At 38.4% G+C, this 71,719-nt stretch overlaps 4 protein-coding genes and 1 pseudogene across 7 annotated transcripts in view; 3 read left to right on the top strand and 2 right to left on the bottom strand.

Moving 5' to 3' along the window:
* The window catches only part of LOC137736267 (metal transporter Nramp3.2), a 3,424-nt gene extending 3,059 nt beyond the window's left edge, over window positions 1-365 (top strand). Inside the window, exon 4 of the mRNA XM_068475568.2 lies at window positions 1-365. This exon is cut by the window's left edge and continues 115 nt beyond it. Coding sequence (XP_068331669.2) covers window positions 1-92 — 92 coding nt within the window. The 3' untranslated portion in view covers window positions 93-365.
* A 1,565-nt stretch (window positions 366-1,930) lies between these two features.
* On the bottom strand, window positions 1,931-4,625 carry LOC137721533 (serpin-ZX pseudogene; annotated as a pseudogene).
* A 9,828-nt stretch (window positions 4,626-14,453) lies between these two features.
* LOC137707594 (aspartic proteinase 36) lies at window positions 14,454-19,381 on the top strand. Of its 2 annotated transcripts, XM_088686628.1 has the most exons (13): window positions 14,454-14,882; window positions 14,980-15,100; window positions 15,181-15,225; window positions 15,556-15,983; window positions 16,093-16,249; window positions 16,740-16,822; window positions 17,022-17,118; window positions 17,282-17,354; window positions 17,515-17,721; window positions 18,155-18,279; window positions 18,431-18,532; window positions 18,624-18,721; window positions 18,920-19,381. In XM_088686628.1, exons 1-13 carry the CDS (start codon window positions 14,608-14,610, stop codon window positions 19,086-19,088), a joined length of 1,980 nt encoding a protein of 659 aa, XP_088542754.1. In that variant the 5' UTR covers window positions 14,454-14,607; the 3' UTR covers window positions 19,089-19,381. The 2 variants fall into 2 exon arrangements, with proteins under 2 accessions (XP_088542754.1, XP_068302602.2); XM_068446501.2 differs by lacking the exon at window positions 15,181-15,225.
* Window positions 19,382-47,025: 27,644 nt separating this feature from the next.
* Window positions 47,026-53,812, top strand: LOC137739513 (U-box domain-containing protein 4). Of its 3 annotated transcripts, none has more exons than XM_088685540.1 (6): window positions 47,026-47,239; window positions 48,407-48,591; window positions 49,583-49,863; window positions 50,896-51,012; window positions 51,268-53,325; window positions 53,422-53,812. In XM_088685540.1, exons 3-6 carry the CDS (start codon window positions 49,588-49,590, stop codon window positions 53,479-53,481), a joined length of 2,511 nt encoding a protein of 836 aa, XP_088541666.1. In that variant the 5' UTR covers window positions 47,026-47,239; window positions 48,407-48,591; window positions 49,583-49,587; the 3' UTR covers window positions 53,482-53,812. The 3 variants fall into 3 exon arrangements, with proteins under 3 accessions (XP_088541666.1, XP_068335218.2, XP_068335226.2); XM_068479125.2 differs by having other exon boundaries at window positions 47,068-47,239; window positions 48,407-48,457; XM_068479117.2 differs by lacking the exon at window positions 48,407-48,591 and having other exon boundaries at window positions 47,043-47,239.
* A 2,321-nt stretch (window positions 53,813-56,133) lies between these two features.
* AGP18 (arabinogalactan protein 18) lies at window positions 56,134-57,646 on the bottom strand. The gene is made up of 2 exons (XM_068480137.2): window positions 56,956-57,646; window positions 56,134-56,458 (listed from the first exon to the last, which is right to left on the bottom strand). The coding sequence occupies exons 1-2, from the start codon at window positions 57,562-57,564 to the stop codon at window positions 56,378-56,380; spliced, it is 690 nt and encodes a 229-aa protein (XP_068336238.2). The 5' UTR covers window positions 57,565-57,646; the 3' UTR covers window positions 56,134-56,377.
* Between the last annotated feature and the right edge of the window lie 14,073 nt (window positions 57,647-71,719).

Below are 71,719 nucleotides of genomic sequence, written 5' to 3'. Positions count from 1 at the left end.
CAACTGGGTATGTCGCATTTATAGTTTACCTTGTGTTGCGGGACATCAACGTTTCAAGTTTGTGTGGATCAAAGAGATCGCAAATACAGTGAACTGAGTGATCACCAATGCTGACCTCAGATGCGAGAGAATCGCGCTGTATTATAAATTGACGCACCTCAAAGGTTGTCGGACTGCATATACTCAGTACGTTGCTGATTTAGAAGCATGAGCGCTATGTTTCTTTTGTACTAAAGAACAAAATGGTTATATTTTTCAAGATGTTTCATAAAGGGTAAAGTACAAAAAATTACCTCAACTATTGGTGTCATGGCACTTCATACCTCATCTTTTAAAATTGACAATGTCATACCTTATTTTTAAAATTTGATCCAATTATACCTTCGGTTACTTGGCATTTTACTTTTCAGTTAAATGCCAATGTGGTTTCATTCGGGGCTCATTTTTTATTAAAAAATTAAAAAAAATTAAAAAAAAATTATTTAATATTTTAAAAATATTAATAGAAAAGTAAATAAAATTTCAAAAAAAAAAAAAAAAAAATGCCCTCAGTAACCTAATATTTTTAAAATATTAGGTTTTTTTTTTTGCAGATTTAGGTTCTTCCTACTAGAGTCATACCTAAAGTGTTAATTTTGAGACAATCTTTTTTTTTTTTCTTCTTCTTCTTCCTCCTTCCTCCTAGAATCATACATAAATTGTTAATTTTAGGACAGTCTCATACATCCGATAGTCAAACTGTTAGTTCTTCTATTAAATGATGATGTGGTGCTCATGTAGACAATGACTAAGCATCACGTGTCATTAAAAAAATATTTAAATAATTAATTAAATTAAAAAAAAATCTCATCCCTTCTTCCCCCCGTGCCCCCAACCCAAAAGAACAAGAACAAGAACCCAGAAGAATAAGAATAAGAAGGAAAAAAAAAACCTAATTCATGGTCTGGGTTCGCGTTCGCGATCGCAGGTGCCGGGGGGGGGGGGTCGTGGGGGGGAGGATGAACTAGGTTTGGGTTGGTTTTCTCCTTCTTCTTCTTCTTCTGCTGGGTTGCTGATTCGGTTTTTTTTTTTTTTTTTTTTTTTTTTAATTTCTTCTTCTTCTTTTGGGTTGTAGATTCAGAATGCGGGGCGAGTGGGGGGGAAAAGGCAGGTAGGTCGCGGGGGCGGGACGAACTGGGTTTAGGCTATTTTTTTTTCTTCTTCTTCTTACTTCTTCTTCTGGGTTGCAGATTCGGTTTTTCTGTTTTTCATTTTTTTTTTTTTTTGTTCTTCTTCTTCTTCTTCTTCCCTCTTCTTTTTCTGGGTTGCAAATTCGGTTTTTCTCTTCTTTTTTTTTTTTTTTTTTTTTTTGTTCTTCTTCCTCTTTCTTCTTCTAGGTTGCAGATTCGGTTTTTTTTTTTTTTTTTTTTTTTTTTAACCTTCTTCTTCTTCTTTTGGGTTGGGGGCGAGGGGGGGAGAAGGGATTTTTTTTTTTTTTTTTTTTTTTAATTTAATTAATTATTTTAATATTTTTTAATGACACGTGGCGCCCAGTCATTGTCCACATGGGTGCCACATCATCACTTAACGGGAGAACTAACAGTTTGACTAACGGATGTATGAGACTATCCCAAAATTTACACTTTAGGTATGATTCTGGGATAAAAAAAACTTGATGTACTAAATGTTAAAAACCATGAAACATGAGGGTAGTAAACAGACTTTAATCCTAGGATGTACTATTATGCTTGTTTGATTGAAATGTAGAAATTTAGAAACAAGCTATTGCAAATTTGCAATGCATGTTAAAGATTAAACCACCCCCAAACTAACCTCTGTATCGACGATGAAATTAGATGAAATAACAATCTACAAGTTTAAACAACTTATTTTTGGCGGGTAAATCAGAACTGAATCGACAGGAACAACATCGCTCCTTCTCCAATAACAATCAGACATGAAACGGATTAACCACCTACCCGATGAACAACACTGCTCCAGTCGTTTCCTCTCTGATAAAAAAACAAGAATGGGTGATCTACCACAAAGTCTATCGGCTTTGGACGATGACAAGGGCGGCATGACGCAACCACCTTTGAGGAGAAAGTAACAGCGGCAGCTTCCGTTCCATTTTCATTAACTTCGATGAAAGATTTATGAAATATACTTGAAACAAAAGGGACCTCACCGGGAGGCGAGTCCACTATCTCTGTCAAATTACCTCCATTATATGGATCAACTTCGAAAGGCAACACTAGCCCTAATTCCTTGAGAACGTCGGAAGCTTCAAAACTGGAAGTAATCTTAAACTTTGGAATTCTGAAGTCATTGTGTTTGGAAGATGGTGATCCAAGAAGCCGGGCTTAGTACAAACCTTCTTAACCAAAGCTGGCAGCCCATCTTTTTCATCCGGAAGAAACAAGTACATGGAGAAACACCACTTCTCAGCTTCTCCCTTTTGGTGTAGGAGTTTTAAGACTTTGAAGCCGTCAAAGGCTTTTGACATATTGGTAATGATAGTTGGTCATGAAAGGTGGCCTTAACCAATGGTTTGCCATTGAGACAGTAAAAGTCGTACTTCTTTGTTTTTTATGCATTAAACTGGTCATCCCAAACTCCTTTGAAGTACAATGCATTCCCAAAGTTAAGCCTCGTTATGTTGTTAACTGATCTAAAAGGAAGAACCTCTGTGATCAGTCCCCTAGTTTCCTTTTTGGCCCACAAATTCACTTTGATTCTCACTTCTTCGACATTGGTCTGGAAATTGACTTCTCTTCGAGCCGCCTTGTAAAAACTGTCCACCACTTCTTTGAAACAAGGCTTTAGAGGGGTTGACTTGTCCACCCAGAGGCCATTGACAAGGGACAAACAAGGCCCGCCTCCGGGAGATCGGTCATCAAAAACCAGAGGGACGATATCAGAGGCAAGGGAGTTGAGGTCGGCGGTGGACTTGGACTTAAGGAAAGAGAGCAACTCTTTCTCCGTGGGACCCTTTGTACCGGCTGCTATCAGACTCGGCATGACGTGGATTGACAGCGGCGAGTACAGCATGTTCCTCTCTTTGGCCCCTTGAGTGAGAAACAACTGCTTTGTCATTCTTAATCCGACGTCGGTTTGGATGCTTATGGATTTTTGGAGCTCCGTTTTTGTTGCCGGATGAGCCGTAGAGGTGCTAAGAGTTTGTATGTTGCTGTTGTGAATAGAGGAAGGTAAAAGAGGAGGAGAAAGAGGTCGCGTGTTGAAGAAGGAAGACAGTTTCACGCTCCATCAGATTGCCATGAGATACGACGCCATTGCTATCTAGATTTTGTACCCCTGAAACAACTCTCCTACTCTCCTATTGTTATATTTGAGGGTGGAGTTTAAACCCTAGAATATGTACTTCTTTTTCAGCTAGAATCTGGCGTAACCTGGGCGTTTAATTACTTGACCCACAAGAATTATTTGCTGCCAAATTTTAATATATGAAAGGGGTGTTTTGATTTAAATACTTCGTTGTTCTATTTGTTAGAGTAAACATCTTGTTGTGACATATGCTCTTATTAACATTGTGATTGTGTAAATCCTAAGTAGAGATAGAATAGGAATCCTTTGGGATCTAGAAGATCTTTCCTAATATACTTTGTATTACTTGGAGAGCAAGTTTCTCTCCTTATTATAAATAAAGGCAAAAGGACTAGGGAATTAACACACAATTCCTCAAGTCTATTCTCCAATCTCTTTCTCTTCCTTTGCCACACCTCTCTATTAAATATAGGCCACAACACGTTATCAGGACGCTCTTCATGCTATGCTAAGAAGAATCTAAAGAGAATTTCTCCGTCTTTATTCAAGGGAGTATTACGTTTTAATTATTTTAATTGATTAAATTTTGATTTTATTGAATTCATATACTTCTATTGATTCAATTTTTTTATTTTTCTTATGTTGAACGTGGTACAAGCTTTGGAGATCGAAAGCCAAAATTGAAGAGATAATTTTCTGCATCAAACCAGTTCATCAATATCATCAAACAATCAAGTTCTTCCAAAACAACGGTTTTTATCTCGATATTTTTACAGCCCTGATATCATGAACATTCACCATAATGCATGACCCAACTTTATGTTTTTTGAATTTTAGATTCTACATAAATTATGTATGCATTATAATCGTAATCCTACTGAATTATGTGAACTGATATTGCTATGAATTATAATTGAATATGCATTAATTTAATTATATATTGTTATATATGTATATAATTGAAATGAAAAAAAAAATTAGGGTTTCGAGACCCTAACCAACGAGCTGCAGGCTTTGAGCAGCGCCGCTTTGCAAGACATGGAGTTACGATGCACTGGAGCACAGCTCTGCTGTGCTAAGAACCCAAGAAACAATGTCGTTTGCATCATCCCCAACCGAGAAAAACCCAGCCTCGCCTGAAGCTGAGATAACAACTTTACTATCCTTCTTTTCTGGACATCACGACCTGCAATCGTGTTAGTTTGGGTTTGTGCCGTCGTCTCCGACAACGTCCCTTGAATCTCTCGTTTGAAATTCATTGAAATCGAGGATTCCTCAAATCGAATCCTCTTAATTCTACCCTTCCCCGACGTCGAGGATCCTCCTCCGTCATTGAGACTGGTTCTTCGATGAACCATCATGCATCGCAACCACTCCCGAGTTTTTCCGACCAAGACACCGTCGCCAGAATCGATAACTCTGGCCTTCTCCTACGGTGAGCACACCTAGTAGCGGCTGGGATACTTTCTTGGTCCACTGAGCCCTATTTGGGCCCGGGTAACTCGGTCCGCAATAACTAAAAAAAAAAGTTTTTTTCCTCCTGGGCTTGCTTGCAACGACCTAGTGCAGCTGTCTTGCTCGGCCCGTGTGGTTGTGGTGCTCCCATGTGACGCATCACACAAGATATACGCCCTCGATTTTGGGCCTTCTGTCCCACCCGCATTTTGGGCCTACCCATAACAGCCCAACAATGCATGGAAGCCTACTGTGTTTGTTTACAACTATTATGAACTTAAAGTTCATACTTCCGAACCCAAAGTTTCGGGAAAATGTCATAGAAACCTAAAGTTTCTTAACGTGCAACACTCATGTTGAGACCCGTAGTTCTCTATGCTTAAATCTGTTTAAACCAAACCATGTCTTAGAACCTGAATGTTCTAACTTTGATGTTTATGGAAATTTTATTTCCTAAAACACCAATCACATTCTTGTTTCCACCATTCAATGTATTGTCAAACTGTAACAAGATCGATTTCACTGGTTTGGAAGTTTCGAATAAGAAACTACTTTATGTGGATACAAGACGTGACACCCCACTTGACTATTACTAGTAGCGAAATCATTGTAGCCAGTTATGGTGTGGAAGAGCTGAATAAGCCTCCTCATGATCTTTATTTGAAGACTTATACCTGACGCATATCAAATGGAAGTACCTTACTGCCGAGGACTCCATGGCTCTTTGACTCGTTATGGACCGTTTCAAATCATGCAAAGATGAATTCTTACCTGAAGCAAAACATGATTAAAACCTTTACGTCCATGAATAGGTACAATTTTGAAGTTTATATCCAATCGAATTTTGATTGGAAGAAAATTTTTCTCGTCCTTCTATATCTAAATTACTCCTGAAGTAGCAGTATAGAGAGTAGAAGTCACCAAAATCTCGAATCTGATTATTACCACACTTGTGAGAGAAAGGTACCCAAACAATTCGGCTGGGAATTATTGAACGGTATAGACCCAGTTTCAGCTGGAGTCTACCAAATGGTGGTGTCTTGCTTCGATAGAGATGCACTAAAAAGGCATGCTCTGCTTCGGCAAAGGTGCACCGAACGGTAATGTTATGCTTCGGCAGAGGCCTACTGAACAGACCCCTCCAGCTTCGGCTGGAGCCTAACGAACCCAAGTCAAGGTTTGTCTCTCTCCCATACAATCTAATTTCAAGTTTGTTTTACAATATATGGTAAAATCAGGCCTGCCAAGAGGTGGTATCACACCTGAAGCATGATCTTTGGCACCTAAAACTTCAAGAATAAGGGATAGTATTCCCGAACCTTAAACCTGAAAAATCTCATGCCTTTTTGACAGAATAAATCATTGGTTATGCACTTTTCGTGCTTGTACCAATGTTGTTGAGGAGTACAATTCCAGTAGCCAATCGATGAAACTAATTTTGCTCCACCCAACACATTTGGAAGAGCAAAATTTGACATGGAAAGCCTATTGGCTGAACCCCCTTGTATATTTAGTTTAATTTATGAATAATTTATTTTGTTCTAGGATTTAAAATTGGTGTTTGGATATTGCTATGATTCTCGAATAAAGAGTTAATTAATGAAAAATTAACTCATGCTTAGGTATGTTTTGTAGGGAAGTTAGCAGTCTGGTGTTATGCTAACCTTATATCTAAATATCCCCTGACAACCTTTCAAGCTTATCCAACCTGATTGTAGGGTATGGCACTGCCTTATATTGTCCAATGGTACTAATTTTATCATAAAGGGAAGCCTTGTACTCAATCGTTTTGGAAGAACGCCCTTTTGAGCTTTAAAGATACTCGAGAGCATTATTACCATATTGTAACCAATGTAGAAAATGGAGTAAATTTCATTGGCATATTACCATATTGCACTTCTTACGAATATAGCCAGAAGCATACTCTAGAGAAGATGGAACACTTAACGAGTGAATTATACCCATTCAAGCCCTTATGTGGCCGGCCAGAAGCCTGCGATTCCAAAGGAATTTTCATTATGGATGTACCTTTGGGATATCTAGGATGATCCGTGATGCACCGTTTTGGGCATCCTTTTACTAGAAGTAAGGACATCATACCTAGACACATATCATATTTTAGCACACTCCATCTTTCTACAAAGGATTCCAAAAGGGACATTTGTGGACTGATTCAACCACACTGCGGACCATTTAGATACTTTATAGTATTGGTTGATGCTTCTACACATTGGTCACACTTTAGCTATTGTCCACAAGCTACATTCTCCACATTGGTGGCTCAGTTAACAAGCTCAGGGCTTACCACCCTGATTATCTGGTCAAACCTATTTAATTGGATAAGTTGGGCAATTTACATCGAAAATTTTCGATGGATATTGCATATCGGTTGGGTTTTGAAGTTGAACATTCAATCCTATGTTCATACCCAAAATGACCCAGCAGAAGCATTCATTAAACGCCTTCAAATGAATATGCGATCGATTGGTCATACGCACCAAAGTTCTCAATATCTGCATGGGGCTATGCAATATTGCAAGCAACCTTATTGGTCTGCCTAAGGCCCGTCACAACCCAACCTTATAAGGCGTGTGTTAATTGGTTACCAGATAAGAACCCGCCATATCGCATATGCGCATCTTTGGTTGTGCGGTCTATGTGCCATTTTGTGCCGCCCTTACGTACAAAAGAAAAAATGGGTCCGTAGGGAAGGATGGAAATCTATGTTGGTTATGATTCTTCTTCTAATATTCTTTACTTAGAATCTGTAATAGGTGATCTCTTTACTGTTCATATCATATCCCGGCTGAGGTCCCCACTACATCCCGGGCTTGATTCCACCATAGCACGTTATTGTTCGCTTTGGGCCCCTACCATGCCCTCACGGTTTTGTTTCTGGGAACTCACACGATAACTTCCCAGTGGGTCATCCATCCTTGGATTGCTCCCGCGCGAACTCGCTTAACTTTGGAGTTTATATGGAACCCGAAGCCAATGAGCTCCCAAAAGGCCTCGTGCTAGGTAGAGATAGGAATATACATATAAGGCTTACATGATCCACTCCCCTGGGCAATGTGAGATCTTACAATCCACCCCCCTTAGGGGCCCGACATCCTCGTCGGCACACTTCCGGCCAAGGATTGGCTCTAATACCAAATTGTCACATCCCGGCCTGGGCCCCTACCACATCCCGGGCTCGATTCCACCGTAGCACGATATTGTTCGCTTTGGGCCCCTACCACGCCCTTACGGTTTTGTTTCTGGAACTCACACGAGAACTTCCCAGTGGGTCACCTATCCTGGGATTGCTCCCGCGTGAACTTGCTTAACTTCGGAGTTTTTACGGAACCCAAAGCCAGTGAGCTCCCAAAAGGCCTCGTGTTAGGTAGAGATGGGAATATACATATGAGGCTTACATGATCCACTCCCCTGGGCGATGTAGGATCTTACAGTTCATTTGCGGATTGTCACTTTTATGAGACAGTATTCTCATCGTTAGGGGGAGATAAGAACGTCAACGTTCCTAAAGAACGACACGAATTATCATGGACGTCCCAACTATGTCTCATTTCGATCCCAATCTAGATTGTCAGAGTATAACCAGACCTCTGATTTAGCAAAAGTGACGAAATCACATATACCAACTGCAAATGTGCCTGCAAAGATGTGTACCAAATGTACGATGGACCTTCGTCCCAAAAGCAGGAACGCCACTACTGTGGCTGACCCTCGTACATTGGCGGCTAGCCAATCAATCTATCCTACGCTAGAAGCATGGCAAATTACTCGGTTCGAGGATTCACTTCCCCAAAAGTGGAGAAATGTGGCATGAACGAATCCGCCCCTCCGGATTACTCCTGAGACCTGAAGTTCTTGGTCCAGTATACTAGTTTGGATGAGATATGGAAATGGAATGAGATTATTATAGATGATGTTTCATTTATATGGTTACTATTGACATAAATGAAAAACGACGATAACAAACTGTATTCCGTTAATTAATGTCAACGTAGAACTGATTGGTCAACTAGAAGAATTAATCTATGATGAATGAGATGAATGAAATAGTGCGATATGACACCTTGTGGCGTAAGGTTTCTCTCATATGCCATATGATTAATTGCAGCATTACAAACATGGTTGTAGTATCTCTGGGATCGTGATGCGAACCTACATAGAGTTTCCAAATGACTTACATGTACTGATTCAAATAGTTCTAAGACCACAAGAACACCCTCTCGGTCTTCAAGAAACCTTCAATTTGCAGATGCAGAACTATCCGGGCAGATGTGGTATACCCGTCTAAGTGAATATATGATCAGTTAAGGATATATACCCCTACATGTACAAAATCTGAAATTGCTAGAGTTGAGAAAACTGACTCACACCTAAAGTTGGACTTAAGATGATTGATCTTGGGAGAACTCGACATTACCTCGACCTGAAGTTTCGAGCGAGTTCTCATGGTATTCTGGTCAACCACTCGAACTAGAACCAGAAGGTGTTACGTCTGCGTATACCCTGATCGTCTATATGCTAGATGCAAATGAGACCTTTACGGAGGGTATGGAGCATAAGGTTCCATATTGGAACGTGAGGTAGCCATATCTAAGTACCATGGGCGTTTGTTGTACTTACCTCAAATGCACTAGATCAGACATCTTATGTCCTGATAATCTTTTGGCATAAAGCAACATTGCGCCTACATGCCACCACCGAATTTGGAGTTCAAGACATTTTTCCGTTACTACGGATTTGGGTTTATCTATCCCTATGCATCTCAAAATAGATCGCACCCCCTTGATCTTCAGAATGATGCCTACCTTGTGGGATTCGCTGAATCAGGCTATCTTTCTGACCACACAAGGTACGTTCTCGAATGGTTATGTTTTTACCATTAAGGAACACCGCAATATCTTGAAGGTTAACCAGATAAACGTTTTGTTGCGAAACCCTTTGAATTGTTCCAAGACTTACTATATCTCATCACGTGAGGGATATCGTCGAGAATTCTTGTTGAACATATTCAAAATCCCTGCGATTTTCATCTATCGCTGAGTCCTAACGACGATCCATGAAGACAACGCCGTATGTATCGACCAGATCATGATACATCTAACAAGTCAACACCAAGCATATTGTGTCTACATCAGCATGAGCATCATAAGATTGAAGTCAAGTAGTCTAATCCCTTACAACCTTACCGACCTCTACACGGAGTCACTATCGAAGTATACCTTCCAGAAGCTTGTCCAAGGAATTGGTATGCATAACTTTCTCACTTACAATGCTTGTAGTTTCATTTGGAAGTTTTGTCAAACTCAAGGGGAGTATCCAGAAGTATACTCGCTTGACCTTAATGTATTTTTTTTCCCTACAATTAGGAGCATTTTTCCCACCGGGTTTTAGCTATCTAACTAGGTTTTGACAAGGCACCCATCTTGGGCTGGTCATATCCTTGTGAGCTCTTCTACTTGCGTCCAGAAGAAGTATAGTTTTGACTTAATGCAACGTCTCACTTTTCTCCTTAGCCTATGGGTCTTTCTCCCACCTTAGGTTTTGCCATAGCGAAGTTTTGTGAGTTTTACCACCTATGCAATCTTCCGCTCGTTTTGAGACTCGCATTCGCTACTTGTGCCAATTAAACGGGACGACTTCATCAACTGCTTCTACATTTGCCTGAAGATCTCATGGGCCATCTACTTGAGTATTTGCACACTCAAGGGTGAGTGTTGTGACATATGTTCTTATCAACATGTGATTGTGTAAATCCTAAGTAGAGATAGAATAGGAATCCTTTAGGATCTAAAAGATCTTTCCTAATATACTTTGTATTACTTGGAAAGCAAGTTTCTCTCCTCCTTACTACTATAAATAAAGGCACACAAACTGGGGAATTAACACACAATTCCTTAAGTCTATTCTCCAATCTCTTTCTCTTCCTTTGCCACACCTCTCTATTAAATATAGGCCACAACACATCTATACCTTCTAGAATTTTTATTAAACTTTTCCTACATTTTAGGTGCCACATATATTATACGTAGCATTTTAAAAAAAAAATTACACAATTTGCCATATATAATGTACCAATTAGTTAATAATTATCCAAATCTCCTAGAATCTAGTAGACGTATGTTTTGCTGTCAATCAATACTTTTATGTCCTCCTTTGTGAGTCATGTTCATTCCCTTTCTATTTTCATTTTATGCAAACCTCTTGATTTGAGTATTCGTACTATGGTACATTTGGAAAATAGATTCTACTGGTATATGGTATTGGGTATGTTTCTAGCCGATATGTTGGTATGTTTTGAGTTGGCATGGATACATTTCAAATAAACATCGATATGTTTCAATTTGGCATAAGTACATTTCTAGATGATATGTTTGTACATTTCAAGTTGGCATGGGTACATTTCAATTTGGCATCGGTATAATTGTATCTTTAAAGGAGATTCAGTCATCACCATCGCTGCCATGAATGGCCAAGGAGAATATACATCTCCTCTAGGTCCTATAATTAATGATATTCGGTCTTTCTTCAAAGAATTGTCTCATGCGAAGCCATGCCATATTAGAGGGGAGGTAAATCAAGTTGTTCACATACTTGCACATGCTGGAATAGGGTGTGCTCAGGAGATTGTGTGGCGTGATGAACCTCCGGGGTGAATTTTGGATACGCTATTTGAAGATTTTTTTCAAATTAAAATGTATTATTTGGTTTTGTTTGTGAGGATAGTTAACTTTAGTTTGTTTATGTGGAACACTCTTTTTCCCTTCGATCAAGTTGAAAGCCCGACAAGGTTTTTATCGAGGCCCATGTATGCACTCTATCCTCACTTTGTACGGTTTTTCGCATTGTAATGAATATTGTACCTTTCGTTCAAAAAAAATAAAATAAAATAAAAACTATAAAGATTAAGTGGGAAATCAACATTTAACATTTTTCATTTACAAAAAAATAAAAATAAAAACACTAATTAAAATAAATTTAAAAATGCTTAGGTGGCCACTAATCAAAGCATCTTAATTAAATCTTTAAAAGACACAAATGTTTAATAAAAAAAAAATTGTAGAAAAAGAGTGGGGCATTCTAAAAGGGTCCAATTATATCAAAGTAATTTTTTTAATAATACGGCAAACAAAAAGGAAGAAGACAAATTAGGGACACTTTGGTTTTGTTCACGGTTGATCAGTTTCTAGACTGAAATTTCATGTGTTTTTAGCCCTTTTTTTTTGGTCTAATGATAGATTTATTAGGTTAGATGTTAAATTGGGAAACTGACGGGGTTCAATCCCACGGTTACGCCACACTGTTGTGCAAAGGCAACATTGCTTTTCACCATTGTAGTAAAGAATCACTTGCTGTGTTTTTAGCTTTTGATTCAATTCCAAAATTTAATACATGCTCACACTTGTCTTTTTTCATTTCAAAATTAACTTTGATAATATTTTATGAGGTAATGCTAGAAATACTAAATTTGCAAATTAAATGAAGTGTCCCCAATAAGAATGAACACGTTTATCAATGCTTAAGTAATAAACTAATTATCAACTTTCATGTCCTTTAATTTTTAAAATTAATAATGTTATTCATACCATGTTTTTGTACCACATTTTCATACCACCTTAATCCTTAGGTGGCATTTGATGTGGACAACCACATCATTTGAATTAATCAGATTTTTAAATTTAGTTCATTATTTATTAAACTAATAATTAAGAAAAACTAGTTAATTAAATGATACTTGTAGTATATGAGGAGTCTTTCTCCTTACTTTACTTGGGTTTTGTAAATTTTTAAATGCTGTGGCTGTCCACATCAGATGCCACCTAAGATGATGTAGAAATGTGGTGTAAAAAGATAGTATGAATATCATTACTCTTTTAAAATTTTGTCTAGAAATTTAATCTCCTTAGCATTACCTATTTAATGAGATTAACATCCAACTTTTTGTGGGATTTTAAAAATCCCTACTTTTTTTAATTCAAAATTTTAATACATGTTGCCATGTGTCTTTTTCTTTTCTAAATTCACCTTTCCTGTGTACATGTTTTCTTTTGTAAGTTCAAACTTTCTTTGTTGGTTGGTTGTTTTGATCACCGTGGTTCACTAATAACAAAGATTTTGAGGTTTTTTTTTTTTTTTAATCAACTAAAGGCAGGAACCTTTATTAAACAAACAACAAAAGTTTACAAACTAGTGGCCCATAGACAAAATATACAAACCAAAAAGGACCAGCCGAAAAACAGAAAAAGCCCAATCAAAGGTTGAGCCCAAACCAGAAAAAAAATCAAGAACAACTTAGATCTCTGCAGCAGCCATTTCCACACCAAAAAATCCCATCCAGCAGTTCGCTTCCACGCTTCCGACGAAGCATCCCCACTTCAATCATCTTCAATAGCTGAGAACAGCTCTTCAATCGCAACCACAAGCTGGAAAAAAACCAGCCATGATGCCTGTGGAGATCCACATGCAACGCTGCCAAAGGCAGAAAGAGAGAAGGTACTGGTGTAGATAACACCTGAACTAGTGAGAACGCCGGAATTCAAAACACCGACTCGATAAATTGTGACGAATCACGATAAAAATTGGCTAAAGATCGAAATTGAAAATGACCCAGAAAAAGGGATGCCGAAGAACTGTGGAGAACATAATAGAAAAGGATCGGTAGGAAAGGGAAAACGCAGCAGAAAAACCCATAGGGAAAAACAAAACAAAGAGAAAAGAAACTACCACCAACCCCAGCTGAAGCTAGGATCGGTGACAGTGAAAAGTGACGAAATTGCAAACACTCACACAAGACGGTGAGAAAGGCTCTCAAGCAGAGAGAATGAAATAAGAGCTTTTACCTAAGGCTTGTTAGATTTTGAGGTGTTTATGTAACAAGAGAGTGCTAGATTTTGAGGTGGATCTTGAGTCAACGCAAAGGTTAGTAAAGTGACCTTCGGGTGTTTTGGTCGCTAAGTGATGGTGATGTATAAAAATGTAAGAGTAAAGAAGTACACATAAGATGTACGTGATTCATCCAATTTAGAGTTGCGTCCACAAGAGTAAATGAGTTCTTGTTAATAATATAGTGTTTACATGTTACAATGATTTAAGTATAAGTACAGGACTAACCTTGGATTAGGGGTCCTAAGATTCAAGAGAGCTTGATTGTGAGAAAGAGTCTCCTCTTATACGTGAGGAGAGTCGCCATTCTTGTCAGTGGTTGATGTGAGACACTACGAACGTTGTTGTAGTGTTGCCCCATGTCCTTGGGCAAGTGGGCTCCAAGCTGGAGAAATGGAGGGCTCTCATTGATTATAGTTGATCGCTACTCAGTGATTTTGGGGAGTATCTAATACATATTGTAGTCAATCCTTCAAATTCGTTAATGTTATTTAAACTATATTACAATATCGCTCCAATATAAAATAGGATAATTTCGATCATGAGTATCTTTTCATATATATATATATTTTTTTGAGAAAAAAAGTCGTTGATCAATACCCAAGCAAGCAACCCAAACACCAACTTCGGTTGTAGCGTCCAACTCAAACAAACATGAATTAGAAATTACTAACAAAAAAAAAAAAAAAAAAAAAAAAAGTTTTAGCAGAATACTTCTAGTACTGTTTACTTTAATGAAAAAAAAAATATAATTTTACTCTAAAAAATCATTCCTATCACTTACACCACATTTTTATCATTCTGATTAAAACTCAAAATTTCAAACCCTTTTCTTTAATTTCCTAAAAAAAAAAATTCTCGGTTTTTCTTTGGTGTTGTGCACGACCACGCTGGCTTCCCTCTTCCCTCCCTTCTCAAAAAGCTCCCTTCTTTTCACTCGATTTCTGATCTGGCATCTCCGCCACCACTCCTCATTTTCCAGCTGCACCAATGGTAGCAACACCGCTCCACCTCCCTACCTCCGCCGTCCTCCTCCTATTCTTCGTAGAGATGGAGCTTTTGTGTCTGGTCTCGCCCAATCCCAGCATCCCTGCCCCCCTTCTCCACTCACTCCCAGCCATGGTCTTACCTCTCTACCACTTCACTCCCAATTCGTCGTCCCGGACCTCATCGTCATCCAATCCTCGACGCCTCCTCGGGAGATCGGAGTCCCTCAGCCGGCCCAATGCCCGCATGAGCCTCTACGACGATCTCCTCCGCAACGGGTACGGTACATTTCTCCTTTTAATTTTCGGTTTGAGTTTATGATCGGTAATTTGTGGATTGGGATTGAAATTTGTGTGGTGGTGTCGGCGGAGACAGGTACTATACAACGCGGCTCTGGATCGGAACGCCTCCGCAGAAGTTTGCTCTAATTGTGGATACCGGGAGCACTGTGACCTATGTGCCTTGCTCTTCTTGCAAACAGTGCGGCAGACACCAGGTAATTTCTTCATCCACTACTGAATTTTCTCTACTCTGGAAACGTTCATGTAGTGATGCGAAATAGGAATGTTGATGTAGGGTCTTCTGTTGATTTCAAAACCGTTAGTTGCAGCTAGCTACATTGTGAGTCTCGGATCAGATCTTAGTCTTACACTGAGTAATGAGGCTAATGTAAATGATGCTCACCTTGTTAAGGCTAAGAAACATAACCCAAGATATTATATAATCATGCGGAAAAACTAGAACGAAGACTCAGCGGACTATTTTTGGGTGAAGGCAGTCGATCATGATCACTCTATAACCAAATACAATAGTCAGATTAACAACCTTGAAGTTGCTTCTTTCTGTTTGGTAAAAGTTTCCTGAATACTTAGTACCTTTTGTATGCAGGGGAAACTCGGTGCATTTCAGGTTTTAAACTATGTTAATGTTCTGTTTTTAATTTTCTATCAGGACCCCAAATTTGATCCAGAAGCCTCGAACACTTACCAAGCTGTCAAATGCAACATAGATTGCAATTGTGATAATCAGAAGGTGAATTGTATTTACGAGAGGCAATATGCCGAAATGAGTAGTAGCAGTGGGGTTCTTGGTGAGGATCTTATATCATTTGGCAATCAAAGTGAATTACCACCTCAACGTGCAGTTTTCGGTTGTGAAAATTTTGAAACTGGTGACCTTTACAGCCAGCCTGCTGATGGAATAATGGGATTGGGCCGTGGTGATCTTAGTGTGGTTGACCAACTAGTTGATAAAAGTGTAATAAGTGATTCTTTCTCATTATGTTATGGTGGAATGGACATTGGTGGAGGTGCAATGGTTCTTGGTGGTTTTTCAGCCCCATCAGACATGGTCTTCACTCATTCAAACCCAGTACGAAGGTGTGTGGTTTTGAAAAATTTATCTTACATAGATTGCAAAATGTCCAATTTCCTAAAAACTACAATCTATACATCTCACACATTTACTCTAGTTTCGGGATGGCGACAGTCCATACTACAATATTGATTTGAAGGAGATGCATGTCGCGGGAAAGCGATTGCCTTTGAATCCAAACGTCTTTGATGGAAAACATGGAACAGTCTTGGACAGTGGTACAACATATGCATACCTACCAGAAGCAGCATTTCTTGCATTTAAGGATGCTGTAAGATTTTTCTGCCCTTTAGATTAAATTTTGACTTAATCTTCATACAAGACCATATAATACTATATTTTTACTTATACTCAATCTTTTAGATGATACCTTGCAATTATTTCTAATCGATAATGATTGAAAATTCACTTTTTGAATTTTAAGTTAATGAGCATTTGGTCAACTAGAACTGACAGAAAGGACGATCTGGTCTGAGTTAATGGAAATAATTAAATCAACTAGAAATTGCATTATACATTTAATTGTAGTTAGGGTGGAATACTTGCACTTCCTCATTTGAAATGAATCATAACATTTGAAACACTTTGGTTTATCTGAAAATTCCTTCCTGTTTATTTTTGGCTGGCTGCAGGTTTAGTTATCATTTATTTCATCGTATTATTCAATTTCTTTTTTTCATTGAGTGCACAATCAGAGTATTATCAGGGTCTCAAAATTTATTGTTTTTACTTCCTTTTCTCCCTGGTATGCATGTGTGCAGATCATGAAAGAGCTTAATTCGCTCGAGCAAATCCATGGCCCTGATCCAAATTATAACGATATATGTTTTTCAACTGCTGGAAGGTATACAAGTTTAAATGGTTCAGATAATTTAAATTCCTTTTCTAGTGAAAACCAAATTATAAGAAACTGTATTGAGGCCACAAATGCAAAATCAACATTTTCAAATTTTTATTTGCTTAAATGTGCAAATAAATTGTGTGAAAGGTCCAACCATTAAATGCTCAAGTTTCTTTCTAATGATTTCCCAATGTTGGTTCAGTGATGTCTCCCACCCATCAGACACCTTTCCAGCAGTTGACATGGTATTTGGCAATGGGCAGAAGCTGACACTATCTCCTGAAAATTATTTATTCAGGGTAAGTGATTGAAGTTTAAGCTCTGTACCTTTCTGAATATAGTTGTTGTTTGGAAATGTAAACACGATTTGTAATTTTTATTATAGAACTTTGTACTTTTTCCATTGTTTTTGTCACTAATTATTTGTTTTTGTGCTGTGTTGTATTATTATCAATTATGAAGCATTCAAAGGTCCCGGGTGCATACTGCCTGGGGATTTTTCAAAACGTAAAGGATCCAACTACTCTTTTAGGAGGTATATGCTTTAGAAAGGTCCATAGTTCTCCATCCCACTTGTATGTGTGTGTGTGTGTGCATGTGTTGCCTGTTTCATGTAATGGTATCAAATTTGTCTCGTTTAGGTTTTTACGGTACTTTTAATTAATTTTTTCATGCAAAAATCATTTTCTTGATAGGAATTGTTGTCCGCAATACTCTTGTAACGTATGACCGTGAGCATTCCAAGATTGGTTTCTGGAAAACTAATTGTTCAGAGTTGTGGGAAAGACTTAACGAATCTGTTTCGCCTCGGCCAATGCCTCCTGCTTCAGATCAAAAGAATTCAACTACAGAAGGAATGCCTACATTAGCTCCAAATGGAGCACCACCTTATGCACTTTCAGGTAGTGTAAACTTGCGACCTTTTGAGTAGCTTTTATGCTACATTGGTTCTAAACCATTCTGAGTCTCTTTTCGCTGATGTGGATGATTCATCTGTCACTTGACCTTAAAGTAAACTTTTTATTTATAACATACTGTAGTTGTTATAGCAGTTTAATCAAAGTTATTAGGTGTCTTTTCCATTTACCCAAATCAAATTGCGAAAATGGAGATACATTATACAACGAGATTAAAGTGAAAATTATATTTTTGTGGACACTCTTCTCTACTTCAGTTCTACTTTGCACCTGTCTGTTAATTATTTCTCATTATCTTTATATTTTTTTTGTGATTTTGTGCTGCACTGTTTTCATAAAAGAAAGTACGTCTGTTTGCAACCTCGTTTTTGTTTTGTGTTAAGACAGAATTATAATACTTATTAACCTTGATGAACAGGGGAACAGAAAATTGGAAAAATAACATTTTATATGTCATTGAACATCAGCTACTCTGATCTGAAGCCCCACATCACAGAACTAGCTGAATTTATAGCTCAAGAATTAGAAGTTAATACATCACAGGTCTGGCAAAAAACCATATGTGAACATTCAATTGATATTTGCTTTATAATTTCTTACCAGCAGTTCAAATTCATATCTGTATATAATGAAGTTTTATGATGTTTAAGTCCACCTTAACCTTAAGTTGTCAATTTTGAATTGATGGTTTCAGGTCCATTTGTTGAAATTTACTACCAGTGGAAACGACTCCCTCGTTAGATGGGCCATATTTCCTGCAGGTTCTACTGACAGTATTTCTAATACAACTGCGGTGGTAAGTTTGCCCTGATGAATTGCAGCTAGTGACTGTGCAACTGCCGAGGTTTATAACTGTTTGCAAGCTTGATGATCTGTTCTGCCTGCAGGATATAATTTCCAAGCTTTCCGAACATCATTTGAAGTTTCCTGTTATGTTTGGAACTTATGAGTTGCTTGGATGGAATGTTGAGCCTAAGGACAAACGGTAAGTTATATTATTTTACTTTCTAAGGTCCTTTTTGTCTGAGATCACATTATTTTCTTTCCCATTCTATACAAGAATCTAAACAGAATCTCCCACATGAGTGTTGGCATATATACAACGAATTAGCTATCTATATACAGATCACAGTATCATAAGTAGCCTCTTTTGTAATGTCGTATTCTTCCCAAAATTCAACAGGTCATGGTGGCAGCGGAGTTATCTGGTGATTCTATCAATGTTAGGAATTCTAGTTATTGCACTAGCAGTTGTTGGATTTTGGTTTATGTGGAAACGTCGCCAACAAACAGTCAATCCCTACAAGCCTGTCAATGTTGCCGTACCAGAGCAAGAACTCCAGCCCCTATGAAAATTCGGGGGTTGTCTTTGCTCGTAGTTGGCACGTCTGCCATTTGCATTTTGATTCACATGATAACCAAAACCAAAATTCTGGAATTACAATTTGCTCGATTGGTCAAGATTCTTGTGCCATATGATGAATCATTCTCTGCAATACCCATAAAACCCAGATAGTAGAAAGAGAGGTATACGTAGAACTACTCACACTTTGGTTCTGTAAACATCATTGAATTTGTATCTGAATGTTGTAACATACAAGTGAATCAATAGTTTTCCCCAATAAGGTCCCTTTTTTTGAGCCGACGTTTAAATTGTTGTTCATATTCATTTCATTTCTACCGGGTACCTTCTAACGATACATGTAGCTATTGTCACATTCCGTCATGCATCAAAGAAATTTTTTTCCTCTTTGGGTCCGTATATCGAGAACTCAAAAGAGTAACGAATGAATTATATTTTCTAACCATATTTACCTGATCACATTTTCGGTCCAACAACGGGTTTATTTGAAAGTACTTTTAAAATGACTGGCATAACTTTTAGAGAAAATGATTTTAGGTTCCAAAAGTACTTGAAGTATGTGTTTCTTCTAGGATTCACTTGCATTTTATTAATGATTAATTCTAAAAGCATTTTTAGTAAAAACGCTTTCAGTCATTTTAAAAAGAACTTTCAAACTAGTACTAGAATTTTGCTTTTTGCTATGCCGTTACATGTGACGGTGACTAGCTTTAGGTTTGTATATGTAGTCTTGAATTTATGTTTGTAGATGTCTTGAATTCCCCTTTACATGCATAGTTGTTGATGTTGATGATCTATGTGCTTTTTACTGGATTTGGATCCCATCCAGATCCTCTTTGTGAGGATCCTCACATCCTATCCGTTCATCGTACGTTGTGCAGTCAGAAATCATTTTGAATTTTTTTATTCAAAATTAAACACAAACAGTACCCAAAGAAAGTTGGCCACATGAGGTACAATGAACGGATAGGATGTGAGGATCCTTGGGATCCTCACAAAAAGGATCCGGAAAGGATCCTCATCGTTTGTTTCGGTCAATTGAGTGAGAAAATTTCAAGTGTAGCAGGTGCATTCTCTTGACAAGACAACTCATATAAGGATGGTATTCCTCCCCTGTCCTTAAAAAAAATTCTGGGGTATCGTCTACCCAGATATTTTCTCAATTGTTCTTTCATTTCTGGGCTTGGGTAGAATGCTAAAATCCCTAAGCAAAAAAAACCAACCGAGATGCCTCACCTCCACCCCATCAGTTTGTGCAACATAGTTTACGAGATCGCATCCAAGGTTTTGACCAACCGTTTGAAACTAATCATTCTCGCCTCGTTTTTTATCAGCATAGCGCTTCGTCCCTGGAAGGCTCATTTATGATAACACAACCTTGGCTTTTGAGGTTGCTCAGTTCCTCTTCAAGAGAAAACGGGGAAAAAAGGCTTTATGGCTATCAAATTGGACATGAGTAAGGCCTATAACTATGTGGAATGGGGTTCCTTAAAGGGAGTTTTGGAAACTTTAGGTTTTCCCCATAGATGGGTTGATCTACTCATGGTGTGTGTCTCAACCATATCATATTCTATCATGATCAATGGTTCGCCACAAGGCTACATCCATCCAAAATAGGGGCTTCGTTAGGGCGACCCAATCTCCCCTATCTCTTCTTGCTTTGTGCCAAGGTTTATTGGCCATGTTGTCTAAGTGTGTCGCTGATGGGTGTTTACACATGGTCAATATTTGCCAAGGTGCTCCAACCATCAGCCACCTTTTTTTGCCGATGATAACCTTCTTTTGGCCAAGGCTTTTACCGAGGATTGCAAACAAATCATGGATGTACTGCATTGCTATGAAAGAGCTTATATTTGGCTTTTGGCCAAGGCTTTTGGCTAGCTGGTTAATTACCAAAAGAATGTTTTGTGTTTTAGTCGGAACGTCAAGTCACTTGATCAGTTCCTTTTGAACAATGTTTTGGGTGTGCAACAAATTGATAGGCACGAACAATATTTGGGTTTTCCTACTTTGGTCCGTCGTAACAAAGGGGCTTGCTTTAGTCATATACATGAGCATATTTGGAAACGTCTCCAAGGCTGGAAGGCTAAACTAATAAGGGTAGTTGGTCATGAAATTTATGGATGCAAATTTCTGTCATCTTCTCCTTTGACGAAAATGCACCTGCAAAATAATAACACCTAATATTAAGGCCAAAAGTCTCACACGCCCACGATGAATAGGGGCTTTGGCCGAAGAATCTCCGATGCCAAAGTTGGAATTTTGAAAAGAATGTGTTTAAGAGTTTGTAGGTAGCAAATGGCTTCCTTTTTTAGTGGGATAATAAGGCTATTTATAGGAGAATGGTCGGCCCTATATGGTGTAATTAGAGAATAATTGCAAGACATTATGTGAAATAATATTTTGCAATTAATTAGTTTTTGAATAAGGATTTGATGAAGAGTGATGAGAGGGGTTTGAATACATACCATTTTAATCACCTTTGACTCTTCCTTGATTGAGCCGTTATTGTCCATTAAATGTGTGTGGGAATCCCGGTGTGCCTCGAAGGTAATTTTATCATTTTAACCCAAAAGCCCATGTGTCACCTCCATAATTTTCTTGATTATTTTTTGCTCCACAAATGCCCCCACACCTGCTGGGCTGCTCGTAGGAAAAGGCAGCAGGTGTAGAGATCTCCAACTTTGATGCAGATCCCTACTTGGACTTGGAATTAGATTCTTCTAGGAAAGGGAAATAAATCGCCTACAAAGCCTATTTAAGCCTACCTTAAGTAAGGGATTAAATCAACTTTGAAGGGCAATTATTTACCCCTACAAGAAAGAGAGAACGCTAGAGAATATTTGTTCCCCCTCCCCTAGCATTCTTCTTTGCTTGCTCGTGCAAAGAATCTTCTTCCATTGATTTATTTGTCTTCTATGCGCTACGCCAAGGTAAGAAAAATTTAATTTTCTTTTTCTTCTTGGGTGGTACTGCTGCGGGGCAACCGTAAGGGTGGTGTAGCACATCGGCTGGCAGGGGCCTGGAGTCGGCTCAACATGGGCCAGGAGTCAGCTCAGCATAGGCCGAGGAGGTGGTGTGTCAAGGGCCATGACTTAGGCTGCTCGGTATGGTTAGAGCCAAAGGCTGGCTTGGCATGGCAGAGGCCACGATTTGGGCTGCCACATTTGTGATACTTGTCAAGAAGGAAGAAACTGCTTAAGTATGATTTCTCAGTTATCGTAGATAGAGTAATCGAAGATGGTGCTACCAAGATCAGAGCTGCTAAAGATGTAATGTCGGGTTAGCAAACTACTGAGTGCAAAGTGGCTGCTGAAAGCAGGACGGCTGCTGGAGAGCCCAAGGTCATCCAAGCTGCTAAATGAGTAGTTTGCTTTGTTTAACTTGTGTCAGATTTTGGCGACCTTCGTATAAGTTTATCAATTTGCTATAAATTTAATAAACTGCTTTGGCTTTACTCCATCTTTGTTTTTCTTGAAACTTTGCTTTCTTGAAGCGTCTTGTTAAACTTTTAGCCATAAAACTATCGGTTGAGCATGCTGCTTCGAAAAAGGATGAGATCCGACGGAGTCACTATGGTCGTGAGTTTTGGCTTCTTGAGGCGTCGAGTTGTTAAGTTCATCGTCAGTTGATGCCCCTTGACCATTTGCTGCTTAACTGGTATTCAAATATTCAATCATTTAAGATGTGTGGCCCAGATGGGTGTTGAGGAATTGATTTTCCCTCTCGCACTGGAAAGCTTACCCAAATGGGTGTCAGGGAATTAGTACCCTCTTACACTGGAGAGCAATTAGTTTACCCTCTCGCACTAGAGAGCAATTAGTTTATCCTCTCGCACTAGAGAGTAGACCCAGATAGGTGTCCTCTTTCACTGGAAAACTGACTCAAATGGGTGTCAAGGAATTAATTTCTCCTCTCGCACTGAAGAGCATGCCCAAATAGGTGTCTGAGAATTTGTTTACCATCTCGCATTGGAGAGCAATTAGTTTACCCTCTCGCACTGGAGAGCAAACCCATATGGGTGTCGAGGCATTGGTTTACCCTTTCGTATTGGAGAGCAATTAGTTTACCCTCTTGTACTGGAGAGCATAGAAGTCGTTGTCGCGAACGCAGCTGAGGAAAGCTAGACAACTGAAATAATCGGCGATCTGCTTGAGACTTCAAACTACTTGTGGAACTCGCGTAAGGGTGTAAATGGAAAACACAATAAGCTGTTCTTTCTTGGACCTTCTCTAAGTATTGCACCATTCTTAAATGTTTCATTGTGTATTCTTCTAAGGCTTAGTTGGTGGTCAGCTGAGAATCTGAATGGATTGCAAACTTCTCCATCACTAAGTTTTTCGCTAGTAGATGCTACTAGTAAGGCCTCTTATTCTGCTTCGTTGTGGATGCTTTGAAGTTTGAAGTGTCATGGGCTTAGTTAGCGTAGATAAGAGCCGCAATGTGGCACGACTGGGAGTCGTGGTGCAAGATTAGCACGACTGGGAGCCATGGTGACAGATCAAGGGCGGTCGAGGGCCGTGGAGCAGGTAAGCACGACTTTGAGCGTGAAGTTGTGATGAAAACAAGACATGCTCGTGGTTTTTAGTGGTTAGGCTGGTGTGTCCTTTTGGTACCTATCTACCCTCGGCGCGTAATTAGGCTAGGTTACTGCGTTTATCGGAACAAAAGTAATCATTGTATCCTCCAGTGTATCTAGGATGGTTCCATCTACTCGATATTGTTAGTGAAAGGTGACCTGTTTATGTTGGTCATGTCTCGTCGTAATGCCTCATCAGTAACCTCGTTGCGTTGAAAATCGTGCAATCGTTCAGTTATAAGGCTCTCTACTTCTTCTTGGGGGTAGCGGAGCTCTCAGCTGCCCCCGGTTATGACCTACTAGTCTAGGTTGCTCTTCCATGTGCTCGACTTGTCTATGTCGTGGCTATAGTGCATGTGGTACATTTCTAACAGGCGAACAAATTATTCGCAGGCTACTGGTTGAACTTGAGTTGGATTGAGTGACTGCTTCTCTCCATCCGTCGTGTTGCCTACTCCGATGTGAGGTAGATGATACTCTTTGCGGGCCTAGCCATGAATGAACACTTCATCTGGAAAGTTGCTCATGTTGATCATTGAAATGTGGCCTCAAGCATGAATGTATGTTCGTTCGTAGGCCTAACAAAGAGTGCACATTCATTCGCATGTTAAGACGAGAATATACACTATCTGGATGGCCCAGTTGAGAGTGTACACTGCCAGAACGCTTGGTTTATGACTAGTCGAGTGGCTGCTTGTTGGGACAATGTTAGAGAGGTTCGTCATTTGCCCTTGTCCTACTTCGGGACACCTCGTATGAAGCAAGTTATATCTCGGTACGCTGCAAGAGTTGATTCACCAAGGTTGTCTGTTGCACAAGGACGTTTATCAACTTTATGACTTGTTGACACAAGTGTTGTTCGCCATTTGGGTTTGGAAGAGCTTGGACGGTATGCGTTTCCTTAAGTAGTGGAAGTGTAATGGATTACAGGTTCAATCATCGGTCTAAAGATCAGAAGAGAAATGTTAAATATGAGTTGGGATATGTCAAATCTGCAAAGACATGAGGTGAAAATACCCCTGGTTCAATCATCGGTTTAGAGATCTGAAGCCGGGATAGTTGAACTAGTCTTAGACTAGTTTGGACTGCTAGGAGGGCCACATGTGTGGGCTACCCCATGTGCAACGCACGTGGGCGCAGTGCGGCCTGATCTGCTTAGCGATGGGGTGAGGGTGAATTAGGTTTGCCCTAGGCTTGGAGTGCATTGGGCTCACACTAAGTCGCGGCTCTAGCTACTTCTTGTGTAGCTCGGGCAGGCTCGCCTTAGGCATAGGCCCATGTAGGCTGGAGTGGCATTGGGCGCTGCTGCCTTGCGCCTGCAACCTCCTGGTTTTAGGCTTACATCTCCTGGGCTCGCTAAGGCGTAACATTTTAGGCTTCTTTGCATTAGGCTTTGGGCCTTGTGGCGCGGGCCTGGGTCTGTTGCTGCGAGGTGGCACAAGCCTGGGCTTGCTGCTACATGGTTACTATTCACCATAGGCAAAAGGCTCGTTAAGGGATGCCACAGTGGTTGCTGCTGTGGTGGCTACCATGGTGGTGCCCTATAGGGGTGGTGCTGCTCCACTAGGCATTATGCTAAGCCTCGTGGATCGTCGTAGTAGGGCTATGCCTTTATCACCATCGCTTTGTTCAAATCCTTAAATGTAGGAAGTTCCGTTCGTTATGGTTTCTAAATTTCTAGTCATTGTACTTTTCTTTTACGTTTATTCAAAGAACTTTATAAAAACAATCTAGGAATAAGAATGTACAAAAATCTACAAATGAACGAGAAATGAGAAACTTTGAATGCCAGAGTCTTCTTCAAGCGTGTGAATCAAACTCTCATTGAAAACACCAATTTGTGGATGCAAATTTCCGCCATCTTCTCCTTTGACGAAAATGCACCTGCAAAGTAATAACACTTAAGATTAAGGCCAAAAGCTTCACACGCCCACGATGAATAGGGGGGCCTTTGGCCGAAGAATCTCTGACGCCAAAGTTATAATTCTGAAAATAATGTGTTTAGGAGTTTGTGGGTAGCAAATGGTTTCCCTTTTTAGTGGGATAATAGGGTTATTTATAAGGGAGTGGCCGACCTTATTTGGAGAATAGTGGCTGGTCATATATGGTGTAATTGGAGAATAATTGCAAGATATTATGTGAAATAAGATCTTGCAATTAACATGGTAATTAATCCCAAATTAAATAGGAAGTTTTGGGAGTTGCCTTTTGAATAAGGATTTGATGAGGAGTGATAAGAGGGATTTGAATAAATATCATTTTGATCACCTTTTCCTCTTCCTTGATTGAGACGTTATTGTACGTTGCATGCGCGTGGGAATCCTAGTGTGCCTTGAGGTTAATTTTGTCCTTTTAACCCAAAAATCCACGTGTCACCTCCATAATTTTCTTGATTATATTTTGCTCCACAAAATCCCCGTTAAGGTGGTGGTGCAAACTATTCCCCTTTACACTATGCACTCGTTTCTTCTACCTAGGTATTTATGAGATGATTTAAACAGACTTGTGGTGGCTTTTTGGTGGAATGGCTTGGATACTTTTAGGAAAATACATTGGCTCTTGGAATAAACTGTGCTCCATAGAAACTGAGGGTGGCTTGGGTTTCAGGAATATGCATGCCTTAAATCTCGGACTATTTGCTAAACAGAGTTGGAAGTTAATTCAGGAGCCCGATTCGTTGGTAGCTAAAACGTTAAAAGCGAAGCATTTATTTAATACTTCATTCCTTGATGCAGTTGTGAAGCTAATGCTTTCCATGGATGGAGGAGCCTTTGTGCTACTAGGCCAATTATTAAGAGGGGTTCTCAATGGCAGATTGGATCTGGAGAATCTACTAGAATTTAGGATGACTGTTGGATCCCATATCCCTCTCAGTTTAAGTTTTTCTCCCCTAGACCATTGGGCTATGAATTGGAAAATGTCAGCCAATTAATCTGCCCTTTGTCAGTTCAATGGATACATGCTCTCATTAGAGAGATCTTCTCTGAAACGGAATTTGATGCCATTATTTCAATGCCCTTGAACCTGAGAATACCTGTGGATCGATTTATTTGGCATTTTGACAAAGGTGGGCGCTTCTCGATCAAAAGCGTTTATCATGTGGCCTGTAATTGGATCAGGGAAAAGGAACCAGCATTTAGTTCTTCCTTTGAGTCTTGGAGCATTGCTTGCATGTGGAACCGGATTTGGGCAGCTCGTGTTCACCCAAAAGTAAAACTTGGGGCCTATAGATTATGTAAAAACATTATCCCAACAAAGGTAAATCTTCATAGGCATATCGGGATTGATGCATCTTGCATTCTCTGTCATGTTTAATTAGAATCTTCCCTCCACCTGATTCGAGATTGTTACTTTGCTCAATGTGCTTGGTTGGCCTCCCCGATTGGCAAAACACCTGATGGCCCAAATATCTCTACTATGCAAGATTGGGCTTTCTTTCTCAAGATTGGCCTTTCTTTCTTGCCTCTAATCTTAATCGGAATAATTTCAATAGAGTCTTATGGTTTGGTGGTCGATTTGGAGTGCCCGCAATGGAAGGCTATGGAACGACATTTCTAAAAAATTGGATATTACGACTGCCCTTGCTCTCGATTGGTGGTTGGTCTATCAACGGGCTTCCTTTGCACCTTTGAAGTCCTTGGTCAGTCAACCAACCACCATATGGCAGAAACTTCCAGTTGGTGTCCCTAAAGTCAATATGGATGGTGCCTGAAAAGATGCCTCGAAGACTGGTGCTGTTGGGGTGGTGATCTGTGAGAAAATGAGGGCTTTTGTTGCTACATGTTCTAAGGTCTTTGATTTCGTTGGCTTCTCGCTCCATATCGAAACCCCGGCCGCTGGTGAAGGGCTTTTATTGGCATCGCATAGGGGTTTACAAAACTTTATCATTAAGTGTGATTCACTCCAAATCATGACATATTTGAATAAGAGTGTCTCTGATTTGCCCCACATCGACATATTGTGGAAGACTCTAAAGCAATGCTACTCAGGGTCACTAGAGCTACTACTTCTCATACGTGTTGCCAAGCTAATATGGTTGCCCATCGTCTTGTGCGCCTCGGCCTTGCCTCTTCATGCCCCCATTCCTGGTTAAAGAACCCCCAGATATTATCTTGGATACTTTCTTATTGACTGTAGCTCCTGATTTGATGGCTACCCCCAGATATTATCTTGGATACTTTCTTATTAACTGTAGCTCCTGATTTGATGGCCACTTTCTAGCCAGCTTATTTTGTACTATGATTTTCCGCTCCCTCTATGCTAATGAATGATGTCGTAGCTTTAAAAAAAATAAAATAAAATAAAAACTCATATGAGGAGAAAGATAGAGACAAGGATGGTATGCACCCGCGAAGTTTCTTGTACAATTGAGCCTCGTGTTCCTTTCTTTCCGTTTGTAAATGTTAAATTCAAATGCTAATTAATCATACTGGTATTCTCATGAGAATTAATGAAAAAGTTTTAGCTAGTTGGCTCCATACAACAACTTATTCACGGAGGCAAAACCTCACGCATGTGGATCTCACTCGATCCCACCTGTTTTTGAGAGAGTTACCGAGGTGCAGCCTTACTAGGGGTGGTTTAGATTGGGATTCTGGACCGGAAAGCATTAATCGAATCTCGAACCAATTTTTACGAGATGGGATTCCGAAAACCGAAACCAAATTGAAATTTTGGTGTTTTGATATAGTTCGGGACTGGCAATTTGGAACGAAAGCCTCTGATCAAACGATTCAAACCTACATCATTGGACATATATCAGTCTTAAGTTTTCAACCTGCAATCTGGAATCAATTTATTAAACATATTTTACATATAAATCTTAACCTGTAATCTCAAAACCCAATATGCTCGTAATTGGCCAATTTAATCAGAACCCAGATAAAAAGTCCAAGATCAAAATCAAACAGATTTAGAATCCCTAATTTGCAAACCATGTTCCTTACCTTGTGCAGTAGACCTGATATTCGTGTCGTTTTTATGACATACCCGATATCTTAATGTGTTGTGTCATATAACACCCGTTAAAAGAACGAGTAATATAAATCGACTCGAACTTGACTCGTTAATATTAACTGGTAAAATGATCCAACATGTTGCTTGTTAAAGAAAATATATTTTAAATCAATAAATAATCAAATGAAAAATGTAATACTAAATTAGTATCTACATACCACATTAGTGAGATCAAAGAATCCAACGATAAGGATTTAATCTCACATAAATTAGATCAAATCTTATGATTATTGTTGTAGTAGAGTTTTTAATAGTTTTTTTAATTAATGTACAAGTGTGAAAATATTTATAAAAATAAAAAAATAAAAACACTCATAATGGCAAGTTCTAAAACTTTTTGTGAATAGATCAACTTCGAATTCGCCACCATAATCCGATAAACCAAAGATTTAATTTAACCGTTGATTTTCGTTTACGTTTACGCTCCATTTTCCCACCGAATTTCGTGTTTTTAGATTTTCTTTTTTTTTTTAAATATGATCCTTTGGCGGGTGCAAAAAGATGAACGGCTTTGATCTTTTGATATCACGTTCAGATTTTTACAGTTAGTGCAAATATTGCTCAGAGTACATAAAATCTCTAGAAACTATATAACATCAACTCATATTTCAGTTAACTGTAAACATCGGAATATGACATCAACAATCCAAGCCGTTCATTTTTTTGCATCCGCTAAAAGATTATGTTTTAAAAAAAGAAAATCTAAAAAATGAAATCCAGTGAGAAGGATATAGCGTAAACGACAATCAACAATTAAATATAAATTTAGGTTTATAGATTATGGTGTTGAATTTAGGAGTTGGCAGTTTCACGAAAGTTGTAATCTGACAACCCGTTCCGAAAATTTTTAAAACATGCGTGTGTAAAGACGATTTTTCCCCTAGTGTGATTTTTGCGTTGTGTGGTTGTTTTGAGCTTGGTATGGCTGGTTTTACACCACACACTTTCCCCCACACATTTCCTTCACCCTTTCCCTGTCCCGTGCCATTTCCCTTCCCCATTTCACTTCCATTTGTACGGACATACCCCAAAACCCTTGTAATCTTCACAGATCGAAGAAACAAAGTACATATTCATGCTCGTGAGGTCCGTGGAAGTTCAACCATACCCATTTCAGGTAAGGATACCTTCATTTTCACGTCGAACTCGAGATACCCGATTTTTCTCACTGTTCATGCACACGTAAATTCTTATGTTTTTGGGAATTTCAAGCTTGTAGGAAGCTTGGTGAGGTCCTTAGGAGGCTCGGGGTGGTTCGTTTGAAGGTTTTGGATGTCGGGATCGTGAGTTTCGAGGTTGGCCGGAGTTGGTGGTGTTTTCCCGGCGAGATTCTGTGGATTTTAGCACTTGAAAGTGGTATGGATTTGTTCCTTTCGTTGTAAGCTTCATTTTGGTACCAATTTTGTGAAATTTGGTTGAAAAACGAAGAAGATATCACGATTTGAAGTTTTCCCAATTTTCCGGCGCCGGAGCCTCGCCGGAGAAGACGACGGAATATTCCTAACGACGTTAACGGAATCCATTAAAGTTAACGGAATATTCCTGACGGCGTTAACTGACGCTGTCAGCGTGCCAGGCACGTGCCTGCGCGTGGCTGACGCGTGTAGCCGTGCCTTGGCCGGCGCGTGCGACGGTGGAAAATTTTTCTAAAAATATGAGGATGTTCCTGAGGTTGAGTAGATCACGTTGGTGTATTCATACACCCCATTTGAGCATTGTATGAGAAGTTATTTCTTAAGGTTGGTTATGTGCTTTAAAATTAACGTTTTTATAGTTGTTTCGTATATAGATGAGACCTATCCCGAGGACGAGCGTGGTCACTCGAGGCAAGGGGGTTACGACCCTTCCACATACCAGTGCGTGGGCTTTTGGTTTTCCGTATATACCTATATACTTATACTTTTCCCAGAAAGTGAAATGAAATATGTATTCCTTTATGTGCCATGTTTATAGTTTGTCATTGAATTACGCATTATGAATCGCATATGTTTATATATGTTTGGTGCTGCGGACGCACAGGTAAGTGCCAGGTGAGTTATGATTTAGGATTACATTCAGTAGTGATTTGAGACGCATAGAGAGCTCATAACCTGCACCCCCGGTGTTAGTGCTCCCGCCCAGAGTTGGGCACAGTCCTTCACGTGATGTTCACCTCCCGCACCACACGCTCATCTTGGATCCAAGTTAGGTGCACAGTCCTGTCGTACAGACCACTTTAGGTAGTTCCGACTCGTAGGTGACCCGCAATTATTCGCCCAGCCTTCACGTGATCGTAGCACTTGAGCATACTTATATTACACCCAGGCTTGTCGTACAGACCACTTTAGGTGGTTCCGACTCGTGTGCAGGTATAGTTAGTGAGATGGAGATTTGAGCTCTAGATTCAGCCGTACAGGTCACGTTAGGTGACTTCGGCTAACAGATTATATGGCATTGATGTGATGTTACCTGAGCACTTGCATTTTACTTCGAGGTTCTGGCATGGCATATTTCTGAGCATGATTTATATATATGTATATTATATTTTCTGGGAAGTATACAGGTTTTACAGCGAGGGGTTAGAATCTTGTTTATGAAATGGTTTTTGAAAAGCTTTATTTTTGCCCACTCACACATTTTATTTTGCGCCCCTCCAGGTTCTAGTTGGCTAGCACGTTGGGTGGTTTCCCTGGGGATTTTCCCGGCATATCTGACAGACGATCACCAGTGTAGGACCACCTTCAAGTGTACTTTGGTTGTGTCGTTTTCTCTCAGACAACATTAGGTCGTCAGGCTTTGAACTTTGTGTTCACACTTACGCTTACACATATTTGTTAGCACTTTGTGTAAAGCTGGTTTTATTTATTCGTACTATTTCTATTATTATTTTATTAGCTTCCGCACTGTGCACATGGTTACGTCACTTCAACGTGACGGCCAGCATGCCCTGATCTCAATCGGGGTGTGTCTGTTTGGTATCAAAGCCTAGGTTTGGCAGTCCTGTGTTTTTGTGAGTATTCTAATGGTTTTGGTGTCTTCTGTCAGAATTATGCCGCCTCGTCGGGAACCACGTCGCTCTGCTGAGCCTAGTTTCCCCGATATATCTCAGCTGGGGGAAGCTATTGCTACAGCTATTCATTCGGCGATTCGCCCTCCCCAGATGACTCATCTGGAGACTATGTATAATTTGAAGTTGGATAAGTTCGAGGGTAACGAGGGTTATGAAGGCGCGCAGCGGTGGCTAGAGCATATTGAGAAGACTTTTCGTGTTTTGCATAATCAGGGGAATCTTCCTGTCGAGAAGTGGGTAGAGACGACATCGTGGTTTTTGGGTAAGGATTCTGCATCCTGGTGGGAGCAGGAACTTCGTCGTTTGACTCCAGCTGAGAAGACTGATTGAGATGTATTCCGAGAGTTGTTCAGGAGAAGGTTTGTGCCTCCTGAGTATATTGACCGCAAGAAGCAGGAATTCACTGAGTTGAGACAGGGGAAGTTGACAGCAAATGAGTACTACCGAAGGTTCACTGATTTGTCTCGCTATCATCCAGATGTTGCTGGTAATCCGACGGAGATGCTTCGTGGTTTCCATTTAGGCACTAAGAAGAAGTGGCGTTCGATGGCGACCACTACCCCTTGTGACACCTACCAGGAGTTTTATGAGATTCTGCTGAGAATTGAGGATTCAGAAAATATGCCGAGCGAGAGTGAGGAGGAAGAGAAAAACGGTAATCAAAGGAAGGATGATAAAGGCAAAGGTCAAGCGTCGCTCGGACCTCGTAGGACACAGAACTTCAAGAGGGGTGGCACTAATTCTAGCTCTTCTAGCAGTGGTTTTAGTGCCACTGGTCAGGGTCGTGGTGGTAGGTTTGCTGGTGATGCTAGAGGCCAGAGACAGAGTGATGCTGGTAGAGGTAGGACCCCAGTTTACCGCAGTTGCAATAATCGGCATTTTGGTAAGTGTAGGCGAGGCAGCAGTGGTTGCTTTACTTGTGGGCAGATGGGACATCATGTTGCAAATTGTCCTCAGAGTCAGCAGAAGCCGCAGCAGACTTTCTTGCCACCACCTGTACCGATTCAGCAGATTCCGGGTCCGGGTAGTTATGGGCAGACAAGTCGAGGTGGTGCCTATTACTATCAGGGCGATGTTGTTCCTTATGCCCCGGGACAGTATCAGTATCCCCAGGACCCATATTCTTAAGGTGGTTATCCTCAATATTCTGGTGGCTATATGTCGTATCCTCCAGTTCCAGCAGGCGGTTCTCAGTGGTTTCAGGGATGACAGATTCAGCAGGGGGAGATTGCTACTAGTAGTGCGGGGTCTTCAAGGCAGTCTGGTCAGCCCAGTCAGGGCCGTGGCACTCAGAGTCGTCGTGGCCAGACGAGCAGAGGTCGAGGTGGACGGCAGCAGACCCAGGGGTGTATTCATAATATCTCTCTGCAGGACGCTCAGAACAATCCAGATTTGATCATGGGTACGTTAAATATCCTTGGTTATTTTGCTAGAGTATTAATTGATTGTGGTGCTACACATTCCGTGATTTCTCATACATTTGCTCAAGTGACGCAACCTCGCCCCACACCTCTAGGGTATGATTTAGAGTTCACTATGCCTAGAGGGGAGAGATGTATTGTAGATCGTGTGTACCCAGGACATCCAGTGATAATGGAGGATGTTGTTATGCCAGCTGATCTTATTCCGTTGGATATTGTTGACTTTGATGTGATTCTGGGCACGGATTGGTTGCATTTCAATCGTGCCAATATTGATTATTACGGGAAAATAGTTACGTTTCATCGTCCTAGACTACCTGTGGTTACTTTTGTGGGCGAGCAGAGTGGGGTGAGACATGGTGTTATTTAGGCCGTGCGAGCGAAAAGGTTGTTATCTAAGGGTTGCCAGGGGTACTTAGCTCATGTGGTGTTGAATGAGGCTGCTCCTAGTAGAGTAGAGGATGTGAGGGTAGTCAGACATTTTCCCGATGTTTTCCCTAAGGATTTACCTGGGTTGCCGCCAGACCGAGAAATGGAGTTCACCATTGAGTTGCTTCCAGGTACTAATCCTATTTCCTTGACTCCTTATCGTATGGCTATCGCTGAGTTGAGGGAATTGAAAGTTTAGTTGCAGGAATTAGTGGATAAGGGTTTTATTCAGCCTAGTACTTCACCTTGGGGAGCTCCAGTGTTGATTGTGAGAAAGAAAGACGGAACTTTGAGGCTATGTATTGATTACCGGCAATTGAATCGGGTGACGATTAAGAACCGTTATCCATTGCCGCGTATTGATGATTTATTTGATCAGCTTCGAGGTGCTTGTGTATTCTCCAAGATTGACTTGAGGTCTGGATATTATCAGCTGAAGATTAGTAGGGATGATGTTCCTAAGACGGCGTTCAGGACTCGTTATGGTCATTACGAGTTTCTGGTTATGCCATTTGGATTGACAAATGCACCAGTTGCTTTTATGGATTTGATGAACCGGGTGTTCCAGCCATATTTGGATAGGTTTGTTATTGTTTTCATCGACGACATTCTAGTGTATTCTAAATCTAAAGCGGAGCATGTTCGACATCTTACTTTGGTGTTGAAAAGGTTGAGGGAACACCAATTGTATGCTAAGTTTAGCAAGTGTCAATTTTGGTTAGACCAAGTTGCGTTTTTAGGGCACGTCATTTCGGCTTAAGGTATTTTGGTGAATCCTCAAAAAGTGGCAGCTGTGGAGAAATGGGAGCAACCGCGAACCGTCACTGAAGTGAGGAGTTTCCTTGGTTTAGCAGGGTATTATCGACGGTTTGTTAAGGATTTTTCTGTGATTGCTTTACCACTGACGAGATTGACGTTAAATTTGAGTGGGATGATAAGTGTGAGCATAGTTTTCAGCAGTTGAAGTATTGTCTCACTCATGCACCTGTGTTGGCACTCCCAGACGATAGTGGTGATTTCGAGGTCTATAGTGATGCTTCTTTGAATGGTCTGGGATGTGTGTTGATGCAACATGGTAGGGTGATTGCTTATGCTTCACGACAACTGAAACCTCATGAGTTGAATTACCCTACACATGATTTGGAGTTAACTGCTATTATTTTTGCGTTGAAGTTGTGGAGACACTACCTTTATGGAGAGAAATGTAAGATCTTTACAGATCACAAGAGTCTTCAGTATATGTTTACGCAGAAAGATCTTAATCTTCGTCAGCGGAGGTGGATGGAGTTGCTCAGTGATTATGACTGCACGATTGATTATCACCCTGGTCGTGCAAATGTAGTGGCTGATGCACTTAGCAGGAAGTCTCAGGGCCATATCAATGCGTTGTATGCTAGTCACATTCCTCTTTTGGCAGACTTACGATCTACGGGAGTGAGGTTGGAGAAGAAGATCAAGAGGTTTGAGACAGAAGACGATTTTGCCCCTAGTGTGATTTTTGCGTTGTGTGGTTGTTTTGAGCTTGGTATGGCTGGTTTTGCACCACACACTTTCCCCCACACATTTCCTTCACCCTTTCCCTGTCTCTGCACCTGTCCCGTGCCATTTCCCTTCCCCTTTTGACTTCCATTTGTACGGACATACCCCAAAACCCTTGTAATCTTCACAGATTGAAGAAACAAAGTACATATTCATGCTCGTGAAGTCCGTGGAAGTTCAACCATACCCATTTCAGGTAAGGATACCTTCGTTTTCACATCGAACTCGGGATACCCGATTTTTGTCACTGTTCATGCACACGTAAATTCTTATGTTTTTGGGAATTTCAAGCTTGTAGGAAGCTTGGTGAGGTCTTTAGGAGGCTCGGGGTGGTTCGTTTGAAGGTTTTGGACGTCAGGATCGTGAGTTTTGAGGTTGGCCGGAGTTGGTGGTGTTTTCCCGGGGAGATTCCGTGGATTTTAGCACTTGAAAGTGGTATGGATTTGCTCCTCTCGTTGTAAGCTTCATTTTGGTACCAATTTTGTGAAATTTGGTTGAAAAACGAAGAAGATATCACGATTTGACATTTTCCCGATTTTCCGGTGCCTACGACGGCGCCGGAGAAGACGACGGAATATTCCTAACGGCGTTAACGGAATCCGTTAAAGTTAACGGAATATTCCTGACGCCGTCAGCGTGGCCGGCGCGTGCGACGGTGGAAAATTTTTCTAAAAATATGAGGATGTTCCTAAGGTTGAGTAGATCACGTTGGTGTATTCATACACCCCATTTGAGCATTGTATGAGAAGTTATTTCTTAAGGTTGGTTATGTGCTTTAAAATTAACGTTTTTATAGTTGTTTCACATAGAGGTGATACCTATCCCGAGGACGAGCGTGGTCACTCGAGGCAAGGGGGTTACGACCCTTCCACATACCAATGAGTGGGCTTTTGGTTTTCCGTATATACCTATATACTTATACTTTTCCCAGAAAGTAAAATGAAATGTGTATTCGTTTATATGCCATGTTTATAGTTTGTCATTGAATTACGCATTATGAATCGCATATGTTTATATATGTTTGGTGCTGCGGACGCACAGGTAAGTGTCAGGTGAGTTATGATTTAGGATTACATTCAGTAGTGATTTGAGACGCATAGAGAGCTCATAACCTGCACCCCCGATGTTAGTGCTCCCGCCCAGAGTTGGGCACAGTCCTTCACGTGATGTTCACCTCCCGCACCATACGCTTATCTTGGATCCAAGTTAGGTGCACAGTCCTGTCGTACAAACCACTTTAGGTGGTTCCGACTCGTAGGTGACCCACGATTATTCACTCAGCCTTCACGTGATCGTAGCACTTGAGCGTACTTATATTACACCCAGGCTTGTCGTACAGACCACTTTAGGTGGTTCCGACTCGTGTGCAGGTATAGTTAGTGAGATGGAGATTTGAGCTCTAAATTCAGCCGTACATGTCATGTTAGGTGACTCCGGCTGACAGATTATATGGCATTGATGTGATGTTACCTGAGCACTTGCATTTTACTTCGAGGTTCTAGCATGGCATATTTCTGAGCATGATTTATAGATATGTATATTATATTTTCTGGGAAGTATACAGGTTTTACAGCGAGGGGTTAGAATCTTGTTTATGAAATGGTTTTTGAAAAGCTTTATTTTTGTCCACTCACACCTTTTGTTTTGCGCCCCTCCAGGTTCTAGTTGGCTAGCACGTTGGGTGGTTTCCCTGGGGATTTTCCCGGCATATCTGACAGACGATCACCAGTGTAGGACCACCTTCGGGTGTACTTTGGTTGTGTCGTTTTCTCTCGGACTGCATTAGGTCGTTAGGCTCTGAACTTTGTGTTCACACTTACGCTTACACATATTTGTTAGCACTTTGTGTAAAGCTGGTTTTATTTATTTGTACTATTTCTATTATTATTTTATTAGCTTCCGTACTGTGCACATGGTTACGTCACTTCCACGTGACGGCCAGCATGTCCTGATCTCAATCGAGGTGTGTCATGTAAAGCCATTTTTCACACTTCTACATTAATTATTAAGAATTTTTATTAATTTTGCACTCAATTAAAAATAAATAAATAAACTATTCGTAAGGGTTCAAAGAGTTTTAAAAATCTAAATAACGGTGTAACCATCACCTAAGACTAGAGGATTAAATCATGAGCATTTGTACATTCTTTTCACATTTATAGATTAATTATTATGACTTTTTATTATCTTTGAACTCCTGTTAAAAATATTGTTCACGAGGGTTTGTAGGGTTTTAAAAATCCAAACAAAGATATAACCATCATCAAAGTGTAGATCACGAGTGTTTGCATATTTTTTCACACTTGTAAATTAATTATTATGATATATTTTTTTTTTTATTGTGATTTGGTATTCTTAAATTGCTTAGTATTTTTAATGTGTTGTAGAGTTTTTTAATTTCACTTATGTGAGATTAAATACTATGGCACAACAAGGGTTTTTTTTAGTTTAAATTTATTATACTAATTTTTTTTTTCTTAGCAGTTTGAAATTGGTTACCCGTGTGATATCCCACATCGCCCAGGGGAGTGATCCTTATATGTATATTCTTATCTCTACCTAGCACGAGACCTTTTGGGAGCTCACTGGTTTCGGATTTCGTAGGAACTCCGAAGTTAAGCAAGAAATGGGCGAGATCATTCCCAGGATGGATGACCTATTGGGAAGTTCTTGTGTGAGTTCCCAGAAACAAAACCGTGAAGGCGTGATTGGGGCCTAAAGCGGACAATATCGTGCTACGGTGGTGGAGCGGGCCGGGAAGTGGTTTCACCCCGGGCAGGGATGTGACAATTTGGTATCAGAGCCTAACCCTGGTCGCATGTGTGCCAACATGGACGTCGAGCCCCTAAGGGGGTGGATTGTGACATCCCACATCGCCCAAGGGAGTGATCCTTATATGTATATTCTCATCTCTACCTAGCACGAGGCCTTTTGGGAGCTTACTGGCTTTGGATTCTGTAGGAACTTCGAAGTTAAGTGAGAAATGGGCGAGATCATGCCAAGGATGGGTGACCCATTGGGAAGTTCTTGTGTGAGTTCCCAGAAACGAAACCGTGATGGCGTGGTCGAGGCCCAAAGCGAACAATATCGTGCTACAGTGGTGGAGCGAGCCGGGAAGTGGTCCCCCCCCCCCCCGGGGCCAAGATGTGACAACCCCTGGTTAAATCTGTTAAGAACCCATTGTTGATGGGTCCTTAATGTGTTACCCGATAATGACCTAATTAGTTAACGTGTTGACCCAAAACTTGTTATTTTCGTATAGTTTTGGATTGGGTTAACAAATCGTGTAAGAAATTGCCAGGTTTGACGATCGAGGAATTTTGAGTAACAGAGAAACGGACCAAGACCAAGACGGACCAAGACCTTTATACTGAGAGAAGTTTCGATTTCAGGTGGGGCAATCAGAGATAGGTGTATGGATGATTGGATGTTGTGTGAAGGTGAGGTTGAGAGAAGGACAGAGAGAGCTAAGAAGCTTCAAAACAAAATGAGAGACTGAGGAAGAGCCCTGTGTTAGATTAGACGAATCTCAACCAATCCAACAGTCCAAATAATTATTAAACCCTAATTTTAAATTAAATATATATGAAATATATTTCGATTAAATTCGAGATTGCCGAACCTTTCCAAATGTAGATTGCATACCTAATTGTTGGGGATCGGTTCGGTCTCGAGAACCGATAGTTTCGGGATCTTTGGTTCGGACTTTTTTCGTGTCGGTTTCGGTACGAAATCGATACGATTCGGGATTTCTAGTTTTTTTTTCACCCCTAAGCCTGACTCAATACTCTCTCCATGAGAAGCCCATAGCAATCACAATAAAATATCGATTAACACTTTTGTTTATTTTTAGTCTTCCGGTTAAATTCAATAAAAAAAAATCATTTTGTTTGTAATTAAGAATCTGAAATATTATATATTGTGAAATACAATAGAAATTCCGTTTAGTGTATTAGGTAAGTCTAGTTAATGATCTCTAAACAGTAGTTGGAAAGAGTCAACAGAAAAGTTGTTGGAAGCATCTTCAGAGAAATAAAATAGGAAGAAACCTCAATACAAATTTGACATTTCATAGGGAGGTGTCTAGGCAACGTTTCTCTATATTGTGTTGCATGGAATGAAGATTCTTCTGTCTTTTTCTTTTTCTGGTCAAATTAACTTTTCAAAGGCATAGAGTCCAAATGGCCGTTAAAAATATGAATCCTTCGGTGCCAATTCAAAAATGTTGGAGATCATTACTACTACTTTTTAGGCAGGAATTTTTAAGGATAAATTACATTTTATCACCTCATATTTGCCAATTACCAAATGGGTCTTTGCACCTCCAAACCCTCCCCAAACTCTCGTACTTAGTCGCCGCAATCCGGTTCCCCAATAACCAAGGAGAGCTCTGTTTCGCTGCCTAACGTCGCCGAAACTAGGGAAAACCATAGAGGTCAAAAGGCTGAGGAGGAGAACGTCAAGAAGTCTTTGTTTTTCCCGTTCTATAGCCCCAGTCCAGCGCACTACTTCTTCTCCAAGAAGTCTCCGGCGAGATCTTCGGCGAATGTGAGCTCGAACTCGATGCCGAAGTGGTTCTTCAAGCTGCCGTCAAAGTCATCCCCAAAGCCAAGGTTTGCAATTTCTTAGTTTGAATGGATTTACTGACCAATTAAGCTGTGTGGGAGGGTGGGGGAGGTTGTGGGGGAGATGGGGGTGGGGTGGGGTGGGGTGGGTTTTTGGATGAGAAAGAAGGTGAAGAGAATGGAGGAAAGGGAAGGGGCGGAGGGAATGGGTTTCTAGGTTTCATTTTTTTTTTTTTTTTTTTTTTAATAGGATAAATTATTATAATATTTTAAATGCCTAAAAAAATTATTTTTTTGCCACGTGGCACAAATTTGGTAGCTACATCAGCACAAATGTGGCAGCCACGTCAGTTCTTAACGGACCAATTGATGGAAAATGTAACGGATGTATTATATTGAAATAAAATAGTACATGAGGTATGAAAGTGAAATTTTTTGAAGATGTTGTATGAGGTTGCAATAGACCTCAAACCTGATGTGGTAAAGTGTAATTTATCCAATTTTTAATGTCATTATATTCTTTACAGTGTTATGTAACATATTTTGCTTGAAATTATAATAGAGTCGATAAAATAAGAAGAGAATCAAATGAAATGTAAAAGGTTGGTTTTGAAAACAAAAGTAAAGATAAAACCTAATACGTCAACTTAAAATTTTCAGACATGAGATCAATGGAGTTATAGAAATCATTACAAGAATTCAAAATACAATAATTTGGTAAATTTTCAAGAAAAAATTAGCGATGAGGGTAGAGAGGGACGACAAGAGAGAGAGAGAAAGCTCACAAGTTGTGAATTGCACTTCCTCCTTTGTGGCCTTATGCCTTTATTTATATTAATTGGGTAGGCTCTACTTACCTTATAAGTAATACAAGTCATAAAGGGATTAGATATCCAAAATCCTATTAGAATCATACTTCTAGATTCAAACAATCACACTTCTAAATAATAATAAAGCCTAATAATAACTACAACACTCCCCCTAAGTGTGCAAAGCTTAAGAAGTAGGCGCTTCAGGTCTTCATGCATGATTGTTGAAGTCTTCAATCGGAATAGGTAGTTATACACGCAAATCTAAATTAAGGTTGCATTAAGGAAACATAAACTCATAAAAATCTAACAATAGTAAATCCAAAGTTGGACAAACCCAAAGTCTTAGAGAAAAATGTGAGACGTGCAAAGTTGAGGCTTAAAGAAACAAGCAGTGATGCACGCTCTACCAGCCCAAAATAGGTGCCTCATTAAAACCTTGTCAATTAGTAAAACCTAATGGGACAAATGCTATTGAATTAAGGGAAAAAGAGTACATTAAGGTCAACTTCGTATCTCCCAACTACTCCCCCCTGAGTTCGACAAAACTCTTTAATTAGACTTTTAGCAGTGAAAATTAGACAATTTACTCATTCCAATTCCTTGAACAAGCTTTTGAAAACTAGACTTAGGCAATAAGTCACTGAAGTGATAGGCGAGACTGTCTGGGGAATGAATTCGCTTAATTTAGATCTTGTAATGCTCTTGCTACTGATGAGAAAATAAGAACTTCGATGCAATGTACTTGGTATAGTCTCATTTGATATATCATTTACGAATCTAGTCTATACATGCAGATATCCTCAAATATCATTTTTGGGACATCAACGACATACGACAATCCACAAGTGTTTCGAATATGCTCGATAACATCTCTAAGCCATGTACACATTCATATAGTGTCAGTATCTCAGCATGGTTTGAAGATGTAGCAACTAAAGTCTGCTTAGTAAACCCAGCATCAACATAACCAACTACGCAAGAATTAACTCGAGGACCAAGGGGGTGGTAACAATATTCGTAGCTGAGCAATAAAACAGCCCAAATCCACAGTATGAAACGTCTGGTTCCAAAACTACTTCATCATATATCTTTGGATGGTATGGGTCTTGTTGTGCATCAAGAGTGAGGACGGTCATAAGAGTACTTGAAAGTAACATTTTTTCTTTAATAAAGCAGTGCAATACCTTCTTGGTGTAGTTTGACTAGTGAACCAGGATATTGTCAGAACAATGCTCAATCTGAGGACCAAGACGACAACAAGTTTTTCCAAGATCCTTTATCTCAAATTCTAACTTAAGGAGCTGACAGTTTTTCAAACTCCACAAGAGTCCCAATGAGGTTTATGTCATCAACATAGACTGTAGCAATCACAAATCCGGAACAAGACTTTTTAATAGAAAATAAGTGCGTTTGTGAAATCTTGTTCCTGGATTTCACTGTTATAATCTACGTATTTGTATTATTGAGATTTTATATTATTTTTAGGGAATTTATATTAATTTATTTCAATTTAGATTTTAATTAAACTAGTTACGAAGAGTGAAGTTTGGAAATTAATTATTTAAAATCTATAAACCTTTTGTAGTCACAATTTATATTTTTTAATAGAACCCGATCTCACGAACGTGTAGGCACAAGTCGTTTGTGAAACGGAGTTATAACGAGAGAGTTATTAACTTTTAAAGTTAGGGACATTGTTGTAATTTGGCCTTCATTTAAAAGGTTCCAGATTTTCTGGAGCAAAGGAATGTGCCACGTGTGTGGCTGGGATAAAAGGAAAGAAATAAATGAGACAGATGGATGGTTGTGATAGAAAGAAAAGAAGAGAAATGAGAGAAATGAAGGAAATGATGGGAGAAGATGACCAATCAGAAATAGAGAAAGGAGGGGAAATGAGAGAGGAAAGGAAAAGGGGAAACGGGCTCACCCACCGACCCGTGTACCCGGTGGTGACCCGGTTTGATTCCGACCAATTTCCACCATTTTTCAATCTAAATTCACCCTTCCATCACCTACAACCTATTCCACAACCCCCTATTTACCATCTTAGCTCAAATTTGTGGGCTTTTGGGTTCAATTTCTTGAAAGAAGAAGTATGATGCCGACGGCATCATTGACGGTGATCCGTCATTTTTGAATGAAATCCCCTCGATCTTTACCACCATTAGACTCTCCTTAAACCCAGGAACAAAGCCCAAACAACCTTGGAAGCGGCGGAACACCAGAGATGACAGATCGAAGCTCACCCATTTTAGGGTTTCCAGCGGGTTTGAGTGACATTGGGGCCTTTCCCGACCAAATTGGCCTTGGCCACAGGCATGAAACTTTCTCTACTCATTGAGATATACATTTCTATAAAATTTGGTAATTTTTGAAAATAATTGAATTTTCTGGCAAGTCGGGGCGGCCAATCGCCACCCGCGGCGACGCGTAGCCATTGGGCCAACGATGTCTTTTGAACAACGGTTTGATTCTCATTAAATGTTGTTGTGGGGGACATATGGGAGTTTTTGAGTATATGAACTATTGAAGGAATTCTAAAGGCAGGCTTGTACTTTGTTTTAGGCGATGATAGAGTGTGACACCTTGATTCTCATGCTAGGGTGCATTAATGCAGACTCCAAGTGAGTGACTTTAATATATGTGATATTGGTGATTACCCTGTTTTTGTAATTGTTATCCTGTGTGGATATGACTTGGTTTTATAAATATGTTTTCTATTGAATTGTTATTTTTATGTTTATGAAATGAGATTTGATGTATATATTTGAAATATGGGTTGATTTGTATGATTGGCATGTTGTGATGAAATGTGAAGGCTAGTAGTGGACCGTTAACCCATTGTGATGGGGATTTGTTGCTTCGATATTGTTTCATTTCCTGCTTCGTTGATTCCTTCTAAATTTAGTATTTGTGCCTTGTTTCACTTTGTTAAGCTTTTGTAAATTGAGTAATTTGTACCTTGCCTCGTTTCTTTGAGCTGTTCTACATTATGGTTGTTGGCCTTCCACCCAGTTCCGTTGAGTGATCCAAAATTGGGTTTCCGCTAGGGTTCCGTTGAGTGGTCCAGAATCCCTCGTGCTCCGCGATTCCATTGTGTGGTCCGGAATTGTATCCAGCTTGGATTTCCTTGAGTGGTCTGATATCCATCGTACTCCACGATTCCATTAAGAGGTCTGAAATCGCATCCACTTGGATTCCGTTGAGAGGTCCGGAATCCCTTCTACTCCGCAATTCCGTTGAGTGGCCCAGAATCGTATCTTGGTTGGATTTCGTTGAGTGGTCCGGAATCCCTTTTGGTATTATAGTTCCGTTAAGAGGTCTGAAACCCGATTAATTGCTTTGTTGATTCTTCGAATTGAGTTTGGATTGAGATAGCTTCAGAGATGTAAGTTTCGACTGAACTGTGTCGCTCTAGCTCTACCTTTCATTATGTTGCATGAGTTTGTGGTTGTAAGCTTTTGTGACTTGTTTTAGACGAGCTGTTGGATGTTTGGGTGACTCCTTTGGGATTTTCAATGACTTGATTATAATTTCATAAAATATGATTGGTTTTTAAATCAAATCGATGATTGGTTTTTAATATTATCACATACGTCGAATTATTGTCACTCACACAAGTTTTGCGGCGTATCCGGGTTGTTTTTTGCCCGGTGCACCATTCTCATGGTGAAGGGGCAATTGTGCAGGTTTTAGTAGATACGAGGAGCTTTGGGGTAGCATAGCAGACAGAGTTTCAGAGAGCTTGGAGTGTTAGGTTACCCCTATACTTTCCTTAAAAGATGTGATTTTTGTTATTTTCAGTTTAGTATTTCAGTTTGTATTTCCTGGCATCCCCTTACAGTCTACCGTCATGTGTCGATTTCGAGCGTATCTCGAGATCGGGGCGTGACATCGTTAATCAACATTTAAGTAATAATTTAATCATCGACAACTACATCATATGGTTTACAAATTTTGGTTTAAAAATTTGGTCTCCCTAGCATTAGCGTTTAATAAATTAATATATGTACATCTTTACCAATACTAGCCTGTTAGGTTTAATTTGGTGTTTATTCATTGCTTATACATAGCAATTAAAGACTCGAAAAATATTTTTTTTATCCCATGTTGACAAGGTTAGTAAATAAAATAAAATAAAAACTTCATGATTTATACAAAAATTATTTAAAAGTTCAAATAAAGGGGAGACAAAACCCATCATCTACTTACTTGTACACCTGAGGTTTTTTCTTGTTCCTTTTTGTCAATACAAAATAAATTGGTTTTTTAACGTTCCTGAATTAATGAGTTTGAGGTGCTTTGTTAAGTATAATTTTATCTTAGTCTTACGTGTGAAAATAAATAATTTTTCCTATATGAAATTAGAGCTTTTTTTTTCCTTAGCCCTAGCCTAAAAAATCTCATGACCGGCCCTGCACAAAGGCATAGCTCATTATTCACATATCCCTGACTAGTCAAATATACGCTTAAATAGTAATATCACATATGTCCGGATTGTTTCAATTCATAAAGAGAACGCCTCAATTGAATAAAGAAGGTGTTCCGTGGCCTAGAGCTATTTTAACCAATCAACTTAAGTCCATTAGAAACTTTCATGTAGGATTTCCGTATCAAGATCCCCATATAGATACACAATTACCACATACATAAGATGCATGTCAAGTCTTTCGGAAACTACCAGACTAAAAATGTAGCAGAACGTTATTACATCCATAACGAGTGAATACGTCTCTTCCTAGTCAATCCCAGGGCATTAAGAGAAATCATGTGCCATAAGGCATGCTTTATATCGCACATTATTATTAGCTCATTGTGAGACGTAGTCCATCCCCTTTCCTTTATTGTAAATAATATCATTTGTTCAAGAAAATTAAAATTTAAAAAAAAAAAAAAACACTATTCCATTTCCTTTTTTTGATCAACAAAATAGTCTGTTTGTAAAAATAAGGGTAAATTACACAAAACTACCTCAACTATGGGTCGGATCACAATTTCATACCTCATGTTTTAAAAATTACAATGGCATACCTAATCTTACAAATTTGTTGCACTATCATACCTTCATCAGTTTGTCTGTTAATTTTTATGATAAATGCTGACGTGGTTTGGAGTGGGACCCACTCCCTAACCCAGGTGGATAAAATATTAATTAAATATTGATAAATTGAAGATAAAATGATTTAAATATTTTTGAAAAAACATATGGAACTCACCCCTTCTCTCTCCCCTTTTTCACATCTATTTTCTCTCATTCCCTTCTCTCTCCCCTCTCTCACATCCAATCTCTCTCCTCTCTCTCTCCTCTCTCTCTTCTATCTCTCTTCTATCTCTCTCTCACATCCAATCTCTCTCCTATCTCTCTCTCATATCCGATTTCATGAGATTCTTTCTTCCTCCATTCTTAACCTTCATCCTCCAGATTTCATAACCCATTTCATTTGTTTCCTAGAAATTCAAATCGGTAGAGAGGAAAAAAAATCACCACTTTCCTCCTTTTTCTCCAAAAAAAAAATCACCTTCATTCTCCAAATTCCACCACTCATTCTTTCTCCCCAGAAAAAAAAAAAAAAAAAAAAAAAAAAATTGGACCAAAAAAACCCATAATTTTTTTTTTTTTTTTACAAGCTGGTATGTCAGGCCTGGGGACGATGTTGAATTTGGGGACCTAGAAGAGAAGAGGTAGAAAATGTTGTCGGCGAGGCGACGAGGCTGACGATGATGAGGGGATAAAAATTGAGGTTGTTCTTGATTCCGAAAATGAAGAGGAACCCATCATCGTAAATGGGCGACTGGAAGTTATCTTGAGGTTGTTGAGCGAAATTGGGACGCCGATGGGCGGCGTGGTGATAGAGAGGGAGTGTCTGGAAAGTAAAGTCGAGATCTTGTGCTAGCGGGGAAGGATTTGAGGTTTTGGATTGGGAAAGATGGATGAGGGTGATCGGTTTATAAGGGTGGATTCAGCGACAGGGATTTGGCGGAGGAAGAGGAGGGGGAGGAGCTCCATAGGAAGGAGGTGGAGATGGCTGAGGAGAATGACCCATTGGAACAGGTCAAGAGAAAGGGGAGAAAAAGAGAGAATTATAGGTGATGGGTCCCACATATTTTTTAAGAAAAATATGAAAATAATTTATCTTTAATTTATTAATATTTAATTGATATTTTTATCTAGTTGGGCTATACAGTAGGTTCCACTTCAAGCCACGTCAGTATTTAACAGAAAAATTAACAGACAAACTGACGGAGGTCTAACATTGCAACAAATTCGTAAGATGAAGTATAACATTGTAATTTTTAAAATATAAGGTATGAGATTATGATTCGATTAATAGTTAAGATAATTTCGTGTAATTTATCCTAAAAACAATTTCCAAACAAAAAAAAAAAAAAACATTGTAAACGGTAACGACCGCCCGCCAGCGTAAAAGGTAAACCGGCCCTTTTGGCGGCTACCGAATTTCGGTCAAAGAAAAATCGTCATTGACTTATTGCATAAAATAATCATAAATTTCATTTATATTTTATTACAAATAATATATGTAATGACGATAATGTCCCACTCTCCAACTACGGCAAACGAACCCCAGCAGCTCCAGCAGGCAGGAGACTTGGGGAAATTCCAGTAGCTGGTCCCTGCAGATTTGGGGTATTGGAAAGGAAACGGAGGAAGAAGGATTGCCCAAAACGACGTTTCCCTGGTCGTGTGCTTCTGCGTTTTGGCCGACTCTAGGTATATATTATCTGTTCATCTCTTCAGCTTGATCCAGCTAGGGTTTTTGAATTAAAATTTTACTCTTTGCCCCTATTTTCGTTGATTGAGTTGTTGTGTTTGCATTTGAAGTTCAAATTTTGATCATTCTGCTTTAGTTGAACTGTGCTGAAGTTGAGGCGTTCAAATCCCTTTCTGGGTTTAATACTTGTGTGCAAATTTTGAATTTTGTACATACGAAATGATTTTTTTCCCTAATTTGTAAATGAGTAATTGTATGCGTGCTTTGGTTTGATAATCCGAATGGTTGCGGTTTTTCGATATGATGAAGAGCAACATATGAGAAAGAGAGAGAAGAAATGGGTATTTGGGATGTGTATTTGAGGTGGATAAGTGGTGTAATTGAATTGGATAGGGTGGGTTTATGATTGTTGAGGTCTTTGACTTCCGGATCATAGTTATTAATTTGGGCAAGACGTTATCAAAGGCAGGAAGCAAACTGTAACAAACTAATAAGTTTGGAATCAGAATTTGATTCTACGCCCTAATGGTGAACATTTGTCAAAATGTGTTGGCACTGAGAAATCTAAAGGCCGTTATAGAACTAGTCAATTTCCTTAACAGCATGTTTGGATTGAGAAAAAAATCCTGAAATTTGAGTCAATTGACAAAACTTAGGATTTGTGAATGGCATATCCTAAATTCCTTCTCTGGATTCATAGGCAATGAAATTTGTAAAGTTCTATGTGGGAAACAAAGAGCTTGGCGCTTTGAGAAGGAAAAAAGGAGAGAGAGAGCCGCAGGGTGGGGGTCGTTGTTGGTGGATGGTGAGGGGGGTGTGGGGTGTTTGGTCATATATCTCAACTTCAAAGTCCAACTTAGTGGGTGTCATTTCCAAAAAGACAAAAGGCTGCCACCATCACAACGTCCACCAGCTTGCCGCCACCACCACCACTCTTCCTCCACAGTTGTCATTGTCACCACCCTTACCGTTACTTTTACCAGCACTAAAACCACCTCATGCATTACCTTCTGGGGAGAAATTATTTATCGTCAATCACCTTTTGTTTAAGTCCCTAAGCAATTAATAAATATTTAAAATTTCAACAATAGCTTTTAATTGCCCTTTTTTTAATAGATATGGGCCTCATACTGGGAAGTTTTGTTTTGTTTTTCCTTGTTTTGCAGGATTCAATAGCTGGGGTTTGATTTTCAAGATTTGAGTTTTATCACTTGATAGTGAGTGTTCTTAAGTTTTGATTGGGTTTTGAGAAGTCTTTTCTTCATTTTTGTGGATTGGTTTGGGTTTTGAAGGATCAGAAACGAGAAGGATTGCTTTGGTGTGTAAAGTTGTATATTTGTGGTGAATAAAGGTGCATCCATTCTTTCCTTTTTATTTGAAATCTGTTCATAGGAATACAATTGAAGGTATACTAAGTAGCATTTTCTTCACTAATATGATGATTTCACTTGTTAAGGATCTACTTGTTTCATAGCCTTTAACAAAAACTTGGGGATTTACTACAAATATGACCAGTTTCATAATGGTCCTTCTTAATTATATGCATTAGTTTAATATCATGGACGGCACATGTATTACATGTCAAATCATAAACCAATCGAAAAATAAAAATTTTGGTGATTTTAAATGAATATTAAAGAACAATGGGTGGGTGTTAGAATAAGAAATCTTAAAACAAGATGGATAGGTGATTTTGAAGGGGTATAAATTTTCTAAATCAAGTCAACATGCTGCAAGAAACACATTAAAATGATTTGTTGATAAGGATACATACATGAACATTATATGGAGGGCAAATGCTGCAATGGTGCAGAACGCTGACTTCAGGATAAGACTTTAGAGCAGTTAGAGAAAGAAAAAAAATATTGTTGTATATATGCATCTTTATCTTCCTCAGTATTTTAATAATGAAAGACAGCTTCATTAGATGTCTTGATGACCATACTCGCTCCATCTTCTCTACCCCTTGTGTTATTTCATATTCATTATGCTTTAGCAGATTAGGTTACCTAAATTGACGAATTAATGATTGAGATTAAGCATATGTTTGACATCAACGATGTACAAATACAGTGATCAAGAGAATCAGACTCTTCATTAAGGACTTTTTTGGTATTCAATCTAGTATATTAATTGATTGCAATTTTAGAAAGGCGACTCTTTTGAATGTAATTCCTCAGTGACATGGTCCTTATTATTTTTGAAATGTATTATATGTTTGCTCTTCTATTACTTTTCAAGACTTGGTTTCTATTCCTTTCTTCTGCAGAGAGACCATTATACTTATTATATGTATTCCTTTCTTCTGCTGAGAGACTTATACTTATTATATGTTGATGCAGGTGTGATGGAGATATCATTGTTCAAAGCACTTCTTAATAACATCTCCTCTTTTTTCCATTTATCATCTCATAACAACATAAACTTTGACCCGGTTCTGAAGTACTACAAAAGCGCCGAAGAGATATTAAAACTGTTGAAGACTCTACTTGATGCCATTGCTGATTCTGAAATAGCTTCTTATGAAATACTTGATAAGCCATTTGAGGAACTGGGTCAGTATGTTGATGAGTTGAGGGAGCAAATTGAAGACTGGCAGCCATTCTCTAGTAAAGTCAATCTTGTAAGTTACTAGTCTATGCGGTTGCGCTTTTTTTAATAGGATGGATGATGTATCTTATGGAAATTTAAGGTGGATTTGACTTGTCATATTCATAATCCTCACTATAAGTTTGATCAATACTCTTTTTTTGAGGTAAGGTGATCAATACAAATTTGGTTATTCTCTTAGTCAGAACTAATGTTAGTATGATACGCTTCTCTCTCTCTCTCTCTCTCTCTCTCTCTCTCTCTCTCTCTCTCTCATTCATTAATACAAATTTGGTTATTCTTAGTCAGAACTAATGTTAGTATGATACGCTTCTCTCTCTCTCTCTCTCTCTCTCTCTCTCTCTCTCTCTCATTAATACAAATTTGGTTATTCTTAGTCAGAACTAATGTTAGTATGATACGCTTCTCTCTCTCTCTCTCTTTCATCAATAAAAATTTGGTTATTCTCTTAGTCAGAACTAATGTTAGTATGATACGCTTCTCTCTCTCTCTCTTTCATCAATAAAAATTTGGTTATTCTCTTAGTCAGAACTAATGTTAGTATGATACGCTTCTCTCTCTCTCTCTGAGTTAATAACTCACTATTTTTTATGTTTTTCAATACATGAATTTGAAACCGCATGTGCTGGGAGGATTGTTAGTCTATATTTCTAGAGAGAAGGCATGAAAGAAAATGGCTGATGAACAGGTCATTGTGACATTTACAGTAGTAATGGCGGCCTCTTTATACCTTATTTACCCTCTCATATTTAAATCCTTGTCATCAGATAGCTAATTAGTCTTTTCTTTTGAAAGGATGTATGTTTTTGCTTTAGAGAGTCTAAGGTTGCTTTATAACTGTAAGAATTGGAAGCATGTGCAGTCCCGATTGTTACATGCAGCTCCATTGCTGGTTCTTTTAAATAGTGACATTTAATGAATCTTCCATTGCTTTTTTTTTTTTTTTTTTTTTTCCTGATGCCACTTGGCTTTTGTCAAGTTTCATAGTGTGGCATGGACATAAGAAATAGTATTTTATCTAATCATCTTATCCTATGACGTGTAGGTTCTTCAAGTTGAATCGTTGATATCAAAGATTTGGGCTTCTGGCCTGGATATCTTTCAACTGTTGAAAACTTCCCCCCAGCATCTTCCTGATGAAATGGGTTCAGCATCTCTTGAGGTAGCAAATGTGTGCAAATGTTTTCTTTAGTTTTTTACCTGTTTCATTGTGTTTCTGGTAGAGCATAACACTCGGTTTCCTATTCATTACTCACTAAAGTACATTGGTTAATGAAAAGTGAGATGATTAAATACTTAATAAAAAAAACTTTGGAATGAGGAAGTAATTTCTGGCCTTTCTGGTGGACTTCTAATTCTAGAAGAGTTTTCGCTATGTCCTTTATGATGTCTAATATTCACCGTGGTGTTTTGGCAGCAATGCATACAAAAACTTGAGCACATGGGCTATGAACAAATGTCAACTGTCATTAAAGATGCTATAAGCGATCAAGTGGAGGGTGTTGGACCAAGCTCAGAGATCCTAGTGAAAATTGCAGAGGGCCTTAGCTTGAAGTCAAACCAGGAGATTCTTATTGAGGCTGTAGCACTTGAAAAGTTGAAGGAAAATGCTGAACAATCTGAAAAGATTGAGGAAGCGGAGTATATTGAGCAAATGATATCCCTTGTTACCCGTATGCACGAGCGCCTTATTACCATAAAGCAAGCCAGGAGCTGCAGCCCTGTTCCAATACCTGCTGATTTCTGTTGCCCCCTCTCTCTGGAGCTGATGACGGATCCAGTGATTGTGGCATCAGGACAAACCTATGAGAGAACTTTCATCAAGAACTGGATCGGTCTTGGCCTCACTGTTTGTCCAAAGACGCGGCAGACTTTGGCTCACGCCAATTTGATACCTAATTACACTGTAAAGGCACTAATTGCAAATTGGTGTGAGTCAAACAATGTCAAACTGCCTGATCCGGTAAAGTCTGTTGGCTTAAATAAGTCAGCACACCTTCTTGGGCATGCAGAGCCTGATACACCAAAGGATTCTCCTATTTTTTCTCATTCCAGTGTCAATCAATCAATGTCACCTGAGTCTACTCGGTCTACTGGTATGCCCTCTAAGAGCATGTTTTCATCTGGTCCACTGCATCGGGAGAGAATTTCTCCTTTGCATCCTCGTTCAACATCAGAAGGTTCCTTGCCTGGTATAGTTGGAAATGGGCAGGCTTTGGATATTGAAAGAATATCACTAGCAAATTCTGAAGACAGGTCTGCCAACTTAGAAGAAAGGAGTACAGATCTAGATAGCCAGCACTCTATGTCGCCATCTCGAGATGAACTTCCTAATTCTATTGAAGATGAGCAGCCATCTCAAAGCCATAATAGAACTGCATCAGCTTCTAGCGTACTTTTTAATGCCAATGGTACTCAAGGAACTTCTGTCAATGTCAATGGGGTCTTACAGGTATCGACGAATCTGTCAGGCTACAGCAGTGACGCTTCTGGGGAGTTGAAATCACAAGCACAAACTGTTGCTCCCTTGGCCCCCCAACAGAGAGAAACTGAGTCACCAACCAGAATGGCAGAGTCAAGACCTCGAAACCAAATGTGGCGCCGACCATCTAGCTTCCCGAGGATAGTTTCTTCTCCACCTATTGAAACAAGGCCTGATCTTTCTGAACTTGAAGCCCAAGTTCGTAACCTAGTTGATGATTTGAAAAGCACTTCACTTGATACACAAAGAGAGGCAACATTTCAACTCCGGCTACTTGCCAAACATAATATGGATAATCGGATTGTTATTGCAAATTGTGGGGCCATTGGCTTGTTGGTGGATTTGCTCCGCTCTACAGATACAAGAGTTCAAGAGAATGCTGTCACAGCACTTCTTAACTTATCGATTAATGATAACAACAAAACTGCAATTGCCACTGCCAATGCAATTGAACCTCTGATTCATGTCCTTGAGACAGGGAGTGCTGAGGCCAAGGAGAACTCAGCTGCCACTCTATTTAGCCTTTCGGTGATCGAGGACAACAAGGTTCGTATTGGAAGGTCAGGGGCTATTGGGCCTCTGGTTGATTTATTGGGGAATGGGAGTCCCAGAGGGAGGAAAGATGCAGCCACAGCTTTGTTTAATTTGTCAATTTTTCATGAGAACAAGGATCGAATTGTTCAAGCTGGTGCTGTAAAGTACCTAGTGGAGTTGATGGACCCTGCGGCGGGAATGGTTGACAAGGCAGTTGCTGTTTTGGCTAATCTTTCAACAATTCCCGAGGGAAGGACAGCAATTGGTCAGGAGGGTGGGATCCCTGTTCTTGTCGAGGTTGTTGAGTTGGGTTCTGCAAGAGGGAAGGAGAACGCAGCTGCTGCTCTTTTACAGCTCTGCACAAACAGTAATAGATTTTGCAGTCAGGTCCTCCAAGAAGGAGCTGTCCCACCATTAGTGGTATTGTCACAATCCGGCACCCCTAGGGCAAAAGAAAAGGTACTTGTGCTTTTTGTGATGTTTGATTCTGTCTCCGATGGTTTTATTATTATCATGAATGATGTATTGAACGTAGCATAATTGGTTTTCTTGCAGGCACAGACACTCCTTAGCTACTTCAGAAACCATAGACAAGGTAATGCTGGTAGAGGATAATCAAAATTGTTTGCTGTCGGCCGAGGTTTTGAGTCAGCTTCTATAGATGATGTGTAAATTGGTTGGTGCAAATAATGCGGTTGAAGATTTTATTGTGTGGATTTTAATGTGATTTGTAGAGAAGACGTAAAAACAAACGATTGATAGAAGATTTGTACGTCTGATTTGTAAAATACTTACGTGAATGTGGGAAGAAAAAGTTCATAGCATACCTGTAAGTCCGGCTAGGCAAGATGATGACAAATTTGTATTTGGAATTGTTGATGTTATGCCCCCATTGTCTTGGTAGTATAGACATTTATATATTTCCATGTTAGGTTTTACTCTTTTAGTGATAGTTTCTGGGTGCTTTGCAGGGTATTTTGTGCAGCGGTTTTATTTATTTATTTATATATTTCATCAATGCAAGTGCTGAGATTCGAACTTGTGATCTCTTTCAATATTACAATTTACAAGACAAGGAAACTTGGGCACAATACTGTTGGTTCTTGCTTGTGTTCAAGAGGAAATGTGAAAATAAAGGTTGTCGGGAGAAATGCAAACCATCACGTTTCCTCTTGAGCTCAAAGCTGTATAGCAAGGGCGCATTGGCTTCTGTCTCAAATCCCACATCTTCACATCATGGTCAAATGATGAAGTAGCAAACATACAAGGGGAATGGTGGGCAAGTTTGGCAAAACTGATTGGTTCTTGGTGAATATTAGTGAACAACCGTAAACACTTTCCAATTGCTATGTCATATAGAGCAACACCTTCAAAGTAACTACTGGCGACACCGTTACAGTAACTACTAACAAGAAGCTGATTATCAGTTGAATTTACATGAAAATTTGTCAACTGCTCAACACTGGAGCTGCAAAAGGAGCCTGAAACTTCCCGTGACATGTAATTGATGTCGAACAAAGAACCGTTATCTAAACCAGTAACATGTTACTTGTTCAACAACAATTGGGAAAGAAAAGGTAAGAAAATGCTACATCAACGAGGGGAGCATGCAGTTGGTATTTCCCATTGCTAACAGCAAAAAAAAAAAAAAAAAAAATTGCAGAAAAGCAGTAGCAGAAGATGAGAGATACCGAGCTTCTAAGCTGGAGACATACATGCTCCTTTTCTTCTTCTTCTTCTGGTTTTCCTGAGTGAAATGCAATGGCGAGAAGTGAAAGTGTGAGTGGTGAAATTAAAGGGGAATCTTCTACAAGAGTACAAAAGTATGTTGGTTTGAGTAAGCGTGAGACGTGCTGAGGGACAGTGTACGGAGTAATTGAAGTTTGTCCCTTCAGAAATCAGAAGCACATGTTGCAGAAAAGAAACCAGACAAGCACACAAGTATTCACATCGGTCCCTATATTTGTCCTACACATGCTTCCAAACATTCGGATTGGTTAAACGCCCTAGCAACCAAATTTTTACGTACTTTCTTATCCCACAAAGAATTTTTTTGATTTTTATTCATGTTGGAGGGATAATATCTACGTTGTTGGTAAAGATGCCTTCTCATTCCGGATGTTCCATTAGTGCTTGAATCGATGGCATGGTCACCCAAGTTTCTTCCATCGTTGGGGCAATAGATACATTTAGCCCCAAGTCTGTCTTCTTGAACCATATTTACTTTTCCATTTTCATCTTTTACAACTTTCCTTTCTTCATCCTTGACGCTTATTAGGATCCTAACTTGATAAGGTTTAAAGTGCTCCCAAATCCAACTACGTTTACCTTATGGAAGACGAGAATCAATGAGGAGTTGGTTTTCTTTGGATGACTAGTTACGTGGTCGCTGGTAAGGTGACCAGGGTTTTTTTTATTTTCTGCACTTTTGCTGATTGGGCTTTGGTTATCCCCAATCAATTACTTAATTAAAAAAGAATGGTTTTCACTTTTCATTGCTTCAAATGGAAGTTTCCAGCATATTTTAGTTGATACAAGAAAGTAGAAACGACTTGATGACTCGCAGCTGGAAGGATAAAAGATTCTTAATGCCTTTAATTACTTGTTCACTTGACTTGGTTATTGCTTCTTTCTTTCTTTCATCTCTCACTAATTGCTTTTTAGTTTTATAAAATGTATCTATATTACTTTAGTTACAGCATGAAAATATAATCTGACGTGTGTGACAAGAAATGTTTCCTAAAGCAGCCGATGGAGCCCATAATTCTTTTCTTTTTTAAGAATTTTAACGAAAAACCCACGGTACTATTTATTTTAACGAAAAATCATATTTTTACACTAAAAAGTCAATCTTGGTATTATTCACTTTACCTTTTATTTTGTCCTTATCATTAAAATTCAAAGTTTTCAAACTTTTTTCAATTAGTTTTCCTTTCTTTTTTTTCCTTCCAATTTTCAAGGATATATTTTGTGCCAGCAAAAACACAGTACTGTCATTTTGCTATTTCTCATTTACCAAAAACAGGGTGCAGTGATGCATTCCTAATTTTATCACCAATGATTCTTCAAATTGACCAAAGTTCTTGTTTTGACTTTCAATTTCAAAATCAATCAATGTCGTCTTTAAAATTGGCCGCTGCCCATCAATCTTGTCATTTTGTTTAGAATCCTCGTTTATTATGTGTTTGTTGAAGAAGCAGCTGCCGTGGATCAGTGGTAAGTAAATGTACATGATAAGAATTTGCAACAAATAAAGAAAACTGAAAGTAAAAGGAAAAGTCCAACGGTAATAATTGAGATCATGTGTCAAAGAATACAAGGGGAACCAGATCTGCCGGGCAGGCAGTAAAATAATAATCACATGCACATGCAACCCGTTTTAAATGGTAAATTAAATATCAACTCTAACCCAACAACACTACGCCCGACAAAAGATTAAAATAATGACAGCTGACAGCATTACAACAAACACCGCGTCCTCTCTCTCTCTCTTCCTCTTCCTCTTCCTCTTTTAGAATAATGCCAATACTGCCCATCCCAATGCGATGGATCCGACCACCTTGTGCAGGGACCTGATCGTCATTGCACCACTCTGCATTTCCAAAAATCCACACATTCAACATTATGAACACAACAGAATCCAATAAATAATCATTTTCAATTCCACAATTCTAATTATCTAATTTAATTAATTATTTACTACTATCCAGCAGCGGCTATTTTCCACAATGACACTCTGACACTACCCCTCAACTACGGACCGAACCCCAGAAGGATTCATTACTAAAAAAATTTTACGTAGGGCCAATTAGGTAATTTAATCACAATATTTCCCCCAACCTAACCCCACCACCAACAATGGTGGCGCGTGAGAATGTTGTAAAGGCGGTATGCTGTGGGTGGCGGGATAATCCACCGCCCAGACAAACAGATCTGATGAGTAAACCATCAAGGAAGAGCGTCTACTACAGTGAAGTTATGAACCCAAGTAAATTTTGAATTGAAATTACCAGATCTAGGTGCGCATTGCACCCACAGTGCATAATAGGTCTAAACAGAAAAAAAAAACATTGGAAACAGAATGCATACCTGATCGTCAGCTGCTGTAGAAGGACCCGGAGACGTAGCATCGGGAGAAGAAGCATCGGGAGACGAAGCATCAGGTCCCTCTGGCGCCGGTGGGCTGGCTACATCCGGAGTCGGAGCAGCCGCCGGAGACTTGTGCTTCGGCTTCTTGCTCTTGCTCTTGCTGGGAGTTGGAGCAGCCGCCGGAGACTTGTGCGTCGGCTTCTTGCTGGGAGCCGGAGCGGGGACCTCAGGAGTACTGGGTGGCTCAGCTGCGGGAGCAGGGGTGACTGCCGGAGGAGATTTGGCCGGTGGAGAGCTGACCGGAGCCTTAGCCGGTGGGGAGCTCTCAGGAGTCGGCAATGGGGGTGAGACGGTAGAGGTAGGGGGAGTGGCCACCGGAGTGGGAGCAGCGGCCGGCTTGGGTGGAGCCGACGCCGGAGTGGGAGAAGATTTGGGGGTGGCAACTGGAGATGGTGACTTGGGCTTAGGAGCTGCAGCTGGTGTAGTAGCTGGAGGGGTGGCGGCTGGAGTGGCCGGAGAGTTAGTGGGCGCGGATGACGGAGCCTGTCCTCCGACGCCGGCGACGAGAAGGCAGATGAGTGCGATGGTGAAGATGTTGTTCCGCTCCATCTCTCTCAGACTTAGCAGTCGCAGGTTCTAGAGAGAGAAATGTTTAGAGAGAGAGAGATAGAGCGAGAGTGAGAGTGTCAGAGTCTTGAAGATAGTTTATATAGGCCCGATCTCAACGGGAAGAAAGGGGTGTTTAATCTGGAGCGTACATCGAGGTGGACCGGTTTGAAGATGGGGCCGGATTAGCCGTTGGATGGATGCAGAGAGACGAAGAGAAGGTTCGGCCTTTTCCGGGGGCCACAACGGAGAGCATGTATACGGACGTGGTGATGTAGAGTGGGTGTTTGGAGTGGACACAGTCTGGCTGGGACCCACCAGCTTCGTTAGACGCATGTGAGACGTTCACTGTTCAGCATAGGCTAATGGTGTTCTGAGACGCGGGTTTCGTTCACCGACAACATTCTTGACTTCTTCCTTATTTTAATGACGTGGTAATATCATTTTAGACTTGGCTATAAGTTAAAAAAAAAACTAATGAAAAAGGTTTGAAAATTTTGAGTTTTAATAATAAGAACAAAATAAATGGTCAAATGAACAGTACCAGAATTGATTTTTTAGGGTAAAAATATGATTTTTCATTAAAGTGAACAGTATCATGAATTTTTCGTTAAAACTTCCTAACTTAAATGCGCGGTTTTGTTTGATAACCATCCATGGATGATTTTGGTTTTTGGTTCTTTACATTTGGCTGATGTGTAACTTTAATTGTCACGATTTAGCAATCATTTAGAGTATCTTCAAAGAATATGTTAAAAATAACGTGTAAAAATTATATTTGATGGCTGATGTGGCCAATTGAATACAAGTGCTAAATCATTTTCTTATCCAATAGATGTGTCAAATATGTATTTTATTGTTTTATTAGGCCCAGAATTACATAAACTATTAAAAATAACCAAAATTAATTTCAGTTTTTATTCTATTTATTGTAAATAAGACCCATAAGTTAAAAAATTAAATTAAAAATAATTGACTCTTTCTTTGTTTGCTGTCAAAAAAGACAGTTATAAAGTAAGGAGTCAAATGACTCAACTGCCACATCACATTTAGCATATCCATTGGAGAACACCTTAATATATTTTAGTCTTAATAGACATATTTGATATCCCCTTTGAAAATGATCTTAGTTATTTCTAACAATTCTAATCTATACAAACAATAATGAGGTACCTGTAGTGGATTTTTTTTTTTTTTAATACAAACAATAATGAGGGAACTAATAATGAGTTGGCTGAGTTAAACTTGAGGACGTTGAATCATTTTAACTACAAAAATTTTGCATAATCATTCGTTCGTAAACTAAATAACTTGTCATCATTAAGAATGAGCATATTTACTAACGCTTAAGTATAACTCAATTATTAACTTTCATGTCATTTAGTTTACAAAGTTTTCTCTACAAATTTAGTCTCCCTAGCATTACCCATTTTTTAATGAATTTAAGAATTGACGGGCATGTCATGTGTGTGGTTTTCTAATATAAAATATCAATTTTATTAGCAAGTTTCTCAAATATTTGTTCAAATTAACAATTTGTTTTGGTGGATTGCTTGGTGGATAGAATATTTCTCTTCAACCCATTGCACTCAGGTGCAAACTCTTATCTCTAGGAAAACCTCCTAGTTGTCTCTACACATCTACCTCCTTTATCACTAAGAAGTCATTTAGAGGCATTAACTGGTGATCAGGATTGTTTCCCTCTCGATGATGAAGCATATCCCTCATTGTCTCATTGGCTAGCCTTGACCCTTGTCATTTCAAGGCCATATCTAGTATTCAGAGTTTTTTACCTCAATTTGATACCGCTCTCGTGGCCCTCATCCAAACATTACTTTACCCTTAGATGTCTAGTCAATTGATGCGCCTCAACACATTTTGGGAATCCTTCACCCAGTTCCATATGGGGATGAATCCAATACTAGGGCATGCTTATCCCATTCTTATTTCTCAACTATAAGATCACATAATGATGTTGCAGTGACACATATCGCTTTGAAAGGGAGAGGTCTGGTCATGTATATAAAATTGTTGAGATAGATTGGCCCGCTGAATACTAATCAAGAACACATAAGGGCGTTACCTCTATTAGACTGGTGGTATATAAATGTTGTATCCTCCAGCATTATTCAGCTTTAAGTCATAACAATTTGTAAAGAAATCAAAATTTAAAAAGAGTTGCTATTGAGATTCCAAAAATATTATTTTACACTTTTACTAAAAAAAAAAAAAAACCTTAATATAAAACTAATTTGAGCCAACTTTAGGAATAGTCCATTTTATTAAAATAGGTCCCAATCCTTTGAGTTTTGAATTGTTTTACTATAAAGAATTCTGTTTAATGGTAAAATTTAGTATAAGAAATTAAACCTCTTCCTAATTATCTATTTAATTATTTCTCCTTATTTCTTTTTCTTTTTGTTATTTCTTGTTCTTCTTCTTCTTCTTACTCCTCTAAACCCTATTCATATACGTTAGTCTTTCTTCTTCTACGTCCTCCAATCCCATTATATATATATATATATATTTTTTTTTTTAATTTTTATTATCTACCTATACCATGACTGAATTATATTTATCTAACTATATTTCAGATTTTGCTTTATAATCAACTTGTATCACAGATTAATGTGTCTTGATTGTAGGTATAATATTTTTTTTTTTTTGTACCCTTTAGTGAAACCTCCCTTGTTGGTATATTATTCACTCATGTATTTGTTCTTTGAGTTAAGTTGTATGTTCTGCAGGTGGTTTTGTGCAACTATATTAGTTTTTTGTTAGATAATATTAGGTAGATTAAAAATAAACCAATTTTCAAATATGTAAAATTCTAAAATATAAACAAAAAAAATGCAAGAATTTAGAATTTTTTTTATGTATCTCTTCTATTAAAAAAATGTATTATGACCATAAAAATAAAAGTAAAAAAAAATAGTATAACATGTTGATTTTTTAGAACTCATTGGATGTGTTTTTTAAATAATTAAAAGCGTTTTTGGTGAAATTATTTTTGAAAGTAATCCTTAGTAAAAATTCTAGTAAATCCTAAAAAAACACTTAAAGTACTTTCTAGAATAAACACATAACCGATGTTTCTTTTAAAAAACACTTCAAGTAATTTTGAAACCTAAAATTATTTTCTCTAAATCCTTTTTCAATCATTTTAAAATTACATTCAAACAAGCTCTTAGACTCAAATCTAAATGCCCCACAAAAAATACAAACCAGGGAAGTGCATTCCAATCCATTACTGGGAGCACCGAAGGAGTAGGTAAAAAAATGTTATTTATTAATACTAAAAGTAAAATCCTCTCGATGCAATTAGAAAAATGGATTTTATTTATTTATTTTTTATTTTTTATGCTTGTTAAATACCCTAAACTTTATATCTACACTTAAAAAGTGTGGAAGCAAACGAAGTCTCACAATGAGTTAGTAATATAATTGAATCTAAGATCTCTCATTTACCAGTGAAGATGAACACTACTGAACCGCAATACTAAGTGATACAAACCACTTTAATTGGAAAAAAAATTTAGTGTGTCAGAAATACTAATCAGTACACCGGTTACCATAATACAAGTAATTAAAAATACTTTCTTCAAGTGTCTCAATATTTGTATTATAATATTTAATATATTGAATCGTATTTTTCATACATATAAAAGAAAATAAAATAAAAACCTCTCTTTAGCTGGAACTCTTCGGCACCGTTAAAAATGTGGGGCCCGCGATATGTTGTCACGGAAACCGTGATTGTGATACGCATTTTGGCTGTTGGGCTGTACCTGGATTCTTTCCTTTTTTTAATTGAAAATTATGAGATTTTTCCCTTTTTTTTTTTCCTTCTATTTGTTGACTAAGAAAAATAATAATGGGATGGTCTGTCTGTCATGACATGGAACACAATGAGGACTGAGCTGGGGACATGAAGTTTGAACACATTCCACTCCTTTGTAGCGCGTAAATAAGATTTATATGGTGGCACGATAACAAAAATTATTTGGCATTCAGAAGTATAGGATATTCCAGATGTTTGAGCGGTTGTGTTTTAATTTTTAATCAAAGATTTAACACTTAAAGATGGATGTGTCCAATACTCAAAAGCACTATAGAAAATCCTACGAGATATGGTACAAGCCAAAACGGAAAAATATATGCTTCTGGCAATTTTTTTAAAATGATTTTCATTTAAACCAAGGGAATTAGTTTTTTTTTAATTGGAGTTTAATAATTAAATTAGATCTGTCTAAAAAAAATAAAGTATGGATAACCACCTAATCTTTTGTGGTGAATCCAAATAAGTCTCAACATTTTAAATAATTATCTAACGTCTTAAAGAACAAAATGTTAGAGATACCATATTTTTGTTAACCACATGATGTGACAGTTGATGATTGAATTCTTTTTTTTAATGATTTTAAGAAGGCATCCAACGATCAATTGTCATATCATGTGATGTACCAAATATGGTTCAAATAGATAGTATTTTTAGCAACTCTTTAAAAACCAAGCATTTGTTAAGTCAACGATGTTAATTGATGACTTTACCAACATTAAGTGATGACGTTTCAAGCATTAGATGATGATGTGGACAAAAACTAAAGTTGGTCTCTACTTATAGTCATCTTTGGAGCTTTAATTTTCCAAATCAAGTTAAGTGGTGAACATGCTTAGCTAAACTGCTTCAATTTAGAAATTTAAAGTTTCGTGGATGATTAGAGAGTAAAAATCCGCTTTAATAATTGTCTACATCATCACTTAACGCTAGTGAACCTAACAAATGTACACTTTTCAAAACGTTAGTTAGTTATATAAAATGTTTTAAAAGGTTAGGGCCAATTTGGAACCACCCCTAAATGTTGGATTGTTTTTTTCCATTGTTTTTGAACGAGAGAGATGAGATTTGAACTTAATACCTGTTTCAAAATTGAGAAGAAAGTTCTAGTCTTAATCTCTCTAAGTACAATGTCTTTGGAATAATTAGATACAATCATACAATGTTATATGAGGCTCCCAAGGACTACATACGATTAATCGTTTGCAATCAAAGTATTCCTTATTTTTGTTCCAACAGTTTCCTTGTTTGTTTTTCGGCCTAAAATATTTTCAAGGGGTTCAAGTTTATTTGTATAAAGTATAATAAGAGCCCATTTTTCGCGATCCGAACAAGTAGATATACCAGCTATGCCAGTTGACAAAAGTTTCAAGGCATTGTGCCTTGTGCGCATTCTTTATTTTACATTTTGTTTTTTGTGTAATAATGTATTTTCAACTAAAAAGGTGGGGGAAATAAATTGGTATCAAACTCGACGTTCGTAAAATTCGACCGTAAGACTTATCAAGTACAATTGAAAAAAAATATCATCAAACCGTAATACTGAGTGACCTTCCTCCTCAAACATTAGCATACAGTAAGAAAATATAAGTTTTCCCTGTTATGACAAGAAACGGGGTTGTGGATTGTATCTGAAGCTTTGAACAAAAAAGAAGAAGAAGATTATATTTGATGGGCTTTGGACTTCATTAGCCAAATAGGACACGGATGGTTAGCCCAACCTCAGTTATAGGGCGAGACAAAAACATGTACCGAAACTTCAATCCACAACCTGCCTTGTTTTTTGTTCGAAATCCACAATCTGTTGGACCTTCAAGACATCATCGGACCATCTGGGCCTCATAAGGAAATGTATGAAGATAATTTAGTCTTTTTTTTTTTTTTTTTTGGTCAGACTTAATTTAGAGTCTGTATGTAACGTTTTGTAAAATAGTTTTTCGTCTATATTTCAGTTATATCTTTCTACCTAACTTTTAATGATTTTTCAGTGTATATTTTTTTAAGTCAAAGCGATGGCAATTTTCCTTTTATATTTTAGTTATAAGTAGTGGAAAATAAGACAAGCGGGTATGTGACATCCCACATCGCCCAGAGAAGCGATCCTTAAATGTATATTATCATCCCTACCTAGCACGAGGCCTTTTGGGAGCTCACTGGCTTCGGGTTCCATGGGAACTCCGAAGTTAAGCAAGTAGCGCGCAAGAGCATCCCATGATGAGTGACCCACTGGGAAGTTGCTCGTGAGTTCCCAAAAACAAAACTGTGAGGGAATGGTAAGCCCAAAGCGGACAATATCGTGCTACGGTGGTGGAGCGGGCCCGGGAAGTGGTCCCACCCGGGTCGGGATGTGACAAATTGGTATCAGAGCCTAACCCTGGCCGTGGTGTGCCGACGAGGACGTCGGGCCCCTAAGGGAGGTGGATTGTGACATCCCACATCGCCCAGGGGAGCGATCCTTAAATGTATATTCTCATCCCTACCTAGCACGAGGCCTTTTGGGAGCTCACTGGCTTCGGGTTCCATGGGAACTCCGAAGTTAAGCAAGTAGCGCGCGAGAGCATCCCATGATGGGTGACCCACTGGGAAGTTGCTCGTGAGTTCCTAAAAACAAAACTGTGAGGGAATGGTAAGCCCAAAACGAACAATATTGTGCTACAGTGGTGGAGCGGGCCCGGGAAGTGGTCCCACTCGGGGCGGGATGTGACAGGGTAAGCATGACAATGCTCATAGAAAAATGATATAGTTTTAAAACCAAAAAATAATAATGGTTGAATAAAGAATCGAACATGAACATCAACCCGAGTAAACCAACGAAATGGCCGTTCTGAATCATAATAGCTGATTTAGTTTGGTTTTGAGCAAAGAAAAAGTCAAATGGTCTAAAGCACTAAACTGAACCGTAATAAATTGGTTTGGTTGCGACTTTGAGCTCTTGTAAACCACCCCAAACAGAAATAGTTTGGCCACTACACATTGGTTTTTATATGATTTAATTTTAGAGAATTTTAATTTTAGGGAACTTTCATGAAATGTGCAAAGTTTGTTTTAACCAAAAACCATCATATAGCTTTATTTAATGAAAAAGACATAAATTTTAATGGAAAACCCTTAAACTTTAATAAAAATGACAAAAGAACTTAAATTTTAATGAAAAAAAAGACATAATTTTAATATTAATTTTTTTTAAAAAACTAACGCACGGGACCCGTGCATCATTATACATACTATTTATGAAACTTACTGCACTGTTTATGAAACTTATTATATTGTTTATGAAACTTAATGGTATTACACTGTTTATGAAATTTACTACATTGGTTATGAAACTGTTGACCCTAAAAACTACTAAGCCTACGTGGTGCGCAGGCCGAGTAACTAATGAGCTAACTACGTCCTTCGGCTGATGTGGGCGTGCCAACTCGTCGGCGAAGCTTGGTCAAGGAGTAAAATGTGTTGATGTTGTGTTGAGCGTGCTACTGACTTCTTGATCTTGCAACTGCGGCCGAGGAAGGAACACGTCTCAGCCTTCGAGTTCTGGAGCCTGAAGATAAGGCTGCTAGTTCTGCGAAGTTCATGGATCGTCGGCGCCGGGTTCAATCACGGTGATTATATTCGTAAGAGTATAAGCACGCCGAATCAATACCAAGCTATATGAACACAAGTACTCAAAAAAGATGTATGTCTTGATAGTGAATGTGGTTCGACCGTCAGAATGCCGAACTCTAAAACTTACTTATGAGTATCCAATCATAAAACAACTCGACGTTCAATGTGCCGAGCTTAGTAATTTGTGACACCTCACTTCGCCGAGAAGGCTAATGAGATGACCTCTACCAATAAGGATTCGAAAATCCTTCTCGACCGAGACTTGGATAGGTAACCAATCAGCCTCGACGTAGTGCTATTTATCCAAACTAAAGGTGCTCCGCGGTCGGCTGATTCTATGGCAACAGTGTTGCTTATCCAAACTAAAGGTGTCACCGGTTGCTTTCAAAGTGCTGTTTATTCAAAGTGAAGATGTGTTGACGAAAAAAAGAATAAAAATCTCAAGGTGTTTGAGAGGTTTCATGTGGAACAAGGGTTTGCGTAGGGCAATTTGTGTTGAAATTGGAAAGGCTTAGAATGATGCACCCCCTTCTTATTTTTAGCAGCCAATCTCGTCATGGCCGAACTAAAACTATACTCGAATTAGGATTCTTTATCTTAATCTAACCAAGTCTTGGCCAATCCTACCTCCATTAGGACTTTGAACCAAACTCTTTATCCGGCCACATTCACTTCTCAAATCTCAGCATCCTCATCCCATTGAGACTCCCTGTTATGCTAGGATTCGACTTTCCCATCAATCCGTCTCAAACTAGGACTCGACCGATCTTAACCGAGCTGCCTATAATAACTAGAATTTGTGACGATTCTAAAATCATACTGCCGGGCCGAGAACAACTCCTAACTCGGCCCCCATCATGTGATAGGGCACTAGAGTGCAACTCATGCAACGAAAAGTCCCATTAGGTTGGTTAATCACAAGTTCGGAATCACCGAGAATAAAGACATGAGTTGCCCGCAAATCGTGTAGGACACCAAGGCTGATGATAAGGGCTTCGTATTCGGCCTGATTATTTGTACAATCGAAATTGAGCTTGAGAGAAAAATACCAACGGCAGTGATTTGGGGATTGAATAACGATCCCAACGCCAGCCGAGACTGAAGTACTAGAGCCATCAAAGTACATTGTCCAGTAATTATCACGTGTTTCCACCATGCCAATTTCAACATCATTGCCCCTAAATCCGCATGGTAAGGGATGTTGGGCCCAGAAATCGGCCAACGCTTGGCCTTTGATAGCTTTATGGGGCATATATTATAAACTAAATTCAGACAATGCCATTGTTCACTTTCCGATTTAGCCTTTTACTATCAGTCGAGTAAGCATGTAAGGAATGACATCGGTCTGTGCAATGATCTGAGTGACTAACATGAGCATGTAATGCTGGAGTTTTGATGCAGCGAAAAATAAGGCTATCCTTGACCCTTGTCATTTCAAGATCATATCTAGTATTCAGAGTTTTTTACCTCAATTTGATACCGCTCTCGTGGCCCTCATCCAAACATTACTTTACCCTTAAATGTCTAGTCAATTGATGCGCCTCAACGCATTTCGGGAATCCTTCACCCAATTCCATATGGGGATGAATCCAATGCTAGGGCATGCATATCCCATTCTTATTTCTCAACTATAAGATCACATAATGATGTTGCAGTGACACATATCGCTTTGAAAGCAAGAGGTCTGGCCATGTATATAAAATTGTTGAGATAGATTGGCCCCCTGAATACTAATCAAGAACACATAAGGGTGTTACCTCTATTAGACTGGTGGTATATAAATGTTGTATCCTCCAACATTATTCAGCTTTAAGTCATAACAATTTGTAAAGAAATCAAAATTTAAAAAGAGTTGCTATTGAGATTCCAAAAATATTATTTTACACTTTTACCAAATAAGTTAAAAAAAAAAAAAAAAAAAAAAACTTAATATAAGACTAATTTGAGCCAATATTAGGAATAGTCCATTTTATTAAAATAGGTCCCGATCCTTTGAGTTTTGAATTGTTTTACTATAAAGAATTTTGTTTAATGGTAAAATTTAGTATAAGAAATTAAACCTTTTCCTAATTATCTATTTAATTATTTCTCCATATTTCTTTTCCTTTTTGTTATTTCTTGTTCTTGTTCTTCTTCTTACTCCTCTAAACCCTATTCATATACGTTAGTCTTTCTTCTTCTACATCCTCCAAACCCATTATATATATATATTTTTTTTTTTTTTTGTTTTTTGCTTTTTTGTTTTTTTTTTAATTTTTATTATCTACCTATACCACAACTGAATTATATTTATCTAACTCTATTTCAAATTCTGCTTTATAATCAACTTGTATCACAAATGAATGGGTCTTGATTGTAGGTATAATTTTTTTATTTTTTTTATTTTTTTTGTACCCTTTAGTGAAACCTCCCTTGTAGGTATATTATTCACTCATGTATTTGTTCTTTGAGTTAAGTTGTATGTTCTGCAGGTGGTTTTGTGCTACTATATTAGATTTTTGTTAGATAATATTAGGTAGATTAAAAATAAACCAATTTTCAAATATGTAAAATTAAAAAATATAAACAAAAAAAAATGCAAGAATTTAGAATTTTTTTAAGTATCTCTTCTATTAAAAAAATGTATTATGACTAAAAAGTTAAAGTGAAAAATTTTTTTACTATAACATGTTGATTTTTTAGAACTCCTTGGATGCGTTTTTAAAATGATTGAAAACGTTTTTGGTGAAATTATTTTTAGAAGTAATCTTTAGTAAAAATTCTAGTAAATCCTAAAAAAGAACTTAAAGTGCTTTCTAGAATAAACACATAACCGATGCTTCTTTTAAAAAAAATTTCAAGTGCTTTTGAAACCTAAAATTATTTTTTCTAAAAACTTTTTCAATCATTTTAAAATTACATTCAAACGAGCTCTTAGACTCAAATCTAAATGCCCCACAAAAAATACAAAACAAAGAAGTGCATTCGAATCCATTACTGGGAGCGCCGAAGGAGTAGGTAAAAAAATGTTATTTATTAATACTAAAAGTAAAATCCTCTCGATGCAATTAGAAAAAGGGATTTTTTTTATTTGTTTTTTATGTTTGTTAAATACCCTAAATTTTATATCTAGACTTAGAGAGTGTGGAAGCAAACAAAGTCTCACAATAAGTTAACAATATAATCGAATCTAAGACCTCTCACTTACCAGTGAAGATGAACACTACTGAACCACAATACTAAGTGACACAAACCACTTTAATTGAAAAAAAAAAAAAATTTAGTGTGTCAGAAATACTAATCAGTACACCAGTTACCATAATACAAGTCATTAAAACTATTTTCTTCAAGTATCTAAATATTTGTATTATAATATTTAATATACTGAATCGTATTTTCATACATATAAAATAAAATAAAATAAAAACCTCTCTTTGGCTGGAACTTTTCGGCACGGTTAAAAATGTGGGGCCCGGGATATGTTGTCACGGACACCGTGGTTGTGATACGCATATTTTTGGTTGTTGGGCTGTACCTGGGTTCTTTCCTTTTTTTAATAGAAAATTATGAGATTTTTCCCTTTTTTTTTTTCCTTCTATTTGTTGACTAAGAAAAATAATAATGGGATGGTCTGTCTGTCATGACATGGAAGACAATGAGGATTGAGCTGGGGACATGAAGTTTGAACACATTCCACTCCTTTGTAGCGCGTAAATAAGATTCATATGGTGGCAAGATAACAAAAATTATTTGGCATTCAGAAGTATAGGATATTCCAGATGTTTGAACGGTTGTGTTTTAATTTTTAATCAAAGATTTAACACTTAAAGATGGAAGTGTCCAATACTCAAAGGCACTATAGAAAATCCTACGACATATGGTACAAGCCAAAACGGAAAAATATATGCTTCTGGCAAATTTTTTAAAATGATTTTCATTTAAACCAAGGGAATTAATTTTTTTTAATTGGAGTTTAATAATTAAATTATATTTGTCTAAAAAAAATAAAGCATGGATAACCACCTAATCTTTTGTGGTGAATCCAAATAAGTCTCAACATTTTAAATAATTATCTAACATCTTAAAGAAAAAATGTTAGGGAGACCATATTTTTATTAACCACATGATGTGACGGTTGATGATTGAATTATGTTTTTTAATGATTTTAAGAAGTCATCCAACGATCAATTGTCATATCATGTGATGTACCAAATATGGTTCCAATAGATAGTATTTTTAGCAACTCTTTAAAAACCAGGCATTTGTTAAGTCAACGATGTTAATTGATGACTTTACCAACATTAAGTGATGATGTTTCAAGCATTAGATGATGATGTGGACAAAAACTAAAGTTGGTCTCTACTTATAGTCATCTTTGGAGCCTTAATTTTCCAAATCAAGTTTAGCGGTGAACTTGCTTTAGCTAAACTGCTTCAATTTAGAAATTTAAAGCTTCGTAGATGATTTGAGAGTAAAAATCTGCTTTAATAATTGTCTACATCATCACTTAACGCTAGTGAACCTAACAAATGTACACTTTTCAAAACGTTAGTTAGTTGTATGGAATGTTTTAAAAGGTTAGGGCCAATTTGGAACCATCCTCAAATGTTGGATATATTTTTTTTCTATTGTTTTTGAACGAGAGAGATGAGATTTAAACTTAATACCTGTTTCAAAATTGAGAAGAAAGTTCTAGTCTTAATCTCTCTAAGTACAATGTCTTTGGAATAATTATATACAATCATACAATGTTATATGAGGCTCCCAATGACTACATACGATTAATCGTTTGCAATCAAAGTATTCCTTATTTTTGTTCCAACAGTTTCCTTGTTTCTCGGCCTAAAATATTTTCAAGGGGTTCAAGTTTATTTGTATAAAGTATAATAAGAGCCCATTTTTCGCGATCCGAACAAGTAGATATACCAGCTGCGCCAGTTGACAAAAGTTTTAAGGCATTGTGCCTTGTGCGCATTCTTGCACTATTTTACATTTTGTTTTTTTGTGTAATAATGTATTTTCAACTAAAAAGGTGGGGGAAATAAATTGGGAAGTTTTAACGAAAAATCCACGGTACTGTTCACTTTAACGAAAAATCATATTTTTACACTAAAAAGTCAAGCCTAATACTATTCACTTTACCCTTTATTTTGTCCTTATTATTAAAATTCAAAGTTTTCAAGCTCTTTTCATTAGTTTTCTTAATAAATTGGTATCAAACTCGACGTTCGTGAAATTTGACCGTAATACTTTTCACTTACAATTAAAGAAGAATATCATCAGATCGTAATACTGAGTAACCTTCCTCCTCAAACATTAGCATACAGTAAGAAAATATAAGTTTTCCCTGTTATGACAAGAGACGGGTTGTGGATTGTATCTGATGCTTTGAACAAAAAAGAAGAAGAAGATTATATTTGATGGGCTTTGGACTTCATTAGCCAAATAGGACACGGATGGTTAGCCCAACCTCAGTTATAGGGCGAGACAAAAACATGTACCGAAACTTCAATCCACAACCTGCCTTGTTTTTTTGTTCGAAATCCACAATCTGTTGGACCTTCAAGACATCACCGGACCATCTGGGCTCATAAGGAAATGTATGAAGATAATTTAGCCTTTTTTTTTTTTTTTTTTTGGTTAGACTTAATTTAGAGTCTGTATGTAACGTTTTGTAAAATAGTTTTTCGTCTATATTTCTGTTATATTTTTCTACCTACCTTGTAATGATTTTTCATTATATATTTTTTTTAAGTCAAAGCGATGGCAATTTTCCTTTTATATTTTAGTTATAAGTAGTGGAAAATAAGACAAGCGGGTAAGCATGACAATGCTCATAGGAAAATGATATAGTTTTAAAACCAAAAAATAATAATGGTTGAATAAAGAATCGAACATGAACATCAACCCGAGTAAACCAACCAACCGGCCGTTCGGTATCGTAATAGCTGATTTAGTTTGGTTTTGAGCAAAGAAAAAGTCAAATAGTCTAAAGCACTAAACTGAGCCTTAATAAATTGGTTTGGTTGCGACTTTGAGCTCTTGTAAACCACCCCCAAACAGAAATAGTTTGGACACTACACATTGGTTTTTATATGATTTAATTTTAGGGAATTTTAATTTTAGGGAACTTTCATGAAATATGCAAAGTTTATTTTAACCAAAAACCATCATATAGCTTTATTTAATGAAAAAGACATAAATTTTAATGGAAAACTCTTAAACTTTATAAAAATGACAAAAGAACTTAAATTTTAATGAAAAAAAGACATAATTTTAATATTACAAAAAATTTTAAAAACTAATACACGGGACCTGTGCATCGTCATACATACTATTTATGAAACTTACTACACTGTTTATGAAACTTATTATATTGTTTATGAAACTTAACGGTACTATACTGTTTATGAAATTTACTACACTGTTTATGAAACTGTTGACCCTAAAAACTACTAAGCCTACGTGGCACATAGGCCGAGTAACTAATGAGCTAACTACGTCATTCGGTTGATGCGGGCGTGCCAACTCATCGGCCGAGCTCGGCCAAGGAGTAAAATGTGTTAATGTTGTGTTGAGCGCGCTACTGACTTCTTGATCTTGCAACTACGGGCGAGGAAGGAACATGTCTCAACATTCGGGTTCTGGAGCCTAAAGACAAGGCTGCTAGTTCTGTGAAGTTCACGGATCGTCGACGCCGGGTTCGATCACGGTGATTATATTCGTAAGAGTATA

Source organism: Pyrus communis, chromosome 15 (genome assembly GCF_041283825.1).
Source record: "Pyrus communis isolate YQ-2024b chromosome 15, ASM4128382v1, whole genome shotgun sequence".
NCBI classification, from domain to species: Eukaryota; Viridiplantae; Streptophyta; class Magnoliopsida; order Rosales; family Rosaceae; genus Pyrus; species Pyrus communis.
This window is presented reverse-complemented; position numbering and strand designations above follow the sequence as displayed.

Bases quoted from the DNA above. Each gene is read 5' to 3' on its own strand.
- LOC137707594 (XM_088686628.1), top strand. From the start codon at position 14,608: ATGGTAGCAACACCGCTCCACCTCCCTACCTCCGCCGTCCTCCTCCTA. The intron at 15,984-16,092 runs GTGTGTGGTTTT...GGATGGCGACAG, and splicing joins CATTCAAACCCAGTACGAAG to TCCATACTACAATATTGATT. The intron at 16,250-16,739 runs GTAAGATTTTTC...GCATGTGTGCAG, and splicing joins TTCTTGCATTTAAGGATGCT to ATCATGAAAGAGCTTAATTC.
- LOC137739513 (XM_088685540.1), top strand. From the start codon at position 49,588: ATGGAGATATCATTGTTCAAAGCACTTCTTAATAACATCTCCTCTTTT. The intron at 51,013-51,267 runs GTAGCAAATGTG...GTGTTTTGGCAG, and splicing joins TGGGTTCAGCATCTCTTGAG to CAATGCATACAAAAACTTGA. The intron at 53,326-53,421 runs GTACTTGTGCTT...GTTTTCTTGCAG, and splicing joins CCCCTAGGGCAAAAGAAAAG to GCACAGACACTCCTTAGCTA.
- AGP18 (XM_068480137.2), bottom strand. From the start codon at position 57,564: ATGGAGCGGAACAACATCTTCACCATCGCACTCATCTGCCTTCTCGTC. The intron at 56,459-56,955 runs GTATGCATTCTG...TTGGAAATGCAG, and splicing joins CTACAGCAGCTGACGATCAG to AGTGGTGCAATGACGATCAG.